This window comes from Nuphar pumila, chromosome 6, assembly GCF_984573655.1.
Source record: "Nuphar pumila chromosome 6, dmNupPumi1.hap1.1, whole genome shotgun sequence".
Taxonomy (NCBI): Eukaryota; Viridiplantae; Streptophyta; class Magnoliopsida; order Nymphaeales; family Nymphaeaceae; genus Nuphar; species Nuphar pumila.
Window position 1 is genome coordinate 41,609,323 of NC_143254.1, and position 72,089 is coordinate 41,681,411.

At 36.3% G+C, this 72,089-nt stretch overlaps 1 protein-coding gene across 1 annotated transcript; it reads right to left on the reverse strand.

The window, feature by feature from the left end:
• Positions 1 to 4,164: 4,164 nt before the first annotated feature.
• LOC149834711 (uncharacterized) lies at positions 4,165 to 49,794 on the reverse strand. Its single transcript, XM_090010265.1, has 2 exons — positions 49,000 to 49,794; positions 4,165 to 4,311 (listed from the first exon to the last, which is right to left on the reverse strand). Exon 1 carries the CDS (start codon positions 49,752 to 49,754, stop codon positions 49,017 to 49,019), a length of 738 nt encoding a protein of 245 aa, XP_089866391.1. The 5' UTR covers positions 49,755 to 49,794; the 3' UTR covers positions 4,165 to 4,311; positions 49,000 to 49,016.
• Between the last annotated feature and the right edge of the window lie 22,295 nt (positions 49,795 to 72,089).

Sequence of the window (72,089 nt, forward strand, 5' to 3'; positions counted from 1 at the left end):
CACTCGTACATTACTGATATTGAAAAACTCTGCAAAAATGCAGTATACCCATGCAGGGCGGAAGTGTCCATACGACATAGCACCCATGTGCATGACCAAAGGGCATGTTCAGAATCACATAAAGTGCACACAAATTATTGAATCCCAGTAATAGAAATATTGGAGTGAGTTGTACTTGACTAAGAATTTGAGTTCATTGACTGGGTTCAAGTCACTGTAAAATTTAGCCCTTTCTGTCACATTTATTTTTCATCCACATTCTCTAGTGTTCATGCGCAGGCACATGCATTCATATATTAATTCAGAATCTCACTACAGTTGTCTGTTGACCATACTGAGCCACCCACAGCGAAAAAAATGCACTTCCATACCGACCCTGGTGTTTAATTAGCTGTCACATGCTAGAAATTGACTGAACAAGAATCAAAAGATCCTGATCCTTTGTGATGCCCCATATGATCAATAATGGGAATGTATTTCATACAAGGACCAACATGTTGTATTTATAGTGAAAACAGAAAATGAAAGCAGGGCCTGCATTGTTCCAGCCTCATGCAAATAAGAACAAACTCTGGACTGCAATTATTTGAGACATCTTACTAGAAAGACAAGGGAGACGCAGAAATCTTTATCTAAACAGTAGAATAGACAAAAACAGCGTAAATTAAGAAAGGAAAACAAAAGAAGGAAAGTATGGCAAGTTGCCCCAGGACATGTTTCTTCATTTGACTCAGCAACTACAGACCAGAAAAATAAACTTCAAGCATAAAAATATTTAATTACAATATCCTGAAACTGTAATACATTGGAGCCAAATAAAAGCATGTTGGACATTGTTTTGGAGATTTGGTGACCATGTATGACAAGCGTGCTATGAAAAAATGTACGAACAGGAGAAAGCCCAGACTGGATGAGATCAAGACACCAGCTGGACCATGTTGACTCCTTTCTTTGGTATTCCATCAACACAAGAGCAGTTCCACCAAAACTTTGGAAGAAGAGGTGATATCATGACTATTTGCGTACTGGAAATTTTGAACATGTGAAGGCAAAACCCAAGGCCGTTCCCACCTACTCAACCTCGACCAAATACATTCCCATGAATCACATCAATAGAAGCACTGCCATGTTTTCAATGTTGTTAACAACGAACCAAATCGAATCGAGTTGCCCACAAATCCATTCAATAAGAGGACCGACTCAGCCCTGCCCTGAAGATCAATTCGGCCCTTGAACCCTGAATTGGCTGTATTGGGCAGATTCAGCTCGATTCTGCCTGAATTAGGACCCAATCATTTTTTTGTTTCTTTTTCTTAACTTTTTGAAGTTTTGAAATTTAAAAATTCATGTTTAAAATAGGTTAAAAACGATTCCATTCAATTCAATTAGGGCTGATCTGAGAGTTTTTTTTCATAAACCGATTATGATAACATTGCACATTTTACCAAAATGGCTACAAAAATCACCTTATTAAATACATTAACTTCGCTGTGATATCACATGAGCTCAGCAGGTACTATGGATTGAGATGCAATCCATTTCTTCTGATGTGAATTCTTTAGTAAACACAGTCCATAATATTCATATAGTTAAAAAAGATAGAGTTCAAAAGAATTGACAGAAATGAAAAGATGAAAACATATAAAGGTGAAAGATAGAACCAAGCAGTGATGAACTCAAATGGGGCAGCTTCCAACTCTTTAAATGGATCCAGTCAAATGTCATATGAGTGCTCAAACTCAGATCAGTTCAGATTTCGTGTCTTCAAACAGTGGAAACCCCAATAGGATTCAGACTGCAATGGACAACCTTGATGAAGGTAACAGCAATATAAGATGAATATTGAGAATCTGCAACAGAAAGCAATGTTGCAACAGCTAGGCTGCTGATAACAAAACCACAACTGGTCATAACTTCAACAAGCTTCAAATGCTGAAACAACATTGGTCCACATTAAAGTGCAAAAGCCTTCTTGCACCAAACCTCTGCATTTAGTATTACACCATAAAATTTTGCAAAATCAACAGATAATTGGATCTCAAGAATAAAAACATGTGATGCGACCATCTAGGGCAGAGTGAAAGTGTCACTAGGCTGGAAAATGAGATGAGCTGCTCGTGCTTTGGCTCATATTCGGCTCATAAACAGCACATTTCAACTCATAAAATGGGCTCAACAAGCCGAACACAAATGACAGGTGTTTGGCTTGGCTCCGTTTGTATAGGCTCGTTAAGTAGTAATAAATATGCTCTCTCTCTCTCTCTCTCTCTCTCTCTCTATATATATATATATATATATATATATATATATATAGTCACTAGTATATGAGAACTGAAAATCAATGGTTGAAAATATTCACAAATATTCAAGCATCTAAATAAGTATTTTTTCGTAAAAAATACACAATCCAATAGTTGATTACTAACAAATTCACTATGCTGAATACATATGCACAGCCAAATTTGCAAAAAAAATTAAAATGCCTAATTTATGTAGTACACTTTAGAATATGTTAATTGAAAATATGTGAACAGGAGTAAGAACCAAGATTTTCATGGGTTTTTTAATTTTTTCTTAAATTTCACCATAGGAATGTGATCTAGATGCTTGGTTTTATAGAAACAGACTCTTAGATTATCTGATTCTGATGCTAAGAATCCTTTAAGGCTTAAAAATCAATGGCTAAGAATTTTTGCAAATATTCAAGCATCCAAAATTTACATTTTTTCATCGAAAATACATGATCCAACAGTCTGTTTCTATTTAATGGACCTCGCTGAATGCATCTGTAGCATTGGGTTTGTAGAAAAACATGTCGGAAATGCCTAGTTCACACTGAGTTTCACATATTTTCAGTTAACATTATATATATATATATATATATATATATATATATATATATATATATATATATATATATATATATATATATATATGTCACATAATTTAGTGTAAAATAGATAAACTGGCTTGCAAGTAATATGTTTAGAGAACATATCCTATTACTCCTAGGTTTGAAATAGTGTATTTTTTTGGGGGGGAAACGAGTGAGCGTAAGTCAGTTCAATAGGTGGCTTAAACTTCAAAACTTACTACTTTTCCGCTTTGAAAGAGTGCAACTTTTTATGAGTGAGCCAGCTCGAACTTGGCTTGTTTAGTTCAAGCATATCATCAGCTTGATCTTGGCTCGACTCATCACAAAAACATGCCGAGCTTGAACATGTACTTAATGTTCAGCTCATTTGCCAGCCCTAGGCATAACTTAGCAATGTTGGGAACACATGCATGTCATGTATCCTGTCTAACGAGAACATAAAATTTCCAACTTTAAAGCAATCAGCCTGTGCCAAGCCAAACAGATTAGGCTGTATGCAGAAGTTTTAAAAGGAAAGAACAGTTGGAAAACACGCATTAACCCTAGATGAGATATTCTTAAATGTAATTCTATGGAGTGGCTTTAATCAACCTCTGCATATCTAAAATTTATAACCTCATTAACTTGCAGGTTCAACAACAAATGCATATCCGGGAAAATGCAGAAAACGAAACGGAAAGCATAAGTTGAGCATGTTTTCCAGCTAGAAGCTGTGACTTTTGAGGTATCTCCAACAATTAACAAATCATATATTCATCACAACAGTCTACATTGGCTGCAGAAAGCTTAGACTCATGAAGTTGTAACTATATCCACCAAGTCATTTGGGAAGTAGGAGGACGAAAAGGTATAGGCTTCAAAGGGATTATAGGCCTCCAGTGCTGATAATCTTAACTGCAACCAGAACCTTTCATGAATTTCATTTTTCATGTTCAAGGACTACATTTAACCACACAATTTCAACCAATGTTGTGAAAAGTGGCGCAGCGTAGCGCTTCACCAAAAACTGAAGCGAGGTGTAAGTCTCAGAATTTTTTTTTCTTTAACTTTAAAAAACTTTAAAAATATCTACAAATATACATAAATAATAGAAATGCTTTATTGATAAAGAATCAATAAGAAACAGAAAATTACAAATAAATAGCAAAATTAACATTTTTTTTTCTTCTACAAAAAAATGCAAATATAAATAACTCTCTCTCTCTCTCTCTCTCTCTCTCTCTCTCTCTCTCTCTCTCTCTCTTTTCTTTCTTTCTTCCTTTCTTTCTCTCCTTTCTTTTCTTTTCTTTCCTTTCTTTTTTTCTTTGTTGCGCTATTTACCTGCACCTCAAGGCGCACAGGGCCTCACGTCAAGGTGAGGCATGCTATTTGTGCCTTGAGGCACATTTTTTATAACTATGATTTCAACACATAAATTGACTCTGAGTGTGTGCTCCCTGCAAATTTAAGTTGACAGATTTTAGAAATTAGAATGTAACAGTATGACTAGATGAAAGTAGGGCTGAGAAACGAGACAAACAGCTTGTGGTTTGGCTAGTGCACAGCTCATAGGGTTCATTCGAACTCGTAAAATAGGCTTGGCAAGCCTAACACAAACAACAGGTGTTCGCCTCGTCTCAGCTCTGCAAGCTTGTTAACTAGCAATAAGTATATTCTAGATATATTTTATATGATTTGATGTAGCATAAAATAAATAGTCAAAGTGTTTGACCTGAAAATAATTGGTTGAGAGTTCAAATGCACGGAAACAATGCACTTTTTTCTGTAAAAGAGTCAGTTCGAGCTTGACTCAAGTCTGGAGTCCAAATCCTACAATTTCCAGCTTGAAAAATCTTTCTCTTTTTTGTAAACGAGCCAACTCAAACTTGGCTCATTTAGCTCGAGTTTGTAATGAGCTAGAGCTCGACTCAACTCACCATAGAAAAGAGCCAGCTTGAACACATCATGCTCGTTTGTTCAGTTTGTTTACCAGCCCTAGATGGAAGTATGTAACTGCATTTACATAATTCAACAGTTGAATGATCATGCAGCATACCACTCCCAGGTGCAAAAGCATGCAAACAGAAAGCTATAGCATTTGGATGAGTACTCTTCATATTGAATCCAAAAACACAAACATTGGCCTTGGGTTGCCTTTGGGTGCGTGGTTCTTGGTACTCACAGTTGTCAGAACTAGAAATAAAAATAGAACAGTAAGACTAGGTAAGAGCGTGTACGTGCATTCACATACTTGATGGCTGAATGCTCCATAACCCGTGCAATTCATATATATGCACAATTGTGCCAACATAAAGCTATACAGCTTGGACCTACACTGCATAATCACTTTTTTTTGGATAACCGGGTAAAACTGTCTTTTCACTGACTTCATTGGCAAAAAACCCCAGGTCTCCCTTGTCCACCAGGAAATATACCCAGCTTCAGCCTTGCAGCAAAGAACACACACCCATGGGTTTGAACTTGTGACGTACTGTCAACATGGTGACCTTCACGAGTCACCCCTACAGCCCCCATGCATTTACAGCTGGATATTAAGCAAACATGCTCGACACAATTTTAAACACAGGTAAAGACTTCTATTCATGAACTTGCTATAAAAGCAGGCATGTTCATATAATCGCTCAACACAATAGAGTGGTTTTCTCTTGAATTACTAAATATACTAATGGATAATTATCAACAGTACCACATATTATAGATGCTGTCATGATCACTAAGGTGCAAGAAGCAAGAACGAATATGCTAATTCCATCTGTCATGACCAGAAAATTTTATCATTGCGCTGTAATATTCAATCTGATGTGTTTCGTCCGCTTTGACAATGACAAATCTGTTTTGGCCATCACAATGACTGACTACTGCATAGTTATGCCTTAAGTTCAATGGCACAATTGTTGTTTATCTTTATTTTCCTAAGATTGAAGTATCTCTTATAAAATCTGATTTGGTGTGATGAATTTATAGAAATTCCTTCAATATGATATTCAATACAAAATACTAGCAATGGAATTTGGAATTTTTTTAGTAAGAAAAGTTGGCAAACCTGCTACGGTCCACCATAAGGGCCATGGACATCAATAGTACTCTACATGTAGTAGTTTTATAACCATCGACAAATTTGCATAAGTTGTTCAGCTGTGTCATCATGGTTCTTCTCATTGGCCACAATGATTAGAGGTCCTCTAATTTATGCTCATCAACTATATTTTCCTTTTTTTTATAAAAGTGGACGTTTAAAAGCTTTCAGCATTTTGGAATTTTGGGATGGAGAAAGAACCATAAATTTGACTGCAAATGGAACCAACTAAATCTGCTAAACAAAATCAGATAAAGAGGACCCAGTGTTAAGATGGATGTATTTTTGTATGTATATATAATGTGTAAATAAATATGTATGTATATATATTGTTTAATATAATATATATATTTATATATATATAATATAATATATATACTATAGTCAACTGAGGTTGACCGTTTCTAGCTGTTGGAAAGGGTTCTAGCCGTTGGACCCTTTCCAACAACTAGAAAAGGTACTCTTTTCTCTCCTCTACCTTCTTCTCTAAATAAGTGGGTGTGTGCATGAGTGAGTTTTGAGAGTGATAGGTAGTTCTAGATATTTTTTAGTGTTCTTGAGTACATTTTGTAGTGAGGTTTTCATGTATTTAGTTTTTATGTATTTTATTGTTCATTATGAATGAAATCATTTATTCACAAAACTTGTATTAATTTGTATCTTGTTAGTATTCAAATGTATTTCAATTTGGCATTTGGATTACGATTTGAAATGTCTTGGGTTCTGCACCATTTCATGATACCCAGTTCATTTACAAAAATCTGATTGATCATATCATAACATCATGAGAAAATCTAGGTCAGCAAGGTTCTCATGGACCCCACAGGGCTTTTTACAAAATGAACAAGCCCACAAGAGTGTCTGGGAAGTTGCTCCTTGGGATCATTCATATAATAGCTAATTGAAGTAGTAAATGTATGTGATGAGTGTGTGTACAATATGCATGCATATGTGCTTGTCTGTGTCTATGTGTGTTTTTCAGATACTTTCGACAGCCTGGGATGCCACCATTATCTTAATTTAAGCAAATGATGACAACCTCAATGCAAAGACTAGCAAGGGTAATAATTTTGCAACTTTCGACAGCCTGGGATGCCACCATTATCTTAATTTAAGCAAATGATGACAACCTCAATGCAAAGACTAGCAAGGGTAATAATTTTGCAACCTCGAACATTGTTTGCCCCTTCATTTCTATAAACTTTGTGGTGTCAATGAAGGATGCAGAAAACGTTAAGTAGACCATCAAATCATCTACTACCTCCTCCTATTGATAATCTCATCTCCTAGAATCTTTGATCCAATGTCATCTAAGTGGAGTCTTTTCTTTTTATTGTCTTTCTTCTAACTTTGTGTCTTTGAGATCACAAAATCAACATAGAAAAAGGAAAGTAACATGACAGGAACTAAGATCTAATCTGCCTGGCTTCAAGCTTCTAACCACGATCTTTTTAACCTCAACTTAAAACCCTAATGTAACCCTTTAGCTTTCTATATTTCTCTAACAATGACAATGATGATGACGATAATGATGACTAAGACATTGTAATACAGAACCAATGTTTTAAATACTAATCTTTTTATCAATATCAAACCAGAAGTTAACCAAATTGTCATCTGACACAGAGAAGACATTAGATATCAAAACTTCCAGGAGACAAATCTTGTTCTCAAATTCAGGAAGAAAGAAGAATTTTCTCCCCACTTTTTTGAGGAGATATACCCCTCAAAAAGCAAAAAACGAGAAGGGTGTGTCTTGGGGCTTACCCAAAAACCAAAGTTTTTCCCCTGCAGAGAAGCTTACCCCCAATCAAACGTGCACAAAAAAAAAACGATAAAAAATAAATAAAATAATATTTCCTCATCACATGCACATGGCTTTGGACAAACATGACCTTGGAGTTTTATGCTGCCAGATGGTGACTGTAGGTACATGGCCAGGTCTTCGATCCCAGGTGCAGTTTCTCTGTGTAATAGATAAAAAAACAAAAAAAAAGTGTGCTGATTATACTTGTTATTTGTTGCAGATCCCTCTTCTTTACAATGTTCATCTGTTCTTACTTGTCACCCGAACAGAATATGTTTACATGCCACTCAATTTGTTTATTTTCTTTGGTTGTATTTTTAACCATTCATATGCTAGAAAGTGGTGACCACCAAAGAGATTGGATTAACATGCCCAACTCCCACTAAAACCAAACATAAGTTAGCATCTGCCCTAGCAAAAGCCTTCTCAAGTCCAAATCAGTAGCAGTAGATCCTATTATCAAAACACATTATTTTCGATGAAAGTCAACCTTGAGTACAGATAAGATACCAATACACTGTTGCAATGGATGTGTCTGACTTTTGTCTTGTGAGGACAGAGAGCAAACATTAGAGCCAACTTTACCAGTTACCACTCCACTAAGAATCTACTATGCAGATGCACATAGAACATGCCACTCTTGCTTCTGAATGTTTGGCAGGTTGAAATTCCACAATTGACAACTTTGTAATAAAAGAGCTTCAAGACCTTTCGAGGTTATTTATTCTGATGTTTGGGGACCTGCTCCTGAATCTTCTATTTCTAGTAGTCGATATTATGTTTCTTTTATTGATAACTTTTCTCGATACACTTGGATATTTTTCATGAAACATAAGTTTGAAGTCTTTGATATTTTTTGTTGTTTCCATGCTTTCGTTAAGAATCAATTTTCTTCTAATATCGTGCATTTCTAATGTGATGGAGGGGGTACTCTAGAAAATTTGTTGTTTTTCTCCAAGATAATGGGATTTGATCGTAGAGTGTCTTGTCCACGTACTCCTCAGCAAAACAGCATTGCTGAGCGAAAACATCGACATAGAAAGTGTGATGAGTATGATGCATGATAGTGGGGTTCCCATTAGCCTTTGGACTAAAGTCTTTCATTCAGCCGTTTATATCATAAATCGGTTGCCCATGCCTATTTTGGACAATGCATCTCCCTATTTTACTCTGTTTGGTATGCATCCCAATTATGATGGACTACAAACTTTTGGATGTATATGTTATGTGGATATTGACAAGACCTTGCGAAATAAATTTAAGGACAAAGCATCTAAGTGCAGGTTTGTAGGCTATGCAGATGATTATAAAGGATACAGGTGCTACGATCTTGCTAAAAGGTGCATCAGAATATCCAAAAATGTTGTTTTTTATGAAGACAATTTTGAAAATAGTGTTGATACTAGTACTCCTGTACAACCAAGCCCTAATGTGTCTGTTTATCATCCTTGGTTAAGTGCAGAGCTTTTCTCTAACGTGGATGGAGATTATTCTTCTGACTGTATACATGAGTCTTCATCTTCAACAAACAACCCAACAGACCAGAATGATGCTCATAGTGTCGTCCCATTCTCAGGTGTGGGTAGATACAAAGGGAACATCTATACAAGAAGAGGAAGGGAACCAACTATTTCTGAAAAGGAACAATCAAGTGTCGCACCTAATCTATGTCCATCTTTCACATAACAGGTGCCCTTCAGAAGATCGGAAAGGATTTGGCATCCTATTGAAAGGTGGGTCAGTTATGAAAACTTCACCATGTATTTTCAGCTCTTTTTATCCAAAATTGAGAAACAAGATGAACCAATCAATTTCTATCAAGCTGCTCAGTCAAATAACTGGATTTAGGCGATAAATGAAGAAATAGAGGCCCTCCACGAGTGTCAAACTTGAGAAATTGTCCCACAACCTCTAGACAACAATGTTGTCGAATCGAGATGAGTATATAAAATTAAGCATAAGCCAGATGGAAGCATTGAACGGTATAAAGCTCGCCTAGTAGCGAAGGGGTTCACACAGGAATATGGACAAGATTATGATGAAACTTTCAGTCCAGTTGTCAAGATGGGAACAATTCGAATTGTTTTTTCTCTAGCCGTTGGCCATGGATGGAGTCTCAGTTAGCTAGATGTTAAAAATGCTTTGCTCCATGGAGATTTGAAGGAAGAAGTATATATGGAGCAACCCTCGGAGTATGTTGAAGGTGATTTTAAGGAGTGTGTGTAAATTAAAGAGAGCACTTTATGGCTTAAAGTAGGTTTCTAGATCTTGGTTCGAGAGTTTTTCGTTAGAGATTCAGAAGCATGGTTTTCATCATTCCCAACTCGATCATTCCTTATTTATTTGCCAAGGTACACACTGTTATATTGTTGTTGATATATGTTAATGATATCATCATCACTGGCAATCTATGTCACATGGGTGCGGGTACGAGTGCGGGTGCAGCGCAATTTTAAAAATTTTGAACACGAGGACTCGGCTATATATATATATATATATATATATATATATATATATATATATATATATATATATATATATCCAGTGTGTGCATATATCTATATAAATTTTGGACACGGGGACTCAGCTCATGAGTTTTCCGAGTTGATCCTGAACTAACCGAGTTAAAATAGTAGTATAACTGGGTTAGAACCAAACTCGGTTGAGTTTATCATTGACTCGACCGAGTCTTAGCTACCATGGGAATAAAACATCATCAAGGTATTAATTAAAAGCATTAACTAAAAGCATGTTCTGGTAAATGCATTAAACATCTTTTGCAGTTTTGCTAAAATTCATAACATTAATTAAAAGCTTTTAATTTTTCAAAGCTAGATTTGAAAAAGAGAGAGAGAGAGAAAGATCTCGGTGGATGAGAAAGTGTTGCTACTCCTGGATGAGAATTTATTAGCTTTTATAAGACAGAGAACTGGGTGGATGAAAAGTGTTGGTACTCGTGGATGAGAATTTATTAGCTTTTAAGATTGAGAGAGAGAATTAAATGATAATATTTAAGAATAAATTTTTTTTATGGGGCTTATGTTTGAGACTCATGCTATATATATTTAAATATATAAAAAGATTAATTTTTTTGTTTTTTGCCCTAAAAATAGACATTTTTGGACTCAATCAACCTTGACCAAGTCCAAAACAAGGACGGACTCAGACTCGACTCGTTGACCGAGTCTGGGCCGTGTCCGAGGCCGCACCCGTGTCGGGGCGTGTCGACTCGGGTGCGGCACCTCCCTAGCCAAGTCCGTGTGACATAGCTGGCAATGCATCAAACCACATTCAAGAAGTTAAGGATTTACTGAGTAAGAGGTTTAAGATAAAAGACCTCGGTACTTTATGATATTTTCTTGGTGTGGAGGTGGATAGAAGAGAAGGAAAGTTGACCTTAACTCAGCATAAATACACGTTAGATTTGTCAGATAAAGCAGGGATGACTGATTGCAGACCGCTAGCCACCCCTAGTGTGATCAATCAAAAGCTTAGTCTTCAAAATGGAGATCTGTATCATGACCCCACCAGATACCGGAGTCTAGTAGGTATGCTTCAGTATCTTACCTTTACTAGGCCAGACATTGTTTATGTTGTTAATCAAGTCTCTCAGTTTATGCATGAGCCACGAACGAGTCATATGGACATCGTTAAAAGGATCCTCAGATTTTTGAAAGGCACTGTTGGAGATGGACTTTCGTATATCCAGTCTCTGTGTGGGAAGAATGGACATGACATTTATGCTTATATAGATGTCGACTGGGCAGGGGATTCTGATGAAAGAAGGTCAGTATCAGGTTATTGCGTTTTTATTGGCTCTAATCTTGTATGTTGGAGCAGTAGGAAACAACGAGCAGTAGCTAGATCTAGTACCGAGGCCGAATACAGATCTATGGTTGCTACCACTGCAGAAGTTACGTGGATTAGGCATTTGTTGACTGAGTTGGGAGAATCTATCTCAAGTTCTCTTTTACTTTGTGATAATCAGAGTGTCATACAGATTGCCTTCAATCCCATCCATCATAGTCGCACTAAACATATTGAGATCGATCAACATTTTATCAGGCAAAAAATTGAAGATAAGGAGATTGTCCCTCAACATGTTCGCTCGAAGAATCAAGTGGTTGATTTATTCACTAAAGGTTTAACGAAGCACAAGTTTTGGTTCTTAAAGAACAAGTTGTCCATGGTCCAAAACCATGCACAACTTGAGGGAGGCTATTAAGATATCGTATATGGATTGGGTCCACGTTTGGATCCAAATCCAAATGCTATATTCAGCGTGTGCCATTATTCATGTACATCATTGTATTTTGTTTTATTTATTGAGGGCATTACTGTCCATTGTACTAATGTTATTCTTTATAATAAGAAGAATTAGGTCACAACCCTGATGATAGAGGGTTTTTGGTGACTGCAGCAATCACATCTCTCCTCCACTCTATTTTTCTTTGCATGAAGAGGTTCTGTTGCTATCTCCTCAAATCTTGATACCCTTTATAACATTTTTGGGATTGAGGATTTAAAACCTACCACGACCATCCTACAGTTGGCATCCTATAGTTGGCTGACAGGTCTACCAAGATTCCTCGAGGAATATTGAAAGATGTGTTAGTCAAAGTTGAGGACTTTTATTTATCTGCTGATTTTCCCGTTCTAGATATGGAAGGTACTGATGTCGCTCACCGGACCCTCATCATTCTTGGCAGACCATTCTTGGCCACTGCCAATGCGTGTATTGATTGTCGTACTAGGGAGATGGATGTTTCTTTTGGCAATAAGTGATTGCGGATAAACATATTTGATACTGCCATGAGAGCGACAAGAAATGATGAATGTTTCCATGTGGAGAGCTTTCATCCTCAATGGAAGCATTCTGATCCATCACAGTTGAAAAAATGCATGGATGATACGTTGGTTCATGGCTCATTATATGAAAAGTGTCTCTACAAGTTTCCAAAAGATTTTCAAATATGTGGGGGGGCTAATCTCGTTCTCAACCGAGAAAAGAGTCATTTTAGGGTCCAGAGGGGTCAACTTTTAGGAAACATAGTGGACAGGACAAAAGATGAGACCATATACCTAAGACCTACAGATTGAGCATGACCATCAGTCCATTAATCTCATGGACGATGGAGGGTAACCAGAAATCCATCTGGCTGAAGACGTAAAATTTAGCACTTTATGGGAGGCATCCCATACTGTTGTAATTTTAGTCATCCAGTAGTTTTTGCTTCTTTCTATTTTATGAGCATGTATGATAGATCATGAATAAATTTCATTTTTTTTTAATATGATTTATGAGTTGCAGGTGACAGAACAACTTCCATAGCACGGATCAAATGACTTTAACTCCTTGCATATTTTTTGTTTCATAGTGTGCATTCATTTAGTTTCATGTAAGCATGGGGGAGTACCATTGAGGACAGTGTCATGCTTGGGGGAGAGTATAGTTTATACACTCAAATATTTTTCATTCTGTCCATGTATTTGCACTGATGAAAACTCATAAAAATTAGGCTTTTAAGGAATGAGTTTTAACCTACATGAATGTTTTACACAATCTAAAGTTTTAGAGAATTTTCAAGCCCCACGAAAAAAAATTCTGACACTAATCTAGAAAACCGTAGTCGCTTATGTGGATTTCAAAGAAATGATAGATGCATGTTAGAGTTTTATTTTAAATCACAAGTATGAATATGCACGGTTTATTTTTACAAAACAAAGCAAATGAACAATATTGAAAACTATGTCACATGGGTGCGGGTGAGGGGTACGGCAAAAATATAAAAAATTATATATATATAGTCCAAAAGTTAGATATAAATGACCCTGGGTGCATTGACTGCACCCAGGGTCAGGTTGACCGCATCGGGTGAGGGTGCAGCACCTAGTTGGAGAGTCCCTATGACATAGATTGAAAATAAGAGCTCAAAAGTGAAAAAGAGCATATGTTTAGTTGTTTGATCTCTTTGTATTCCTCAGTAGCTGGGCTCAAACACAAGTTGAAGTATTTGATTCATGGTTGCCAACCGAGGAAGCGTGAGCGGAAAGCGATACGGGAAGCAGGAGCGAGAAGCGAGGCATTTTCAAAATTTTAAGAAGCAGGAAGTGTGGGACGACTTAGAAGTGAATCACGAACCATCTCGAAAGTGACCTAGGAAGCGAACCGGAAGCGACCTAGGAAGCGAACTGAAAGCAACCTAGGAAGCGAGGGGGAAGCAAAAAAAGAAGAAAAAAAATAAAAATAAATAAAAAAAGGGAAGCGTGGGGGAAGTGCGCTTCCCAAGGAAAGTGCGCTTCCCAATTATGGGAAGCATGCTTCCCAAAAAAAGGGGTGCTTCCCCGCGCATTTTAAAAGCGCGACATTTCGCATTTCCGAAACGCGCTTCTCCTATGGTATAGGCGCTTTCGGTAACTTTGGTTTGATTCCCATGTCAAAAAGGATAACGAAGGAACTCACTTATTTGTCCAAGTTAATATCTGTGACCTATTTGGTTCGAGCGAGTAGAGCCTGAGGGGTGTTTACACCTGGTGCCCTAAAGTCATCTGGTTTGAGAGCCACCGGCCCGAAAGCCCGTTACATGGCCTTTATAGAGAGCCTAATAGATGTTGACATTGCACATAACAAGGAGCAAGCTATACATAAAACTATGAAAATTGAAGGTCTAATGACTCGAGCAATTAAGTTTGAGAGATAATTTGTATCTGGTGCCCTAAGGTCATTTGGACTGGGAGTCACTGACCCAAAGCTCGTTAAACGAGTCACGAAAATTGGAAATTTGATATAGTGCTCAACAAAAAGAAAGAAAAAGTGTGAAAAAATTGAAAATCTGGAAAAAGTAGAAAGAAGGAAAATCAAGAGCATAAAGATAAAGTTCACTACTTAGGAATAATTTTTTAGAAACCTATGCAGAAAACATATAAGTGAGGATAAATAAACAGTGACATGTGTATATTTGATTCTCTGAGAATAAAGCATAAATGATTACGATATTTAAAAAAGTAAAAGAAAAAGTTTTACTCTGTGGTGGCATGTAAAAGACTTTAAATATGTTGTGAGAGTGTAATGGCATGAAATATTTGTGAAAACAAACTTCTTAACTGCCTAATACTTCGTGAAATTGGAATCTTTATATATACATGACTGAGATGTTTGTGGGTAGCATTACTGCAAACCCTCACGAGACCTTACTCGTCCACTGGGGTAACCCAAGGGTTTAAATGGCTTGTTGCACACGTTAAATGCAACCGTGATTCCTACGAAAGTGAGTTAGTTTTTGCTTTGTTAATTTGCTTTTGTTTTGTTATTAAGGGTTAATTTGCTCGAGGACTGGCAAAGGATAAGCAAGGAAAAATTTGATCATGCATATATTTTGCATTTTATTCATTCTATTATATGCATGATCCATCGAAAAATGGCATTAAAAACTCATTCTTATTAGTGCTTTTGAGAAACTGCTTTGAAATTCAAAATAAAGGTAAAATCGCATATTTCAAGCTTTTCCTTGTGTTTTTCAGTGTTTTGATTAGTTTAGGACTTTTTAATTGGCAATTTAATTAGTTTAGGAATTGTTATTTAATATTGTAGTTGGTTTAGAAGTTGTTTTTATGAAACACGTTTTTAGAAAAGAGAAGTTTTTAGAATTTTTGAAATCTAGTTGGACTTTTTAAAAATTTTAATTTTGACCTAATGTTTTCAATATAAATAGTATTTTTTCAGTCATAGGGGGCGTTTTTCTCTTGGATTTCACGCAACTCTGTCTCCCTCCCTCTCTTCTCTTCTTCCCCCGTTTCACTCTTGGCCGGTTCCTCCCTCGGTTCTTCTTTCCCTCCTTGTTTCATCTTGCTTCTAATCCTTGCTTTCGTCGGCTTCTTCTTGTCCCCATCGTCGGAGCTACGTGCAACCCGGAGGAAGACCACGTTCTTCTTCTCAACCCCTCCATCGAAGGTAAATCGTGAGGTTTGCTTCTTCTCTTCCATCTCTCTGTAGTTTCGTACTTATATTAGTTTTATTTCCTTCGTAGAATACATACATCATATCATTGCATATAGTTTTGTTTATTTATTGAATATAGTTTAGTTGAGTTTCATTTTTATCATCTGAAAATATAAAAAGAAAAAAATAAAATAGCTTAATTTAGTTTAGCTAATTTTCTTGATTTTTGTGTAGAATAATATTATTTTATTCAAATCGGTCGATATAACATAGAGTAATTCTGAAATTTTAATGATTTTTAATCCAGTTCATGTTAGATTTAGGTTAAGTTAGTTCATATCATATTCTTGTGATTTTGGTAATTTTGTTTTTTATTATTCATAGTTTTTCTTATTAGTCAGCTAGATTTCTATAATTGTTTTAAGTCTTTTTAATTTTCAGTTGCTAGATCTTGTTATTCCCTGTTTATGTTCTGTTTTTGGTTAGTTTGTTCTTATTTAAATCATGTTCTTTGTGTTATTTCATCAGAATAGTTAACGTTTTAATTAGTTTTAGTTAATTAATTAGTTTTCTTCTTGAATTTGGTAGATTAATTGTTTAGATTTTTAATTAGCTGAATAGATTAGAATTAAAGTCTTGTTTAGTTAGAATTCAATTAGTTTTAATTCCAGAACTCTGATTTCAATTTTTAGTTTAGAAAATATTTTATTCATTTCATTACCATTTTTCTTAATTAGAAATAAATTTAGCCGATTTTTGTTCTTTCTCAATTATCGTTCTTTTTTTTAGTATAGTGTAGAATATTTTGTTAATCATGTTTTGTTGTAGCTTATAGTAGTTCTTAATTAATTTAGTCAGTTTAGATCAAATTCAATTCACGTTATTTACTTTGGATTTTTTTTATCATGCATATTTAGTTAAATGAATAGATAGCTGATTTTTGCTTTTATTATTTCAATTGATTATCGAAAAGGTTAGGTTAATTTTTATTTTTCAGTTTTATTGATTAATATTGAAAATTCGTACAGCATATAGTTCTTATTAGATTCATTTAGTTTGATATTAGTGTTTGTTTTTTAGTTAATTTGTTATTAGTTTGTACATTAGTTAGTTTCTTTATTGTTATTTAGTTAGTTAGTTAGTTTGTTATATTTTGTCTTTTAGTGAATTAGTTTGTTACATGTTACTCACATGTTAGTAAATTGTTATAAGTTAGTTAGATTCTTGTTTTTGTGATTTTTGAGTAAACTAATATTGAATTTTTGTCTAGTTTTTCGTTGTTTTGTTCTTGTTTAGTGTTTTTTTAGTGTTTTTTTTTTGCAGAGAAGCAGTTGGACGTGCGGTATGCCCTCAAAAGTACCCCTAATAGCCCTCTGAGGTTCCCAAAACCCTCAAAAGGCCCTTCGAGCCCTCAAAAGAACCCTCAGTAGAACCAAAACCTTTTAAGAGTGAAAAACTAAAAGCCTTTAATAATAACTCTTAGGTTCAAGGAAAGCAAAGGCATCAAAGTGACTAGAGCTCAAGTACTGAAGACCATGTTTTTCTTTTATTTTAGATTAGGGTTGTTTATTTTATTAATTTGAATTTATAAAAAGCCTGTAACTAATTATTATTTGTTTAAGCCCTCTACAAAGGGTTGCACTCTCAGATGATTAGCTAATTAAGTATTTTTATTTTCAAGTAGATTTTTGTGGAATACAAAGTTTTCTCCCGTTCCTTGAGTTTTGTATAAATCCAACTCTTGTTTTGAGTCGGCAAATGTATCAATAGGTTATATTGGTGTTCATCTGTCCTCAATTTATCATTCTTTCTTCAGCATCTTGTCTTCAGTTTCTCCTTGTCCTCTCTATCATAACCCTGTTCTGTGATGAAAGTCGTTTTGTATCCACTTTGATATATAACTGGAAAGAACAATCTGGATGAGGATTTCCCCATGAATTTTGCAAGTTTTATGATATTGGCAACAGATGCAGTTAAATATCAGAGTACGTAGACCACCCTACCTTGTGCTTTGTACACTTTTGCAATGCGTTACATTGATAACTTGTGCCTTCATGAGGCTAATTGTAAGATATGCTAAATAGTAGTTGGAAAGTGAAGACATCTCACATTTTTTATTTTAGTAATGACATCCCACATTAGTGATATTTTTTATCGTCTTAATCCACCATACAAAAGGACCTCATACTTTCATGATTAAATCATGCAAAAGAAGCAACCTTTGGTAAAATTAAAACATAAACGGTGGGGTCCTGTCTCAAGCTGAAGACACAGGATTGATTCCCACTGGCACATGGCAGCTGCTGTTGCTTTAACCCAGTTGGGGCAAGTAGGATCCAGGATCAGGTGCCATCACATAGCACACTTTGAGTGTGCCTCTGCACAGGTGTGCTATGTGATGGCACCTGATCCTGGCTCGTCCTGTAGGTGCTAGTGTCCTCAACCCAGAGTTTTATGTCGCAGGGAGGCAGGCCCATTAAGGGGCCCAGTTCTCGGTGGCTACCGGTGGCAGAGCCAGAAGTTTAAGCCAGGGTGGAAACAACTTCACAGTGATTCGGGATTCTGTTAGAACATTACTGTATATGCATAGTGTTTGATTCTTTGCGAACAACTTTTACAAATATGCAATACAGGTCAGATAACGTGCATTCACTTAATAAATTGTAAAAAAAAGATATTAAAATACAAAATCTCTAAAATCAAAAGTGTACCAAAAAAAAAATAGATTTAACATCATTCACTCAATAATTAAAATAAGGATTAAAATACAAAATCCTTAAAATCTAAAGCATACAGAAAAAATATCAGATTTATCATCATTCACTCAATAAATTGCAAAAATAGGGATTAAAATAGAAAATCCTTAAAATCTAAAGCACACCAAAAAAATTTGGATTAAGCATCATTCACACAATAAATTGCAAAAATAAGAATTAAAAAAAGCATAACCGAAAAAATTCATATTTAGCATCATGCACTCAATAAATTACAAAATTAGGGATTAAAATACAAAACCCCTAAAATCGAAAGCATATTCGAAAAAATCAGATTTGGCATCATTCACACAATAAATTGCAAAAATAGGAATAAAATACAAAACCCTAAAATCTAAAGCATACACGAAAAAAATTGGATTTAGCATCATTCACTCAATAAATTGCAAAAATAGAGATTAAAATACAAAACACTTAAAATCTAAGGCATACTAAAAAAAATCAGATTTAACATCATTCACTCAATAAATTGCAAAAATAAGAATTAAAATACAAAATCCTTAAAATCTAAAGCATATAAAAAAATGAATTTAGCATCATTCACTCAATAAATTACAAAAATAGATATTAAAATACAAAATGCCTAAAATTTATAGCATACAAAAAAACATTCAGATTTAATACACATTCACTCAATAAATTACAAAAATAAGGATTAAAATGCAAAACCCTTAAAATCTAGGCATACCTGGAAAAAAAATAGATTTAGTAAGCATTCACTCAATAAATTGCAAAATAGGCATAAAAAATCAAAACCCTAAAATCTAAGCATACCCAAAAAAAATCCATAACCCTAAAATCAAGCATGCATTCACACAAGAAATCCATTAAAATACAAAAAATCTAAAATCTAAGCAATAAATAAAAAAACTAAAAACCCTAACCTTAAATTCTAACAGAGAGAGAGAGAGAGCAACTTGATGTGGGATGTGGGCATGCCGAAGAGGGGGACACTGGATGTGGCCATGCTGGAGAGAGGGGATGCTAGCGTCGGAAAGGGCACACTAGAGTGGGGAGAGAGAGGGCAGAGTGGTGGAGCCTCAGAGAGAGAGAGAGAGAGAGAGAGAGAGATTTTGGCCGCAGCTAGGACAAAATTGGGGAAGAGCTTGAGAGGAATGAGGGATTGGGGAACGAGGGGACACCTCAGGTTGGGCAGGCATTGCCTGCCCCTTGTGATAGGAGGGAACAGGAGGCACTACCCACCCTGACCCATTGTGATGCCCCAAAATCTAGGGGATTTTTTTTTAAATAAAGATATTAACCTTTGAAAACACAACGTAAGTCTTTTTGAATATTTCGAAAACAATCCCCAATTTTGGGCACATCACAGATATAGAATCAAACAATTCAAGACATTTATAATACACATTCAATAATCTATTTTATTTATTTCATAATTGAAATTCAGAGTTACAAACACAATCAAAATTATACAGAATTCTAATCCAGTCCATCCAAAAAATCGAAGTCATCGTACTGCGATAATCCTCTATCTACGTACTTGGATCTGAAAAAGTAAAGAAACCGAGCGTGATACAAATCATGACTCTGTATAATTTCGTAAAACCCTACTAGGTCTTTAGAATGTCAAACACATAATTATAAAACCATAATAGGTTATGTACTTCCTTACGTAACCATGAACACAATATGCATCTTCTTATGCTATGTCTCAACACACAAGTCACGTATATCTATATACATGATCCACACAAATTCTATGCATATATTATGTGATGATGCATAAATATCAGGTTTTATTAATACAATTTCACTGCATAAATGCATCATCTATAAGTTTAAAGCATACACTTAGGTGCATAATGATGTTAGGGAGCTCTGGTTCGAATTTCATCGAAATCGGACTTAAAACGAACGAATTATGACATTTACAGTGTAACGGCTCAAATATCGGATCCGATTTGAGAGATTTGGATCCAGACGCCCATTTGGACTTTGGATCTGGACCAAATTACATGGATTTAACCCAGCTCCAGCCCACTTAAGTTTTGTAAAAACATTTTCTAAAAACCCCCTGCAGAAAGAGGCGGCCCAGCAAATATTTTATTTTTAATCCTGTTTTTGTAAAATGACCAAAAGTAGCCAAAACGTCAAAAGGAGGGGGGCACCCATTCCAGCCCTGTCTTTGCCTTGGTTTTCGTGCCCTAGGGGCACGATTCTAACTCCAGTCCCCTTCTCAACCCTCACCTCCTTCCATCTCGATTGAAGACATGGAGAAAAGCTTGAGAACCAAGCATTCTACCTTGTCACCCTTTCAATTCTTTTCATTTCTTTATCTTCCATGTTGTTTAATCTTCATTGTTGTTGTGTTTTGCAGGTGCAGCAGAGGTGGGAAACACTTTTCTCGGGTGGAAGTGTGAAACACTCCAACGAGAAGGGCCGGCTCTACCTCCATCCGGTCTTCTACGCCCCCCGATCGAGAATCGGTTCACATTTCATCTTCGGTGGATTTCCAACGTGTTGCAGCTGTAGGACATGGTACCATGGTGGATTTCCAGCATCAACGAGGTTCCGAACGGTGCGAAGCCAAGCAAAGTCCGCTCTTCTTCATCCCCCCAGTCTTCGGATCGCCCTTTGAGGTAGGTCTTCTTCTCCCTTCTCTTCTAGCTAAAACCTATCATGTGTGTGAGTTAGGTGTGCTGTGTTTTCTGTATTTTCGTCAGCCTTAGTGCAGCTTTTGTTCGTGCAAAATCCAACACGTAGTGTGTTTAGGTTTTGTGTTAGTGAAAATGATTTTTTAATCCAACGTTGGAAGAGTTTTTAGGCATGTTTTGAGTGTGCGTGTGTTTGAAATGAGATTTCTGTATGTCTGCATTTTTCAATTATTCTAAGTCTAATATATGTTGTTTTAATCAAGTTAGTATCTTTGAAAAAGTGTCTAGAACATTTGTTGTTTATGCGTTTTTAGATTTTGTGAAAGTGGCTAGTCGAGTATTGTCTTTTCGGTTTTTAGGTAGAACGTCCAGCAGCCTGTGATATTTTCTATAGTTCCTTATTGTATTATCTTAATTTCAATGTATGAATTATTGTTAGGTTTTGATAGATGTTATTCTTGTAGGATGTTATTTTCGAAATTTCTGTTTTGTGTTTTGGTGCTAGACGATTTGTATGGTTTTGTTAGAATTTGTTTTCTGTTATGATTTAATTTCCAGCATGTTAGTTGTTTAGTTTGTGTGTTTTTAGTTTAATTTAGATTGTCATAATCGTGTGTTGGTTTAGTTTCATTTAGATTTGTAATTATCGTGTTTTAGTGATAGAATTGATTTAGTTTTATTAGTTTTTGTTTCGTAAATTCATGTAATGCTTTGTTTATTTCTTAGTTTATGTAATTTATGTATATCCTAGCTTGTAAGGTTTGATTCATATAGGTTAAGTGTATTTAGAGGTTATGTAGTATATTTAGATTTAGATAATTCCATTTTATTCATGTGATATTTGCTTTAGCTAGGTCGAGTTTTAGTGTAGTCGTCTTCTCCAATTGTAGGGTGTCGGCCATTAGAGGTCGAGCAAGGTTGCATAATTCGTGATTTTCGTGGTAATTAATTTAGCATTAATTTAGTATGTTCATTTTGGTGTAGGATAGATCTTTTCAATTCATATTTCCCATTCATGTCCTTTGAATTATATTTGTATAGTTACTTTAGTTAGGTTAACATTAGTTTAGAGTAAGTAATTGTTTAATAATGTAGATTTTAGTCAAAGGGCATTAGAGTCTTTATGGTTGAGCATACGAATTTGGTAGAAGACCAATCCCTCTAAAATCGTGAATTGCATTTAAGGAAATCTCTATTTCCTAGCCCAGTTATAAATGATGTATTTTTCCAACAAGGCAACCCTTTGGAATTCCAAAGGGCCTTTTAATGAGGGTTACACGACTTTTGGAAACCCTTTGGAATTCCAAAGTTCCTTCCAAAAGCATTTACACGAGTTTTGTGGAAGTTTTGAAATTAGAAATGCTCATTTAAAGCCAAACCCAAAAATCGTATAGGGTGTTTTTTGGGAAAGGTTTTCAAAAAGGAATTAATGGTTTTAATGAAAAAGAGGCTGGACGGTTTTTGAAGATGAGCTTTCCCAATATGCAATTAAGGCAAGAAGATGAGGAGTTGTCCCCTACCAAAATCGTGTTTCTCAGATTTATTAGCCCTATTTATTCTTTCCTAATTTAACGTAGCATAGGATTAATGTTAATTAATTGAGTAAGTTAGTAATAGTATTGATTTTAGAAATTCGTGTGTATTTAATTAGGGTAAGCTATTAAATTAAATTAGGTTTATAAATTCGTGTAGGTCTAATTAGGTAGATTCTAATTGTAGTGTATATTTAATGTAGTAATTAATTTAGATTGAATTTAGTGTTTTTAGGAACTAACCATTAATTATTATAACATTTAACCTTAATTAGTTAGGTATTTAACCCTAACCGTACCCCCTACTAAACCCTAGTCGACCCTACCTTAGTTAGATGAGTTAGTGACTCTAGATTTGTGTGTAGTCAATGCCATATCCTAAACCGCCCCTAGCTAACCATAGTTATTAAACTAACCCTAGTTAGTATTTAGTTCTAATTAGAATAATCTTAGTTAATTAGTTCCTACTCTTAGGTAGTTAATGACTCTACTAACACTAATCGACCCCTTAACTACCTTATTAGACCCTAGTTAACCCTTACCTAAACCTAGTTAGTCACCCCAACCGTACCCTAGTTAGAATATTAGATTAACCCTACCTTATCCCATCCGACCCTTGTCCACCATAGTAAGCCCTAGCTTAGTCAAACCTTAGTTAAACCTATCTACCTTAGCTAACCCTAGTGAATCCTAACTAACCTTAGTTAATAGTTAGTCTAAGTAGATTAACCTTAGATAGTAGTCACTAACCCTAACCGACCCTAACTAACCGTAGTTAATACTTAACCCTAGGTGTCTAAGCCATCTAACCGTACCCCTAGTTCAACCCTAGTAGTTAAACCCTATCAATAGTTAGCCCTAGTTTAACTCAAGTAACCAACCTTACCTAACTCTAGTTAATTAGTCGACTAACCCTAGTTATTAGGTTAACAATAGTTAGTGTCTAATTGTAGTTAATTAGTTAACCCTAGATAACTAACCTAGTTAGTTATTAGCTTAGTGAGTCTAATCGTAAGTTAGTATTTGTTTTAGTTGGTTAGAATTAATATTAGAATAGATAGTTAAGTTAGTTAGTGATATTAGATATTATGTATTAGGTTTAATTAGAGTTTATATTTATTTAGGTATCTTATTTAGAGTATTAGTGAGTTTAGGTTAGGTTATTTCTTAGATTTTATAACTTAGTTTAATTGTTATTGTTTGTTGTAGTTTAACAGTAGGTTAGGTTCAGTTATGACTGTTTTTGTACGTGGTTCAATGTCCAAATGTCAATTGTGGATTCAAATGGATGAATAGTGCACTGAACCAAAACCCTAATTTTTATCATTTCGTGCATGCGTTATTTTATGTGGATTTTTATTGAGCTTTCCGGAAATTATTTTTTTATTCTCCACATCGATGTGTTAACTGTCTGCAGACCAAATTTCAACTCGATACGAGTTGATTTGGTCTGGTTTTTAAGCGTATTGTGAAAACAGCTTTTTCTGATTTTGAAATTTCGGGTCCTGCGATTTCTCAGATTATCCTGATTTTGAAACGCTTCGTTCTGGAGATCCAGAACGTATTTTTCACTTATGTAAAATGTGTCAGCTTCATGGATCTGTCTTTTACAGAATAGAAGAGATTTGACTAATTTTGGAATTCGTTTGACCCCTCAAACAGTCGTTTTGCGAAAAGCTGTCAGAATCCATTTTTGCCTTTCTTAGGGACAAAACAGTCTTTTACTTATTTGTCTGATTTCGTATAGTTTTACTGTTTTCTAACATTGTAGTTAGTACCTTAACAGTATTTAGAGTAATTAGAGTTACTTAGCTTAGTTAGTTCACTTAGTTAGTATAATTTTAGTTTTAGATGTTTAATTTAACTATAGTTTAATTTAGAAATATTTTAGAATTAGTATTAGATGTAATTTAGATGATTTCTTGATTTAGTTACTGACTTTTTGTTTTTATTATGTAGGTTGTTAAGTTAGAACAGCTTAACAGATGCAATTCAATTGTGATGTGCGACTGCACTTGATGTGAAAAGACAGAAATGCCTCTGGAGACCTACTGAAGACTTAGTCGCCTATTGTAGTTTATTTTCATAGTTAGAATGTTATTTAATGTAACTTGTAAACATTGACATAGATTGTAAACTTTGTTTGATTAATAAAGTGTTATTTTAGAAGTATTTCAGAATTATCCCGTTCCCTGTGGATTCGACCTGTACTCGCCACTTCGGTGGAAAGTGTTAGATTTTGAATCTCCAGGTCCTTCCACGCGTGAGATCTGAAAAACAGAGAGAGAGAGAGAAAGGGAGAGAGAAGTTGGGAGAAACCGATACCCCTTCAGCAATAGGGTCGACTGCTGTGTATTCCTTCATATTAACAAGAGATTACAAAATTTTAGGGTACTAAAATACCCCTCATTACAATAATCAATATTACATAATGCCATTAATGAAGAAGTGGATGTCACGGGTCCTGGATCTTCAGATCCATGACCCGTAACCGAGAAAACACTTCTTTTCACCCTCCCTCAAGTTGTGCATGATCTTGAATCATGAACAACTTGCCTTTTAGCATCCAAAATCTGTCTTTTGTCAATCCTTTTGTAAATATATCCGCCACTTGATCTGTAGTTCGAACAAATTCAGGCTCAATTTCTTTCTCTTCTACCTTTTGTCTCACAAAATGCTGGTCTATTTCAATATGTTTGGCACGACTGTGATGGATTGAATTAAAAGACATACTAATGGCGCTCTGGTTGTCACACAGAAGAAGTGATCGAGATATCGATTCTCCGACTTCTGTCAGTAGATGTCTAACCCAAGTAGCCTCAGCAGTGGCGGCTGCCATTGACCTGTATTCAGCCTCTGTACTGGATCTGGCAACAGCCTTTTGTTTCTTACTACTCCAAGAAACCAAATTCATCCCAACAAATACACAATAGCCTGATACTGATCTGCGTTCATCTGGATCTCCCGCCCAGTCCGCGTCAGAATAAATAGTGATCTCATGTGCACTTTGCCCATTTGTCTTTCGCTTATATGTGAGACCATCCCCAACCGTTCCCTTCAGATATCGTAGTATCCGTTTAACTGCTTCCATATGCCCTTCACATGGGGCATGCATAAACTGAGAAACTTGATTCACGGAGTAGACTATGTCAGGGCGAGTAAAAGTGAGGTATTGTAACATACCCACTATGCTACGGTACTGTGTGGGATTATCAAATGGATCTCCGTCTTGAGAGCTAAGCCTTTGATGAAGAACGCTAGGAGTGCTCAAGGGCTTGCAGTCTTTCATACCCGATTTATTGAGAACATCAATGGTATACTTATGTTGAGTGAGAGTCATTTTTTCAGAGGAACTGTCGACTTCAATTCCAAGAAAGTACCGTAGTTTGCCAAGGTCCTTCATTTTGATCCTCTGATTCAAGAGATGTTTGACTTCTTCAATGTGCTCATTGGAACTGCCAGTAATGATAATATCATCCACATATATCAACAACAGAGTAATTGTGTCTTGGTTCTTAAATATAAATAAGGAGTGGTCAAGAAGAGATTTCTTAAAACCATACTTTTGTATTTCAAGCGAAAAGTTGTCAAACCAAGATCGAGATGCCTGCTTCAATCCATATATCGCCCTTTTTAGTCTGCAGACATATTTTGTAGGATTACCTTCTGCGTAACCTGTGGGTTGTTCCATGTAAACTTCTTCTCTCAAATCTCCATGAAGAAAAGCATTCTTCACATCAAGTTGGCTAATGGTCCATTGGTGTTCAATGGCTAAAGAAAGTATGACTCGGATTGTCCTCATTCTCACAACTGGACTAAAGGTTTCATCATAATCCTGTCCTTGCTCCTGTGTAAAACCTTTGGCTACAAGTCTCGCCTTGTATCGCTCTATAGTTCCATCCGGTTTATACTTTATTTTGTACACCCATTTCGAACCAACAACGTTTCTGTCAGGTGGTCTTGATACGACATCCCACGTACCACATTCATGTAGAGCTTCCATCTCCTCATTCATTGCTTCAATCCATCTTCTGGAATTTGATGCTTGATAGAACGTTGTGGGTTCATCTTCTTTATTCAAGGCTGTTAGAAAGAGTTGAAAATCTAATGAGAAATTTTCATAACTGACCCACCTTTCAATTGGATGGCGAGAACGTGTGGATCTTCTAGTATCAACAATGTTGGATGTTGAGGATGCGTCCATGTCTGAATCAACTATGGTGGGTGACTCTCTTCCTCGTCGAGTGTAGACAAGACCTTTATACCTTCCTGGATTCAAAGTTGAGTCGGTATTTTCATGATCAATCATTCCATCAGTAGACACAAGTGTCTTATCCTTTTGAATGCAATTTGAGCAAGCATCACTAGCTCCTGAGAGAAGTTCATAATTCAACCAAGGATAATAAGCCTCAACTCTATGTTTTGATTCTGAAGAACTAGTACATCGACAATCAAAATTCAATTCATCGAAGATGACATTTCTTGATATTTTGATGCGCTTGCTCACTGGATCATAGCACATGTACCCTTTATAGTCGTCAGCATAACCCACAAACCTGCACTTTAAAGCCTTGTCCTGAAACTTATGTCTCCTTGAACTATCAACATGAACATAACATAAACATCCAAAGACATGCAAATCATGGTAGTTGGGGTGTATACCAAAAAGAGACAAGTAAGGAGACTTGTTTTCCAAAATAGTCATGGGCAATCGATTTATCACATGAACTGCAGAATGAAAGGCCTCTGTCCATAAAGTGATCGGAAGATTACTGTCATGCATCATGCTCATCGCACTCTCAACAATATGGCGATGCTTCCTTTCAGCAATCCCATTCTGCTGAGGTGTGTGTGGGCAAGACACCTTTTTTCTTATCCCATTACTTTGAAGAAAGTTAGTAAAGTCAATGGAAGAGAATTCACCTCCTCCGTCACATTGGAAACTTAGGATGTTTTCAGAAAATTGGTTTTTGACAAAGGAATGGAAGTTACGGAACAACTTGAAAGTCTCAGATTTATGTTTCATGAAAAATATCCAGGAATAACGAGAATAACTGTCAACAAATAAAAGATAATATCTAGTTCCAGACATGAAAGCAACTGGAGCAGGCCCCCAAACATCAGAACAGATAGTCTCAAAAGGTCTTGAAGCTCTTTTATTGATAGAATGAAATGGTAAAACATGACTCTTACATAAGAGACAACTAGAACATTTATTGTCATTGACATTTATTCCTAGACTTGACTTGGGAATAAGATTATTCGAAACAAGCTTTTCAATGAAACTATTACTGCAGTGACCTAGACGACCATGCCAAAGATTTGGCTTATTGATTTCAGAGACACTAAAAACGCATGTAGGATTTTCAGAAGACAACGATGATTGGAGCTTCAAGTTTGGATCTGCAGAGCTAACATGTGCTGAAGGATCTTCTTGAAAAACATACATATTGCCTTGTCGTTTTCCTCTAGCGAACGTCTCCTTCGTGTAGAGATCCTTAACAAGAACAGAAGAAGAAGTAAATTCAACTGAGGCTTTGACATTATCAACAAGTTTAGAAACTGAAACAATGTTTTTCTTGATATTAGGAGCATAAAGAACATTTGAAAGATTGATGGAAGATTCGGGCAAGGGTATGATGGAGTTTCCAATATGCGAGACAGAGTGGTGTGATCCATCTCCAGTAACTATACTACTTCTACCAATGTAAGGAACAAGTTTTAGGAGCTTACCTGCATCACCAGTAACATGAGTCGCTGCGCCAGAGTCCACATACCAAGTACCTTGCTGATTCTGTTTCAGATTCAATTCTGCTAAGGCTGACAACAACAACTCTTTTACTTCTCCATTGGTCCTTGTACTGTCTGTGCCTCTTTTTGCTTCAGTTTGTGTTGATTTTCCTTTATTTAAGGGATTGAACCAGCAGTTGGCTTTGATATGCCCCCTTTTATTACACAGAAAGCAAGTAGGGATTGGCCTTTGTCTTTGTGAGTTGGTATATGAGTTGGGTGTAGGCAATAATCCACGACCGCCATGGCTACTTCTCCCTTGTGCTCCTTTTCCCTTGATATCATAGCTTCATCGTCCTCCTGCATAAGTAACCCCTGTAGCAAGAACTTCTTGTGCCCCAGTTTGCATAGATGATTCTTCAGAAAATCCCTTTAGATTCATCTCATATTGTAACAATTTTGCGCGCAGATCTTCAAAGTTGGGCAACTCAGGTAAACATAATAGAGAAGTGACTATCATATGATAGTCGTGTCCCAATCCACTGAGGGTTTGCTGTACCAAAACTTTATCAGAAACTGTACTTCCAACAACTGCTAACTGATCTGTGATAACCTTCATTTTGTTCAAATATTCCATGATGGACATGGAATCCTTTCTTAGCATTTGAAATTCTCTTTTAAGAAACATAATCCTGGCCTGAGAAACCTGTGAGTATGTCTGAACTAGTCTGTTCCAAAGTTGCATGGCAGTGCAGTCATCTGGAATGGCTACAAGAACCTCTTGTGACAGTGTTGATGTAATATAAGCAACAAGCGCTTGGTCTCTTTTCATCCAAGCCACAAATTCAGGATTTCTAACATATACAGTAGTAGCTTCCCCTTTGTTGTCCCTTTCTTCTTGTGATAGGAACTCAGGAGGAACTGGAATAGATCCATCCAGGTGTCCAGAAAGATCCTGACTCCTAATGAAAGGTATGATTTGCCTCTTCCAAGTCAAGAAATTACCATTATTTAATTTTTCAGACACGAGTTGACTGAGAAAACTGGAAGAAAGAACTGATTGACTAGGAAATGAATTCATGTTTCACAGAATAAAGAAAGTATTCAGCACAATCTGCTTACACCTGCAGTTTTTTTTTTTTTTTTTTGCAGGAACTAACTCAGATCGATGCTATCAGACTGCAGAAACCAATTCAGATTGCTGATATGAAACAGAAATTGAATGTCAATCAGATTTCTGATTTGATATGAATGAAACAGAAATTGAATGTCAATCAGATTTCTGATTTGATATGAATGAAACAGAAAATGAATGTATCGGCTTAATTAAGGATGCAGCTGAATCAAAATAGGACCCTGCGTGATTAGATCACGCTGCTAGCAACAGCAATAAACTAGGTATGCGAGTGACAGAATGAGAAAAAGGACCCTGCGTGATTAGATCACGCTGTTATCAACTGCGATAAACTAGGTATTTGGGTCGAAAATCTGGATTGAGTTATTTAAGGGATAGAAAGAAGACTGTGGAGTCGAAAATCCAAATCTGGATTGAGTTACTCAGGGGATAGAAAGAAGGTTGTGGGGAAATCGAGATTCAGCCACCACCGAGGTAAAAGAAAAATAGAAAGAGGCGAAAAGAAGACTGTGAGAAGAAGAAGCCAGATCTGAATCAGATTTGATTATCTTCAGATCTGATAGAGAAGAAAGGGATGTGGGGGGTCGTTTGTAAAAAAAAAAATGAAAGTAGGGAACGAAGGGATATGTTCTTGACTTAGAAGAAGAAATCGAGAAGAATAGATCTATCGGACGTACCTTTTGAGATCGATTCCAGTTTCAACTGAAGCGTGGCTCTGATACCATGTTAGATTTTGAATCTCCAGGTCCTTCCACGCGTGAGATCTGAAAAACAGAGAGAGAGAGAGAGAGAAAGGGAGAGAGAAGTTGGGAGAAACTGATACCCCTTCAGCAATAGGGTCGGCTGCTGTGTATTCCTTCATATTAACAAGAGATTACAAAATTTTAGGGTACTAAAATACCCCTCATTACAATAATCAATATTACATAATGCCATTAATGAAGAAGTGGATGTCACGGGTCCTGGATCTTCAGATCCATGACCCGTAACCGAGAAAACACTTCTTTTCAGAAAGTCGGTTTTATATCTTTGGTTGATGATTTTCCTTTGTTCTTATTGAAAAATATTGTTTAAAATATCATCTCCAAAAGTGCAATCAAATTTTGGCGCCGTTGCCGGGGAACGGCGATATATTATGAATATTTCTGAGATATCATTTTATTAATATATGTGTTTAGTTTAGCTTAGTTTATTTAATTGTTTTAGTTTGTAGAATTAACATTGTTAGAAAAATATAGGGTTCATTTGCTGTTTTTCTTAAAGATTCACTGAATTCCATGCTTCAATGATTTATTAAACATGTGAGTCTTAGATAAAATAGTTGTGAATTCCTGTATTTACTGATATTGTGTTTTAGAATAGCTTATCTCTTATTTCATAGAGTAATTAACTTAGTTAACATTGTTAACATAGATTGCATAGATTAATTAAATAGTTTTAACATAGTTTAACATAGTTTAGTTGTTTAATTCTCTGATTTAGAGTAGATGCTTTTATTTCATAGATTAATTAGATTAGTTTAACATAGTTTAAAATAGAATAGTTATTAACTTGCTGATTTAGATTAGCTTAATCTTCATAGTTTAATTCTAACATAGGTTAGCTGCTATGTTGTTCATTGTTTTACTGATTTAGACCTAGATTTAGGTTATTAATTGCATTGATAGAATAAGTCTAACATAGTCTAGTTGTTTATGTATTAGTGTTCTTAGATTATTAACTGTAGTATTGGATGTATCATATGTAAAGTAAAATAAAGTAGTAGTTTATGTATGTTATTTTGAATTTTGTTTTAATTTCATTTCGGATTTCATTGTTTACATGTATGAACAATCGATCCTTCAATGTATGAGTCCAAGTAAACGGATATGAAGAAGTCTTCAAGAGTAGAGCATTGACCAGATGAGCAGAAAAGTATGCATTTGTACATGCGTAGTGATAGTGCAGAGTCCAGTCAATCGACAACTTCAGAAGGTCGAGTATGCCAGGTTGTATCAATCCTTTCTCCTTATTCATTTTATTGTTCTATAGTGTGCATCTGTATTACATGTTTACATTATTCTGTATGCCACTAGGGACAGTGTCATTCAAGCATGGGGGGATGGTTTAGATGCACAAATTTTTAAAATTTTTCTTTATGTCTGATAGCTTGAAAACTCATAAAAGTAGGTCTTTTAAGAATAATTTGTAGCATTTATGATTGTATTTCTCCATGATCTGACAATTTAGAAATGTATAAGCCCCATTTGAATTTTTTTTTCTTATCTGATTTAAATAGAGTAGTTGTTTATGAAATAGTTAAAGAAAAGATAGTATTTGATATGTTAGAAAGTTTTGATTCACTTAAGTATAAGTATGCACAGTGTGTTTTATGAGAAAAGTGAGCAATTGAATTATGTTTTTGAAAAATGAGCTTAATAGAATAGAGCTACGTTTAGTTGTTGATTTCTTCGTGAATCCAAGTAGTAGAACTCAGACACGAGTTGAAATGTTTGAGTCTCTTACGAAATGGATAACGAAGGAGATCATTCTCTTATCTAGTCGACATCTGTGGCCTTCGTAGTTCGAGTAAGTAGAGTCTGAAGGGTGTTTTACACCTGGTGCCCTAAAGCCAGCTGGTTTGGGTGTCATCGATTCGAAAACTTGTTACATGGACTGCATAAAAAGCCTAAGAGATAGAGACATTGCACGTGATGAGAGGAAAACTATACGTATACTATTAGAATAAAAGGTTTAGTGACTCGAGCAATTAAGTCTGAGGGATACTTTGTATCTAGTGCCCTAAGGTCGGCCAGCCTGGGAGTCACTGACCCAAAGCTCGCTACACGGGTTACGAGACTGGATATTCGAAATAGTGCTCAATTTAGAAGATTGAAAAAGAGTGAAAATAGAATATCAAAAGAAAAAGAATGAGCTGAATGAGTAGAAATTCATTGCTTATGAATAATTATTGAATACTGTGCAGAAAATATACAGGTGAGGATAAATAAGTAAAACATGATAATACTTGATTTTCTGAAAAAGATTCATAAATAATTACAAGTTTAGAGAAGTGAAAGAAAAATGATTTTTACTGTGGTGGCATAGAAATTTCTGAATTTGTTTTGAAAATGTAGATTACATGAAATATTTGTTTACAATAAGTTCTTAATTGCCTATTATTTCTAAAAAATTATTCATGCATGATTTTGATGTTTGTGGGTAGCATCTCTGCAAACCCTCACGAGATCTTACTCGTCCACTGTGGTAACCCAGGGGTTTAAAGGGCTTGTTGCATGTGCTAAATGCAACCGTGATTCCTACGAAAGTGAGTTAGTTTTTTATTTATTTAGTATTTTTTATTTTATTCAATAAGAGCTTTCATGTTAAATGGGTAGTTCATATTTTCATTACATGGTAGAGTGTATTGCTAGGGACTAACAATTATTCTAGCATGGGGGTATTTGATGATGCATAAATATCAGGTTTTATTAATACAATTTCACTGCATAAATGCATCATCTATAGGTTTAAAGCATACACTTAGGTGCATAATGATGTTAGGGAGCTCTGGTTCGAATTTCATCAAAATCGGACTTAAAACGAACGAATTATGACATTTACAGTGTAACGGGTCAAATATCGGATCCGATTTGAGAGATTTGGATCCAGACGCCCATTTGGACTTTGGATCTGGACCAAATTACATGGATTTAACCCAGCTCCAGCCCACTTAAGTTTTGTAAAAACATTTTCTAAAAACCCCCTGCAGAAAGAGGCGCCCAGCAAATATTTTATTTTTAATCCTGTTTTTGTAAAATGACCAAAAGTAGCCAAAACGTCAAAAGGAGGGGGCACCCATTCCAGCCCTGTCTTTGCCTTGGTTTTCGTGCCCTAGGGGCACGATTCTAACTCCAGTCCCCTTCTCAACCCTCACCTCCTTCCATCTCCATTGAAGACATGGAGAAAAGCTTGAGAACCAAGCATTCTACATTGTCTCCCTTTCAATTCTTTTCATTTTTTTATCTTCCATGTTGTTTAATCTCCATTGTTGTTGTGTTTTGCAGGTGCAGCAGAGGTGGGAAACACTTTTCTCGGGTGAAAGTACGAAACACTCCAACGAGAAGGGCCGGCTCTACCTCCATCCGGTCTTCTACGCCCCCCGATCGAGAATCGGTTCACATTTCATCTTCGGTGGATTTCCAACGTGTTGCAGCTGTAGGACATGGTACCATGGTGGATTTCCAGCATCAACGAGGTTCCGAACGGTGTGAAGCCAAGCAAAGTCCGCTCTTCTTCATCCCCCCAGTCTTCGGATCGCCCTTTGAGGTAGGTCTTCTTCTCCCTTCTCTTCTAGCTAAAACCTATCATGTGTGTGAGTTAGGTGTGTTGTGTTTTCTGTATTTTCATCAGCCTTAGTGTAGCTTTTGTTCGTGCAAAAGCCAACACGTAGTGTGTTTAGGTTTTGTGTTAGTGAAAATGATGTTTTTAATCCAACGTTGGAAGAGTTTTTAGGCATGTTTTGAGTGTGCGTGTGTTTGAAATGAGATTTCTGTATGTCTGCGTTTTTCAATTATTCTAAGTCTAATATATGTTGTTTTAATCAAGTTAGTATCTTTGAAAAAGTGTCTAGAACATTTGTTGTTTATGTTAAATTATGTATATATAAATATATATATACATATACTTATATATATATATATATACATTAGTATATATATATAAGTATATATACGTATATATGTATATATACATAATTATATTTTTTTTCTGTTTTGTATAAACCAAAAACCCGATAGGGGTATTTTGGTAATTCCCAAATGTACCTTTTTCTTTTTCACCTTTTTCTCTTTTTCCCTTTTTTCCTTTTCCGTTTTTATTTTGTCTTTTTGCTTTTTGGAATCATAAAGGGGCCTCACCCATCTAGTCGTTGGGGCCCCAACAGTCATATTTATGACCGTTGGGGCTCCCAACAACTAGAAGGGAGCCCCCTTTATGGGTCCTCTTTAGTGCTTCCCTCCTCTATATAAAGAGGAGGTTCCCCCTTGTAAATGTATGGGTTTTTACACCCTTCTCTTCCTTTCTTCAATAAATCCAACTTATGACTTTAAGTCATTTCCTATATTTGTGAGTTTTGTGTGTGCACATTTGGTGTTTGTGTTCTTGGCTCTTGTAGTCACTCTTAAGGAGTGACTTTTTGCTCTATTGGTGCTTCCGCCTCTTTTCATTACATGGTATCAAAGCTCGGTTGGTGATTGGGCTTCTCTTTTGTCATCTTGGAAAGCGTGCCTCTCAAAGATTTGAAGAAAGGAAGTATATTTGGTGCCGATGGAACGTGGCTCTAAAGTGGAGCTCTCTTTCAAGCTAAATGGGTCCCAACTATCTCATGTGGGCCTCCGCTATGGAAAATCATCTAAGAGGTAAGAAACTTTGGGGTTTTGTTATGGGGACTACTCCCGAACCCTCTCTCGTTCTTACCAAAATTGAAAATGAAGTTGAAAAGGCTTTAGATGGCGATGAGCGCATCAAAGTCATTAATGAACATCAATCCAAAATCGAGGATTGGGAAAGTAACCATGCCAAAATCTTGGCATGGTTTATGAACAATGTAGATCTTAAAAATTGTGCCAATATTGTCAAGTTTAGAAGAGCCAATAAGGCTTGGTTTTTCCTTAAGGGTATGTATACCCAAAAGGATCTTGCTCGGCAATTCTTTTGTCAAGAAAAAATTCGTTCCACCAAACAAATGGATATGAGTCTCCTGGACTATTTTAGCTCTCTAACCCCTCTTTGGAATGAGCTTGCCCTTCTTGAACCCAAATGGGTTGCTCCACAAGACATTGAACTAAGAAGGGAACAAATTGAAAATGAGCACTTTTTTCAATTCCTTCATGGACTTCGCCCGGAATTTGAACAAGTGAGGGCATCTCTTCTCTATAGAAGCAAAGCCCTACCTATTGAAGATGCTCTTGCCGAGGTATGTCAAGAAGAAACTCGACTTGGCTTGAGCATTCGGAATGATGAGGTTTTGGCTGTTAATAGGCCCGGATCAAATGTTAAAGCATATAGACCTCCCCACTTTAACAAAAATATCAATGGGCCTAGAAAGGGAATCATATGCCACTATTGTAATGAACCGAGACACATTAGACCGGTTTGTCCTAAGCTTAAAGGAAAGGTTGCCGCGGTTGGAGAAAATTCTCCAAAGAAGGAAAAAAGTACCAAAGAAGGAGATATCAAAGAAACTCTTAATCATATCTCTGAAGTTCTCCAACACCTTCTCAAGTCTTCTCCTTCAACATCCGGAGCCGCCATCGCCTACTCTTCATCACCTCTTGGTATGTGGATACTAGACTATGGTGCTTCTTTCCATATGACATCTCATAAAACCTCATTTTCCAATGTTTTTTCCGAACCTATGTCCTCCTATGTCTCAACGGCCGATGGAACGTCTTTAAAAATTGAAAGTATTGGAACACTTGACTTCAAAAATTCTCAAAACTTTTTTGTTCCTAAAGTAAGAGTTGTTCCAAAAATTAATTTAAATCTTTTTTCCGTTTCCCAAATCACCGACCATGGATGCCAAGTCTCTTTCTCACCTAAAGATTGCATCGTGCAGGATCTCCAGTCAGGGAAGCTGATTGGGCAAAGCCATAGAAGGGGTGATCTCTATTTTATGGACTTTTTGACGCTTCCATCTAAGTCATCTTGCAATCTTGTCAAAGACAAAAGTATTGGAATTTGGCATGAGAGACTTGGTCATCCAAATTTTGTAAAAATGTCTCTTTTTCCTTTTTTGAGCAATACTTGTAAAGACAATCACATGACTTGTAAAGATTGCATTTTTGGGAAATCTAAAGCTACTCCGTTTCCTCAAAGAAGTTATTTTGCCACTCGGCCATTTGAACTTGTTCATTCCGATGTGTGGGGACCTTCCCCAATTTTGTCTAAAGGAGGTTTTTCGTATTACGTGGTCTTTATAGATGACTTCACTCGATTTACGTGGATTTACTTCCTAAGTCGCAAATCCGAAGTTTTCTCCTTCTTTAAAGAATTTCATGCAATGGTCAAAAATCAATTTTTGGGAAATCTATCTATTCTTAGGTCCGATTCGGGAGGTGAATATATGTCTAATGATTTTCAAAATTACTTAAAAGAAAATGGAATTTGTCATCAACGTTCTTGTCCCAACACTCCGCAACAAAATGGTCTTGCAGAAAGAAAGCATAGGCACATAATAGAAACTACAAGAACATTACTGATTTCAAAAAATATCCCAAAATCCTTTTGGGCCGAAGCGGTTCTAAGTTCAACATATCTCATCAATAGAATCCCTTCATCCTCTTTGAAAAATCTTTCTCCATTTGAAAAACTTTACAATATGTCTCCCGATTATAAAAGATTAAGAATTTTTTGATGTAAATGCTTTGTTTTAACTCGCAAAAATGATAAACTTTCTCCTAGGGCTATTGAATGTATCTTTTTGGGATATGGCGAAAAACATAAAGGATATCGATGTTTTGACATCCTTAATAATAAACTTTATATCTCAAAAGATGTCACATTCCTCGAAGAAGAAAATGGTTTTTCGCATCAACCAAATGAAAATATTGACTATTCTTTTTTATTTGACTTGTTACCTCAAGAAAACATCATAGATGATCATATTGATCTTAATGAACCTCTTGAAGATCTTGTTGAACATCCAAATAATGATCAAAACTTAGAAGAAAATGCTTCAAGACAAGTACAAGTCTACTCTAGAAGGAATGAAAGAAATCCTCCATGTGCCCTTGAAAGATTTTCTCAAAATGAGTCGATGGAAGAAACCTCTCAAAGAAGATCAAATCGCATTCCTAAGATTCCAAATAGATTTGTTTCTTATGACTCTTTTTCCCCTAATTATCAAGCATGTCTTCTTGCTCTTCACTCCTTTCATGAACCATCACATTACAATGATGCTAAACAATATGATCATTGGAATGAAGCTATGGAGCTTGAACTTAATGCCCTTAAAAAGGCACAAACTTGGGAAATCATTGATCCCCCCAATGGCAAGAAACCCATTGGATGTAGATGGGTGTTTAAAGTAAAAACTAAGAGTGATGGTTCATTAGAAAGATATAAGGCAAGGTTGGTAGCCAAAGGTTATGCCCAAGAGTATGGGGTACACTATGATGAAACTTTTGCCCCAGTTGCTCGAATGACTAGTGTTCGAGCCCTTATTGCTATAGCTTCTGTTAAAAAATGGCCCATCTTTCAACTTGATGTTAAAAATGCTTTCTTGAATGGTAATTTAAATGAAGAAGTTTATATGGAACCACCTCCAGGTATGAATTTAAATGGAAAAGTTTTAAAATTAAAAAAGGCTTTATATGGACTTAAGCAAGCTCCTAAAGCTTGGTATGACAGGTTTAGTAATGTATTAATCAATTTAGGTTTTTCTTCTTGTTATACTGACACTGCTCTTTTTGTCAAAAGAACAAGTGACTCCATTATTATGCTTCTGCTGTATGTTGATGATATGATCATCACTGGGAATGACAAAAAGGGAGTAAATGATGTTAAGTCTATATTAAAAGATACTTTTGATATGTCTGACCTTGGTTATTTGAGATATTTTTTAGGAATTGAAGTGGCTTATTCAGTGCATGGGTACATCTTATCTCAAATGAAGTTAGCTGCGGAAATTTGTACCAAATCAGGAATATCTGATGAAAAGAAAGTGGAGACTCCTGAAATTATCAATGCGAAACTAAGACTTGAAGATGGTGTTCTTCTTGATGATCCAACCCCCTACCGCCAATTAATTGGATCCCTCACCTATCTATCCATCACACGTCCAGACATAGCTCATGCGGTTCATGCAGCGAGCCAATTTCAGCATGCTCCTACTACGGTTCATATGGCGGTCGTAATGAGAATTGTGCGATATATCAAAAATACCATCTCCAAGGGACTCTTCTTATCCTCTTCCTCATCTCTTGAATTGACTGCTTTTACTGATGCTGACTGGGGAGGAAATCCCAATGATCGGATCTCAATTACGGGTCTTTGCATTTTTTTAGGTGAATCTCTCATCTCGTGGAGATGCAAGAAGCAGCAGAACGTCTCCTTATCAACTACTGAAGCTGAATATCGGGCTATGGCGATGACAACTATGGAGATTGTGTGGCTCAGAAGTCTTCTTGGTGACATGGGCGTTCACATTTCCACTCCCACCAAGCTCTGTTGTGATAACAAGAGTGCGATATACATTGCCAGCAATCACACCTTTCATGAGCGGACCAAGCATATCGAAATGGATTGTCATTATGTTCAAGACGAATATCTCAAAGGGACCATCACATTGCCATATGTCACTTCAGAGTATCAACTAGCTGACTTCTTCACCAAGGCGCTCCCAACTCCACGATTCATGTTTCTTCTTGGCAAACTTTCGGTCTTCTCCCCGTAAAGTTTGAGGGGGCATGTTAAATTATGTATATATAAATATATATATACATATACTTATATATATATATATATATATACATTAGTATATATATAAGTATATATACGTATATATGTATATATACATAATTATATTTTTTTTCTGTTTTGTATAAACCAAAAACCCGATAGGGGTATTTTGGTAATTCCCAAATGTACCTTTTTCTTTTTCACCTTTTTCTCTTTTTCCCTTTTTTCCTTTTCCTTTTTTATTTTGTCTTTTTGCTTTTTGGAATCATAAAGGGGCCCCACCCATCTAGTCGTTGGGGTCCCAACAGTCATATTTATGACCATTGGGGCTCCCAACAACTAGAAGGGAGCCCCCTTTATGGGTCCTCTTTAGTGCTTCCCTCCTCTATATATAGAGGAGGTTCCCCCTTGTAAATGTATGGGTTTTTACACCCTTCTCTTCCTTTCTTCAATAAATCCAACTTATGACTTTAAGTCATTTCCTATATTTATGAGTTTTGTGTGTGCACATTTGGTGTTTGTGTTCTTGGCTCTTGTAGTCACTCTTAAGGAGTGACTTTTTGCTCTATTGGTGCTTCCGCCTCTTTTCATTACAGTTTATGCGTTTTTAGATTTTGTGAAAGTGGCTAGTCGAGTATTGTCTTTTCGGTTTTTAGGTAGAACGTCCAGCAGCCTGTGATATTTTCTATAGTTCCTTATTGTATTATCTTAATTTCAATGTATGAATTATTGTTAGGTTTTGATAGATGTTATTCTTGTAGGATGTTATTTTCGAAATTTCTGTTTTGTGTTTTGGTGCTAGACGATTTGTAGGGTTTTGTTAGAATTTGTTTTTTGTTATGATTTAATTTCCAGCATGTTAGTTGTTTAGTTTGTGTGTTTTTAGTTTAATTTAGATTGTCATAATCGTGTGTTGGTTTAGTTTCATTTAGATTTGTAATTATCGTGTTTTAGTGATAGAATTGATTTAGTTTTATTAGTTTTTGTTTCGTAAATTCATGTAATGCTTTGTTTATTTCTTAGTTTATGTAATTTATGTATATCCTAGCTTGTAAGGTTTGATTCATATAGGTTAAGTGTATTTAGAGGTTATGTAGTATATTTAGATTTAGATAATTCCATTTTATTCATGTGATATTTGCTTTAGCTAGGTCGAGTTTTAGTGTAGTCGTCTTCTCCAATTGTAGGGTGTCGGCCATTAGAGGTCCAGCAAGGTTGCATAATTCGTGATTTTCGTGGTAATTAATTTAGCATTAATTTAGTATGTTCATTTTGGTGTAGGATAGATCTTTTCAATTCATATTTCCCATTCATATCCTTTGAATTATATTTGTATAGTTACTTTAGTTAGGTTAACATTAGTTTAGAGTAAGTAATTGTTTAATAATGTAGATTTTAGTCAAAGGGCATTAGAGTCTTTATGGTTGAGCATACGAATTTGGTAGAAGACCAATCCCTCTAAAATCGTGAATTGCATTTAAGGAAATCTCTATTTCCTAGCCCAGTTATAAATGATGTATTTTTCCAACAAGGTAACCCTTTGGAATTCCAAAGGGCCTTTTAATGAGGGTTACACGACTTTTGGAAACCCTTTGGAATTCCAAAGTTCCTTCCAAAAGCATTTACACGAGTTTTGTGGAAGTTTTGAAATTAGAAATGCTCATTTAAAGTCAAACCCAAAAATCGTATAGGGTGTGTTTTGGGAAAGGTTTTCAAAAAGGAATTAATGGTTTTAATGAAAAAGAGGTTGGACGGTTTTTGAAGATGAGCTTTCCCAATATGCAATTAAGGCAAGAAGATGAGGAGTTGTCCCCTACCAAAATCGTGTTTCTCAGATTTATTAGCCCTATTTATTCTTTCCTAGTTTAACGTAGCATAGGATTAATGTTAATTAATTGAGTAAGTTAGTAATAGTATTGATTTTAGAAATTTGTGTGTATTTAATTAGGGTAAGCTATTAAATTAAATTAGGTTTGTAAATTCGTGTAGGTCTAATTAGGTAGATTCTAATTGTAGTGTATATTTAATGTAGTAATTAATTTAGATTGAATTTAGTGTTTTTAGGAACTAACCATTAATTATTATAACATTTAACCTTAGTTAGTTAGGTATTTAACCCTAACCGTACCCCCTACTAAACCCTAGTCGACCCTACCTTAGTTAGATGAGTTAGTGACTCTAGGTTGGTGTGTAGTCAATGCCATATCCTAAACCGCCCCTAGCTAACCATAGTTATTAAACTAACCCTAGTTAGTATTTAGTTCTAATTAGAATAATCTTAGTTAATTAGTTCCTACTCTTAGGTAGTTAATGACTCTACTAACACCAACCGACCCCTTAACTACCTTATTAGACCCTAGTTAACCCTTACCTAAACCTAGTTAGTCACCCCAACCGTACCCTAGTTAGAATATTAGATTAACCCTACCTTATCCCATCTGACCCTTGTCCACCATAGTAAGCCCTACCTTAGTCAAACCTTAGTTAAACCTATCTACCTTAGCTAACCCTAGTGAATCCTAACTAACCTTAGTTAATAGTTAGTCCTAAGTAGATTAACCTTAGATACTAGTTACTAACCCTAACCGACCCTAACTAACCGTAGTTAATACTTAACCCTAGGTGTCTAAGCCATCTAACCGTACCCCTAGTTCAACCCTAGTAGTTAAACCCTATCAATAGTTAGCCCTAGTTTAACTCAAGTAACCAACCTTACCTAACTCTAGTTAATTAGTCGACTAACCCTAGTTATTAGGTTAACAATAGTTAGTGTCTAATTGTAGTTAATTAGTTAACCCTAGATAACTAACCTAGTTAGTTATTAGCTTAGTGAGCCTAATCGTAAGTTAGTATTTGTTTTAGTTGGTTAGAATTAATATTAGAATAGATAGTTAAGTTAGTTAGTGATATTAGATATTATGCATTAGGTTTAATTAGAGTTTATATTTATTTAGGTATCTTATTTAGAGTATTAGTGAGTTTAGGTTAGGTTATTTCTTAGATTTTATAACTTAGTTTAATTGTTATTGTTTGCTGTAGTTTAACAGTAGGTTAGGTTCAGTTAGGACTGTTTTTGTACGTGGTTCAATGTCCAAATGTCAATTGTGGATTCAAATTGATGAATAGTGCACTGAACCAAAACCCTAATTTTTATCATTTCGTGCACGCGTTATTTTATGTGGATTTTTATTGAGCTTTCTGAAAATTAGTTAACTGTCTGCGGACCAAATTTCAGCTCGATCCGAGTTGATTTGGTCTGGTTTTTAAGCGTATTGTGAAAACAGCTTTTTCTGATTTTGAAATTTCGGGTCCTGCGATTTCTCAGATTATCCTGATTTTGAAACGCTTCGTTCTGGAGATCCAGAACGTATTTTTCACTTCTGTAAAATGTGTCAGCTTCATGGATCTGTCTTTTACAGAATAGAAGAGATTTGACTAATTTTGGAATTCATTTGAGCCCTCAACCAGTCGTTTTGCGAAAAGCTGTCAGAATCCATTTTTGCCTTTCTTAGGGACAAAACAGTCTTTTACTTATTTGTCTGATTTCGTATAGTTTTACTGTTTTCTAACATTGTAGTTAGTACCTTAACAGTATTTAGAGTAATTATAGTTACTTAGCTTAGTTAGTTCACTTAGTTAGTATAATTTTAGTTTTAGATGTTTAATTTAACTATAGTTTAATTTAGAAATAGTTTAGAATTAGTATTAGATGTAATTTAGATGATTTCTTGATTTAGTTATTGACTTTTTGTTTTATTATGTAGGTTGTTAAGTTAGAACAGGTTAACAGATGCAATTCAATTGTGATGTGCGACTGCACTTGATGTGAAAAGACAGAAATGCCCCTGGAGACCTACTGAAGACTTAGTCGCCTATTGTAGTTTATTTTCATAGTTAGAATGTTATTTAATGTAACTTGTAAACATTGACATAGATTGTAAACTTTGTTTGATTAATAAAGTGTTATTTTAGAAGTATTTCAGAATTATCCCGTTCCCTGTGGATTCGACCCGTACTCGCCACTTCGGTGGAAAGTCGGTTTTATATCTTTGGTTGACGATTTTCCTTTGTTCTTATTGAAAAATATTGTTTAAAAATATCATCTCCAAAAGTGCAACCATTATGCATAGATCAAACACAACATACGCATACATCAATACGTGCATATCAAATAACTAATGTATAAGAGTATCATGTGCTTATTCTTAGGCACAATCAATCAAGCATACAATTATACAATATATCTCATTCAGGCATGTATTCATACAATTATTGAATTGAAGCATGCAATCATGATAAAACTCAATTTAGCATACAATTACGATCTTATAGAATTTAAGCACACAATCATGCTCACATTAAATTCAATATGCATTTATGCATAGAATAGAATTTAAACATGCAATAATGAAGTATCTTAGGCATGATTACATTTTCTTTATTTTTTAATTACATTGCTTTTGCTTTACATGCTATGCTTGCAACCATTTCATATTAATTTCATCTCGTTAACCCAGGACACCACTCCTGACCGACTATGGGCACTCAAGCCTCATAAGGGGGTATCATTAAATCAATTTATATTTTTCATATTTTAATCCCAAGGAGTATAAGAGGTTGGCACCAGAGTATGGGACATGTTGTCACATCATCCCTCAAATTGACAAATTATATTGTACTACTAAAGCATACATCTGTAGCTCAAACTCCGCCATGTGTATCGAAGTGAAAGATCCCCTTACACCACTGTGGTAGGAGAAGGGTTCACATTTGACCCTCATTTGTTAGAACGACTAGCGGCTACGTTTGCAATTTGCCGAGAACGACTTACGGCTTTATTCACAATTTCTCACGAGGTCAGTGCAGCGTAGGTTCACATTTAACCCACTTGTTCGACCTCAATAGTACGAGCTAATGTCACACCATCTTTCAGACGTGATTATTAAGTGTAACTTTTTTTATCTTTCGATAACATTTTCTCAATGCATGACATTTAACAAGTAAATGACTCGGACTCCACCCTAGGGTGAGCCGGTTTTTATTATTTGGTGTTTGGCTTTCACAAAAACGTCTTTATCAAAAATATCTTTTAAAAATCTATTTCATAAAACTTACACCACAATGCTTAGCATAATTAAAGATTAAACAACATGGTGAAAATAGTTATAATATGAATAATAGCCTGATCATCTAATGCACATGATGGTTAAAATCTTCATTACTTAAATGTCAAGAATGTATTCCTTATAGTATTTTGAAGAAATGTGCAGAGAACAAGCTCATGGATGTTTGGCCCTTTACGTGAAAAAACATGTAGGATCAAGCAGCCAGAAAGTTGTAGATCAAAACTTTCTGCCACATGGTAAAAGACACGACTATGTGTATAGTCCCATTGATCACTCCTTATTGTGTGGATGGAAAACATGGTCTGTGTACCATTCTACTTGAAGGCAGATGACAGAAAACATGGTCATTGTGAAAGTCTAGGAAGGCAGATGACATTATTATCACAGGTAGTAACACCATTCATATTGATAAGCTCAAATAATTACTCCAGAAAAACTGGTATGATAAGGATCTTAATTAAGGCTTCTGCTAGATGTTAAATTGAAGTCAACATGCATGAAATTGATAGAATGTAAAACTGTTAACATTCTCTTGGCAATCAATAAAAAGTTTAGTCGATAAGAATGAATAGTGATTGGAAGACAAGAGGATACAAAAATTGTCAAAGAGATGCAAATTTGAGCCTTACAAGAGATGATATATTATGGGTTGTCAATAAACTGTTGTGATTTATGAACTCTACGAAGACATGTCGCTTTGATGCTGTAAAAATGATCCTCCAGAAAAGAATTTGCATGTTATTGATCAGTGGTTCTCACTAATAGTAGGCAAAGTAGATGCAAATGAATGCAAATTGAGCAGTTCAGCTATCTCATTTACTTGACCACAAATCAAATAATCGTAGCATGCTCTAGCAGGATTTGTGATATTAGCTGCTTGAGAAGATATGGCATCAAAGAAACTTAAAATTTCATACATTGAGTATATTATAATGATATATTGACATCCTTAAATTCTATAGGACATGGGAATATGAGACAGATGAACATGAATTAGCATTGTGTATGAGAAACAGTTAAAAATGAAGGAAACAAGCCTGGATTTGTAAATTTGGAGCATTAACTGACCAGCATCATCAAATTCCAGGGGGGGCTTGGTAAAGATTTTACACATGCATGAGTGTGTCTGCCTTGCAGTCAACAACAGAACAGATCAGTTCCAAAAGTGTGTACAATATTTGAGGTCCTGAAGACAAGAAGTTTGTTATGAGGTGCTTGTGGAGTAGTATTGACTTTGTGAATCTAACATGTTACACATGTTTCACCTCAATATTTTCTATACATCTTTTGTTGTTGGGATGTGAGACTTTGAACCTCTCCTAAATTTAAAAATATAGTTCTGTGAACATGTCTGCAACTACAAGGAGACAACATTTCTCTTTTTGCTGGTACTTATGGTTATAAAGGAACCTCTTCATCATTCAAAATAAATCCCTAATGTGTGTTTTCCTCTCATGTGTATTCATACACACCAAAGTGTTGATTCATCATATGCACTAAACAGTGTTATTAAAAACGTGCCTCAAGGCGCAAAAAGCGCACCTCACCTCAAGGCGAGGGCCTTTGTGCCTTGAGGCGCAGCATAAAAGCGCAAATGCCCTGAGGCGTACGCCTCATACGCTTTGAGGCATACACCTCAAGGCGAGGCGCGCCTCAAGGTGAGGCGTACACGTCTCAAATTTTTAGTCAAATGGGAGTCAAAGCCCCCATTTGACCAAAAAATATGGTTAAATATTAGAGGCCCCGACCGTAATTAGGGTCGGGGGCCCTCATTTTGTCATCCTCGTCTCTCACTCACTCTCTCCCACTTCTCGCTCGTCTTGGTCTCTCACTCACTCTCTCCAACTTCTCGCTCGTCTCCGATATCTCTACTTATCTCTCACTCACTCAGTTGCTCGTCTCTCACTCACTCACTCGTCTCTAACTCAGTCGCTCGTTCGTCTCTCACGCACTTGCTTGTCTAGGTCTCTCCTACCTCTCGCCTTTGTCAGCCTAAAAAGAAGAAAAAGAAAGGTAAATTTTTTACTCAACTTGGTTTGGCTTGTCATGAGCTATGTAATATGGCTACTTCATGAAAATATCGACCCTTGTCAACTCAGGTATACCTGGTACTGTTACGAAAACCGCGAGCAAGAAACAACCGAAGGAAACAAAACACAGCAAGAGCACGCAGATTTACGTGGAAAAAACCTTCCCCCAAATCCGAGAGGAAGTAAAAAACCACGGCCGCCCAGAGGAAAAACTTTATTGTTCTTTCTCGATAGATACAAGAGAGAAAGAAAAGAAAGAATTTATACAAGGCAAGGGCGACAGCCCTAAACCTAAACAAATCGGGTCTTATCCATAAGACACCGGGTCTCAAACATAAGCCCAAGAAAAAAAATCTTCTGCGGGGTGTTGCCCTCCTAAGACCCCCGCCAGGGGCGGCCCCCCCTAGACCCCCGCCCGCTGAGCGTGCAGCGGGACCCGTGTCGGGGGGAGCCCCCGGACCCCCCTTACTGCAAGGGAAAAAACTCGGAATCAGGCTCCACAACTCATCAGGTACTGGTACTTCAATGGGCATGGGTCAGACCAGTTTTGGATTTGACCAATCAAACCCAATCTATTACCTATTTTGATCCATTTTAAGGTGCATAAAGGGTTGTTTTTATTCATTATTGTATGGTGCTTGATACACACATGCATGTATACATATTTTTTCTCAAACAAAAAAATGCACACATGCGCACATACACACACATAGTTGTGTCGTACCCCTATACCCCATACTTTTGTAAATTCTGATGTCGTACCCTATGTGCCCAGTTTATAGATTCAACGAGATTTCATTAGAAAAAAGTGAACAAGAAGCTCTTTGCAGCTTGAATCAACCTTTATCTATTATTTCATATTAATAGATAAATTTTGGCCCTTATGTTGACAAGCTACTTTAGTGAATGCTAGTGGCAAAAAGTTAACACACTACATTTAAATAATAAAGTTACACAAATTTTTAATTGTTTGATATTAAGTTTTTTATTGAATATTCTTATACGTTAGCGTATATCTATGCTTTACTCTCATTTTGAAAAGTTTTGGACAAATATATTAATGTTTGGTTGTTAATGCTAACATGCATTTTCTAATTATGACATGATGTTGTTAATGCTAATATGCATTTTGTTGTTAATTTTTTATTGAATGAATGCTCATATTTTATTTCTTAGATACTTAAGTAGATCACCTTGTTGCATCAATGTTACTTTTACATGTTAATCTCATATTCTGTCAATATTTATTTGAGATTTTTTATTTCTTGTTGGTTGTTGCTTCATCAATAAAGCATTATTTATTTATTTATAATTTTAGATATTTTTTATAGTTTTTTTTATAGTTTTTTTTAAGTTTTCAAAAACAAAAATTGAGGCTTACGCTTTACGCCTCGAGGCTTATGCCTCGCCTCAGATTTTGGTGGAGCGCCTCGCTACGCTTCAACGCTTTTCACAACACTGGCACTGAATGATTGATACCTAAGTTGATACCTTTTTTTATTTCGCTTTGGATGATTGTCCAGTCAATGCTAGCTGCTTCATTTCCTTTCTGGAATTCCCGTTATCCTTTGATAAATTTATTTTGCTCTCATGACAAAGTAACAAGGAAAATAAGGTAGTCTTTCTCATGAGCTCACTTCCTGCACGTGAACCCATTAAACAGAGGCGTGAGCTTATGGTGATTTCTTGTGGGGCCTTAGTCCCATGCAGATCTTCTTGGTGAGATCAACATGTTTTCTCAAATCCACTCCAACAATATCCTGTTCATTATCATGAAACAAATGCGGATGCTTGTTAACAGCAGTGCATGATCACATTGAATATCGTTCTGTTAGCATCTTTAGAACAGGGTTTCCTTCCTATAACTGAATTAATCTGGAAGTCAAGAGTGAGACCACTAATGTCATATTTCATCAATCATGATCAATATTTAATGCAACCACATGAAGTCATCCTTTGGAGTCTTTATCCCTATTCGTTCCTATCTATAGCTAAAACCTTTGTACAACACAATCTTTCAAATCCATAGATGTAGTCTCCCTCCAAGTCTTGAGTGGCCTCCCTTTTTCTATAATTTGTTTAACTTGCATCATGTCAACCTTTCATACTGGTTCTGACTATCCATATGATACACCCAAACTACCTTTGACGACACTCAAATTCCTATTTCTTGGTGTCATGAGTCCAAAGTAATCATGTGAAATAAGATTTGAACACTTGTTAATTTGTTATCACCATCGCTAATTCACTATGAACAACATTATCCATTCCTTCAATCAATAGAAATAACGCAAACGATCCAAAGAAGGCTAAAGGGGAGTACAAGGTCATGGTTCAACACTAATCATCAATGAAAATAAAATGATCTGTAGATCTACATAGAAACAGCCCCCTTATCCAGACATCAAACATCAAAAGCCTATGGCTAATGAAATTTTCAGGAAACACATTCTTTGATTTTCTTTGCATAAACCATCACAGAGAAAGTATCACATATTGCAAATGCAATCGATCAAAGTTGTAATGTAGCAAAATTAACCCCAGTTCCAGCTAATCAGACAAATATCATCTTCCAATTCGAACAAAGAATCCCTAGAAAATCAGAAATTCACAAAATTGTGCTGATTTCAGGATTAAAAAAGCAGCTAGTGGACCCCATAAAAGAAGAAAACGAAAAACTCAAAAACAAAAATCTGCCATTTCAAAGAGGGGTATCCATTCCCACTATGAAACTCAGCACGTTATGATCCAGATTCGTCAGTGTAGCAAAAAGTTTAAGCACAATTCAGTTAATCAGATTGATTTCACCTGCCAATTCGAACAGATTCACAAAAGAAACTATCGCAATTTCACGAATTTGCATTAATTTCAGAATCTGGAAATCAAGAAAGAATAAAATACACGAGGAATGAAAATTACAAACAATTTGTATAGATTCAAGGAGAAGGAGTCGCCTTCTTCCTGAACACGATCTGAACGAGGTCCACCCCGATCAAGGTAGCGTTATCCTTGCTGACCACCTCTGATCTCCGGAAAAGACGTTCGACCGCCCGCAGCGCCTCCCGGGAGAACGGCCTCTCGAGCGTGACGACAAGCACCCCTCCTGGCCTGACCGTCCGCTCCATCTCCGCCACGAATCTGGCAGGAAAGAGCGCCTCGGCGAGGCGGGCGCTGAAGGCGAAGTCGAAGACGGAATCGAAGAAGGGTAGGTTGTGGGGGTCGGCGCGGCTGACGAGCGGCGGGGAGTCCACGACCTCGACGCCGGTGACGTCAGCGAGGCCGGCGCCCTCGGTGAGGGCCGCGACCTCGTGGCCGGCGCCGGCGGAGACGCAGAGGGCCCTGGAGGCGTTGTGGATGAGGCCGCGGGAGGCGAGGGAGAGGAAGAGAGCGGAGAGGGAGTCGACTCTACGGCGCCAGTCGCGGGTAGAGCGGAGGCGCTCGGCCCTGCGGTCCAGGGGAAGGAGGTCTCGCCGGCGGGACTCGCAGGAGGAGCGTGGGAAGCGGGCGGAGGGGGACGTCCGCTGCTGCTGCTGCTGGTGGTGGTGGTGGTGGTGGGGGAGGTGGCAGAGGGTGGGGAGGGTGTGGGTGGAGAGGAGGAGGAGGGCAAGGGAGGTGACGATGATGGCCGCGCAGGACAGCTTGTTCAGCAATGCATGTGAGACGCGGAGCTCCATATTCCCATCTGACACAGAGAGAGAGAGAGAGAGTTATGTGTTTGCCTGCCAGATCTCACGAACCACCATATCGGATGAGGTAAAGCGTTTTATGTAAAAGATCAACAACACACATGGCCTATGTGGTGGGACCACTAAGTTAGTTTCATCAAATAGCGACACGCAGGTGCGTCCTAGGGGTTAGAATGAGCGTCACATATATAAGCATGTATAAGCACGTAGGGCTCTTATTCCCGTGTGTGTCGGCATCAATATGTATAAGCACGTAGGGCTCTTATTCTCGTGTGTGTCGGCATCACTTAACTTTGGAGTCTGGTGCAGTTGCAAAGACTTAAGTACCCTTTTCTGCTATTCTTACGGTTTGACGATTTGAAAAGAGGACAAATGTCTTTCATCCAGAAAAAGAAGGATGTCATGAAACGATGGTTCGAGAAAAAGACAAAAATGTCTTCTATTTAGAAAATGGAGAATGATCTTAACTTTTTAAAGTCCAAACGTTCGTTTTCGTCCTAAATAGTAAATGATGCACCATCTATTATAACAGAAGCTTCGTTTGACGACACACTCTTTATCATCATCTTCTGTCGTTGAAGCACCATTTATCATCGTTTGCTATCATCGAAGCAACCTTTGCCTTCGTCTGCGCAGTAGTAGCATCATTGCCACCACCGGCTGCATCTACCTTCTGGGTGTTTCTCCTCCACTGTCGGATTACCAAAACTCTTATTGTTTCGATGAGTTTCATGTAAGGTTTCATTATGTAAACAAATCGATTTGTAAATCTGAATGCTAAATCTTACAACTGGTTGTACTATTTATGCTAAATAACACCTATTTTCATACGGAAATAAATCGATTTGTACATATCCACCTTCTAAGTGTCGAAAAACAGTTAGCATGATTTGTTCTTATAAAGGCCAAACATTGCAACGATATGTACTTATGAAGGCTAAATTTCTGCAATGATTTGTACGTTGGAATGCAACAATGATTTATACGTTCGATGCAGCAACGATTTATACATCTGAAGCAGTAGCGATATGTATTTATGATTTATGAAGTTACCACGATGTGTACTTAAGTTTGCTAAATCGTACAGTGATGTTCACTTATGAAACCCAAATGTTACAACGATATGTACTTATGAAGGGTGTAATTTCTACAATGATTTATAAGTTTGAAGCATGAATGATTTATACATTTAAATCAGTAGCGATTTGTATGTTTGAAGCAACAATAATTTATATGTTTGATGCAGTAGCGATGTGTATTTATGAAGTTACCTCGATTTATACTTAAGTTTGTGAAATCTTACAACAATGTTTACTTATGAAGTCAAATATTGTGATGATTTGTAATGTTGGTGATTGTGTAACGAATGTAATAATTTGTAATAATATATACTTGGGGAGGCGGTTGTAACATATGATGATGCAGTGAAATTTATATGTTGTGCAGGTTAGCAATGACTAAAATTTGTAAGACAAGAAAGCCTCCGTCGTTCGATGGGATGACTCTTGGAGAAATTATCCTCCAACCTGATATATATGAGCGTTATGAAACGTACCAAAATATAATAAAGATTGAGAATGATAAAGACAGGGACAAAACATTGAAATTGTATAATGCAGAGCCTGCTCGATCAGATATTGAAGATGAGGAGCAAAGGAAGAAGGATGAGAAAGAACTAAAGATGGAAAAGGATGACAAAGAGAAGGAAAAGCAAAGGAAGAAGGAGGAGGATAATGAAAAGCAAAGAAAGAAAATGCAAATGAAGGAGGAGGAGGAGGAGAGGGAAAGGCAAAGGAAGAAGGAGGAGAAGAATGAAAAGCAAAGGAAGAAAAGGCAAATGAAAAAAAAGGAGGAGGAGAGGGAAAGGCAAAGGAAGAATAAAGAGAAGGCGGAAGAGAAGGACAGGTAATTGAAGAAGGAGGAGGAGGAGGAGAGGAAAAGGTAAAGGAAGAATGAAGAGAAGGAAGAAGAGAAGGAAAGGCAAATGATGAAGATGGACGATAAAAGGCAAAGGAAGAAGTATCATAATAAAGAAGTGAAGGAAAGGCAAAGGAAAGAGAAGGAGAAGGAGGATGAGGAAAAGAAGGAAAGGAAAAGGAAGAAGAAGGAGGACGAGTAAGAGAATAAAAGGCAAAAGAAGGAAAAAGAGGACGAGGAAGAGAAAGAAAGGCAAAGGAAGAAGAAGGAGAACGAGGAAGATAAGGAAAGGAAAATGAATAATCAGGATGAGAAAGAAAGAGAAAGGTAAAGGAAAAAACAGAATGAGGAAAAGAAGGAAAGAGAAATGAAGGAAGAAGTAGAAAAGCAGAGGTGGGAGGCGAATGAACGAAAGAAGGAAGAAGTAGAAAAGCAGAGGAGGGAGGCAACAAAGCGAATGAGCAACAAGAATGACAAAGGAGGATGAGAGAATGAATGGGGAACAAGAAAGGCAGAGGAGGGAATGATGGAGCAATAAGAAAGGTAGAGGATGGATAAAGAGGAGAAAAGTGTGACAAAGGTACGTAAATCACTCATGTCTGTCACGATTTATTATGATATGTATTATTATGTATAGTGGTTACTGTGATAGCGATTACTATATGTAGTCATTAATGTGATAGTGATTACTATATATAGTGATTATAGTGATAGCAATTACTGTGACTTATGTATGGTGATTACCGTAATAGCGATTAGTATGTATAGCGATTACATAATGATTTACTTTGATAAGTATTATTATGTATATCGATTATTGTGATAGTGATTACTATGTATAGTGATTACTATGTATAATGATTATTGTGATAGCGATTACTATGTATAGCAATTATTGTGACTTATATACAACGATTACCGTAATAGTGATTAGTACGTATAGCGATTACTTTGATATTGATTATTGCGTACACGATTACAGTGATAACAAGTGTACAATGAATATTATATATAACAATTACTGTGTACAACGACGTGTAGAAGTACAAATAGGACTAATTATGATTTGATATGAATAATATGTTATTTTATGTTACAAGGAGGTCAGAAGAGAAGTAGAGCACCAAGTGAAAAGCTCAGAGGGTGGTGTCAGTGGCCTGTAGTTCTGTCATGTTATGGACAACTGAGTGAATATCAGAAGGACCATTTACGAAATATGCACGTTAGCGGCCTTTTGGACCAGCATTATTTTGAAACGTACTAGAACACCATGACCCATCTGGTCAATAAGTGGAATCATAAGACGAACACATTCCAGTTTGATGGTTTTGAGATCACCATGACCCTAGAAGATGTAGCGTGGATTACGGGTCTTAAGTGCCATAGAAGTGTTGTCCTAGCATGGGATGCAAACTATAATGCAAGGGACAAGTGCGCGACCCTTTTAGAAATGTCGATGGAGGATTGGGATCAATGTATTTCTGGTGGAAGCAATTCCACATCAATTGAAGTTTCTTCTTTCCATAATAAATGGGAAGGTCAGTCCACTACATGTGTATCTGAAAGAGCTGACCAAGAGTTGAGTGGTTTTCTTCTTTATTTTTTTGGACTTCATTTTCGGATTTGTCTGGTTCGAGTTTATGTTACATGTGGCTACAGTTCTTGGAAGACTTAGATGAAGTCGACAACTATGCATGGGGTGTTGTTATGCTCGCACACTTGTACAGACAACTTTACCATGCGAGTAAGGTACAAAAATCGTTGAAGGGTTTTGGACATTTATTTAGGTAATTGTTTATTACATATTTGGTAGTTGTAGACTAAGATCGTTGAAGGTTATAGTCTTACTAATATATTATTTTTATAGGTCTGGGCATGAGAGCATATTGTCGTCTTGTGTCCTCAGTGTGGCCTTGCGATTTGTGGTTTTTCCAAGATCAGTCGGTAGGCTACAATAGATGTCAAAGAGGATAATGCTAAGTTCCTTTTAGATGGTCTGCAATTAAATGAGGTAAATGGTTTAAAATCATTTACAATCGTTTTGGCATCTATCATTCATTAATATAAATTATTGAAATGTTTAGCATTCTTAAATAATCATCGCTGCAGGATTTTTTCTTCGTTAGTACAAATCATTATCGCACTAATATTTAACATTCATTAGTATAAATCGTTGTAATGTTTAACATTCTTAAGTAATGATCATTGCAGGATTTTATATTTCTTAGTACAAATCATTGTCGTTTTAGCATTTAACTTTCATTAATGTAAATCGTTGAAATGTTTAGCATTCTTAGGTAATCATTGCTGCAGGATTTTGTCTTTGTTAGTACAATCATTATCGCATTAGCATTTAACATTCATTAGTATAAATCGTTCAAATGTTTATCATTCTTAAGTAATAATCATTGCAGGATTTTGTATTCCTTAGTATAAATCATTATCGCTTTAGCATTTAACTTTTATTAGTATAAATTATTAAAATATTTAGCATTCTTAAGTAATCATCGCTGCAGGATTTTATCTTCGTTAATATAAATTGTTATCGCATTAGCATTTAACGTTCATTAGTATAAATCATTCTAATGGTTAACATTCTTAAATAATGATCGTTACATGATTTTGTATTCCTTAGTACAAATTATTATTGCTTTGGCATTTAACTTTCATTAGTATAAACCGTTATAGTCTTTAGCATTCTTAAGTAACGATCATTGCCAGTTTTTGTCTTCCTTAGTACAAAGCGTTATCATTTTAGCATTTAGCATTTAGCATTCATTAGCATGAATAATTATGTCTATACCTAAACCATAATCTCCAATGTATAGGTTGTGTGGAGACCCTATAGAGATGGAGAGGACAAGGACCAAGAGGTTGTTGCTGAGGCTGCGAGACTGTCTAGCTGCGATATTTGGCTATTTAGCAAATCTGAAACCGAGTTGTAGCATGGTAGTCGAGTTCTCCTACAAGCTGGCTTGAGACAATCTACCCCAAAGCAGCCTGTGGAAGTGAGAAGGAAGATGAATAGTGGTGGGGCCAGAAACGTGAATTGGCACGAACACTTCAAGAAACAATTGGATAGCTGGAACAAATGAGGTGTTCGTGCCATATTATATGATTATAAAGAATGAAAATATGACCCCAACTATTTCAAAAAATATTGGGAACTGTGTTGAAATCTGGAGATTGAGAAGAAGCAACGTGGAAGTAAAGTCTCTTTTGTCCCCCAACATGTCTTTTCCCAGCATAGAAAAAATGTCTATCGTGTCCCTTCGACTACAACTATGATTCTCTCAGTTGCAGTACCTGATGAGGAGCCAACACAACTCATAAAAAAGAAGGTAGTCTCTGCCACATGGTTAGAGATGTTGGAGAGGGAGAATAAGGAGTTACGAAAGCAAGTGCAAAATTTGGGAAGACAAATGCGGTCACAATATGATACACTGGTAGAGATGGTTACCAGTGGTTTTAATAAGATCGAGGGAACCAAGAGGCCACCGAGGAAAGAGAGTTCACCAAGAAAAAGTAAGAGATGAATTGTATGTCATAGTCCATCCGAGTTGATAAGTGCCACTGAATAAACATTATATGATTTTTGTATCTCGATAATTATTTATTGTAATTTTATAATTCTTTGTTGTAATTCTATAATTCTTTTTTATAACGTGACATTATATAAATATATAATTATTTTTTTAATAAGTGTAATACACAAGTGGCACTGAACAAATCATTGTAATGTTTGGCCTTCATAAAAAAAAATCGAAGAAGCTTTAGCGTTGTGTACTATGAAAATTATGAATTGCTTTTACGAGTTGCCTTCCTATCTTGATTTACATAATGATTGATAAAAAGCTGAAATGATTTGTACATATGAAGGCTACGTGCTATCGTGATTTGCTTGATACCGATTGATTTGCAACCAGTTATAATTCTTTGTTGTAATGTAATATTTTATAATTATATAATTCTTTCTATAACAGATCACGAATTATTTTTTATAGAGGAAGTGTCCTATCATGATTTATACAACCACAAACATAAAGCAGAAATGATTTGTCCTATCGTAATTTATGTTTACAAGCTTTGTCTATGTGAACGATATGTTCTATCGTGATTTACACAATGACTGATTCATAAAAGGCAGAAAGAAAAAGCAATAAACAAATCAATACGATGTTTAGACTTAGTAAAATACAAATTGAGGTAACTTCAATGATACAAATCGAGGTAACTTCATAAATATAATTTGATTTCGTTCACAAAGACATATCATTGCCACAATAACTTTATAACTACAAATTGACGTGATTTACAACCACATTCATTTACAAAAAATATGAGTATTTAGTTATAATACATCATGACCAATGGTTTGGCTTAGATACAATACATAACCATCATCAGCAACATCACCCCCACGTCCAAATAGTGATGTGCTTTGAATGCAATCCAGGTGCGCATGAAATCCACCTTGCTAGTGCAGAAAGCTTCAAGGCAGAGCTGATGAAGCTGCATAATATATGGGATCCCAACAGGCAGAGAAGATGAAGCCCACATGATTGTAGCATATTTGTCATGAAGTATATCGAAGATTATGCCGGTATTTTTTCAACTACAAAGGATGGTTTACAAACGATGGAGGGTCTGGCAGTAGGAATACATCAAATAGATGGTCATCAACATCACCCACTGTCTATCATGCAGAATATTTGTGCTTGTTCCGGTATGACGACAATGATTGAAGATGATTATGGTCGTTATATTTTGCGTAAACTTTGATATACTTCATGACAAATATGCCACAGTCATATGTGTCATGAATATATCGATGTATACATAGAAGATAACCACCATAATCATCATCGAAGATTATCCAGATCTTTCCTCACGATGTGAAACAACTAGGTTATCAGCATCAAACCCCATCTATCAAGCACAGGTAGAAGGAACACAAAAGAACAAAGAAGAAAGAAAAATACAAGGAAGAAGAAGAAGATGAAGGCGGAGGAGAAAAAAGAAGAAAAAGAAGAAGTTGTGTTGTTGCAGAAAAGTGGAAGAGAGGTTAAATAGATTAGGGTTTTAGACCTGAACAATGGGTCAGATAGGGTTCTACATAGAATAAGGTTTTACACAGATCTATATTAGGGTTTTACTTAGATTAGGGTTTTACGCACGTGTATATATTCTTCTTCTTTTGTTCTTTCTTCTTCTTCTTCTTCTTATGTTGTTCTTTCTTCTTCTTCTTCTTATGTCGTTCTTTTTTTCTTTATCTTTTTCTTTTTTCTTATTCTTTGTTTCGGCTACCTGTGCATGATAGACGGGGGTGATGTTGATAACCGAAGATAGATCAGTTGCGTCTACTTCGATGTACTTCATGACAAATACGCCACGATGTTTATTGGTAAAATACAAATCGAGGTAACTTGATAAATACAAATTGAGTTACAACCAAAAGCTACATGGATCTGAAAGCACAAGTTGGCATGTTACTTGATGACTTTAAAGTACAAGTCGAAAATGATTTGTACTATCATGATTTGCTTGATACCGATTGGCTTGCAACCAGTTATAATTCTTTGTTGTAACGTAACATTCTATAAATATATAATTCTTTCTATAACTGATCGCGATTTATTTTTTATAGAAGAAGTGTTCTATCATGATTTGTTCAGCCATGTACATAAAGCAAAAATGATTTATCCTATCATGATTTACGTTTACAAGCTTTGTCTATGTGAACGATATATCCTATTGTGATTTACACAATGACTGATTCATAAAAGGCAGAAAAGAAAAATAATAAACAAATCAACACGATGTTTAGACTTAGTAAAGTATCTGAACAATACAAATTCATATATTTAGATATTTAAAAAGGAAGCCCACAAATTTTTTAGAATTTTGAAATGAATTAAAAAGACAATTTTGTGAATTATTATAGTTAATTCATTAGAAGTTTTTTTTTAAACTTATCGGTTAACTAATTAGAAAATTCATTATCGATAATATTTCAATATTTATTCAAGTTATTTAATGTTTAATTGAAAAAATTATGAGATCTTTGTAGAGTATTTGGGTCGATCTAAATGGATATAGAAAGAGTTTCGACTCTGATTAGGGTTTGGACCAGACCTTTAAGAGATTTTGATCAATTTAAGACCCAAATAGATCTCCTTTAATGTAAAAAGTATTTTAGATCCATTTAGAGACCAAATTAGATCCTACTAAGAAAACAAGATATCAAATCTACTTGAAGACTCAATTAGATCTCATTATGTAAATTAACATTTGGACCCATTTGGAGATCCAATTGGATTTCAATTAGTAAATAAGGCCTTTGGATCTACTTGAGACCTAAATGGATCTCATGAAGATAAAATGAATTTGTTTGGATCTGAATTCAATTCGAGACCCAAATAGATCTTACTTAAGAAAAAAGATTTGGATTCACTGATGATATAAATGAATCTTTTTAATGTACTGTGAATTTCACTAGAATATAATAACTTTTGGATCTATCCAAATTCTAAATAGATCCTATATAAATAAATAGAATTTGAGACCCAAATAAATTTAATTAAAATATATTTATGTAAATGTGTATCTCTCTCTTTATATATAATAGTTTAGATTGGGTTTGGATTTGATGAGAGCTAAATGAGTCTCACAACCAACCCAATCCAATCACTCCCCCACCTAAACCCATCCTCTCATTCAAATACATCCCATCCCACCAAATTCAACAATTACCCCGAAAGCTAAAGGAATGATGATAAATGCAGATATCAAGAGGAATGCTAATATATACTTCTAGAATGGAAAGATGTATGTTTTCCATCCTTTAACATATGACACTATGTAAATTGATGTGGTTGTAAATCGCACCAATGGGCTACCTGATAAAACGCTTTTACTAAACATGTCAACAAGTAAGATTATTATTTGTAGCAAAGGCAAATCGTTGTCTTCGACATAGACGTCATTGTGTAAATCACAATAGGACACTATATAGTATAACGATTCAAATACAATATATGTACAACGATTTGTATATATGAAGGCTAGATGAGACAACAATTGTTACTTTTAATACAGTTTATTCACAGAATAACTTTTTAAGCAACGTGACTGAATAAACATTATGTGATTTTTTGTATCCCAATAATTATTTATTGTAATTCTATAATTCTTTGTTGTAATGTGATATTCTATAATTGTATAATTCTTTTTTTAATAAGTGTATCACACAAGTGCCACTGAACAAATCGTTGTAATGTTCGATCTTCATAAATAAACATCAAAGTAGCGTTTAACATTATGTATTATGAAAATTATGATTTGCTTTTATGAGTTATCTTCCTATCACAATTTACACAATGAATGATAAAAGGCTGAAATGATTTGTACGTATAAAGGCTACGTGCTATCAGGATTTTCTTGATACCTATTGACTTGCAATCAATTATAATTCTTTGTTGTAACGTAACATTCTATAACTATATAATTCTTTCTATAATAGATCGTGATTTGTTTTTTATAGAGAAAGTGTTCTATCACGATGTGTATAGCCACAAACATAAAGCAAAAATGATTTGTCCTATCATGATTTGCGTTTATGAGCTTTGTTTATGTGAACGATATGTCCTATCGCGATTTACACAATGACTGATTCATAAAAGGTAGAAAAGAAAAACAATAAACAAATCAATACGATGTTTAGACTTAGTAAAATACAAATCGAGGTAACTTCATAAATACAAATCGATTTCGTTCACAAAGACAAACAAATACATATCGTTGTCGCAGTAACTTCATAACTATAAACCGATGTGATTTACAACTATATTCATTTACAAAAAATATATGTATTTAGTTACAATACATTATGACCAATGGTTTGGCTTAGATACAATACATGGCCATCATGAATACAGAAAGAGTTTAGACTCAGATCAGGGTCTGAACCAGACCTATAAGAGATTTGGATCTATTTAAGACCCAAATAAATCTCCTTCAATATAAAAAGTATTTTGGATCCATTCATAGACCAAATTGGATCCTACTAAGAAAATAAGATATCGAATCTACTTAAAGACTCAATTAGATCCCATTATGTAAATTAACATTTGGACCCATTTGGAGATCCAATTGGATTCCAATAAGTAAATAAGATTTTTGGATCTACTTGAGACCTAAATGGATCCCATGAAGGTAAAATGAATTTGTTTGGATCTGAATTCAATTCGAGACTCAAATAGATCCTACTTAAGAAAATAAGTTTTGGATTCACTTATGATCTAAATAAATCTTTTTAGTGTACTGTGAATTTCACTAGAATATAATAAGTTTTGGATCTATCTAAATTCCAAATTGATCATATTTAAATAAATAGAATTTGCGACCCAAATAAATTTAATTAAAATATATATATGTAAATGTGTGTCTCTCTCTCTATATATAATAGTTTAGATTGAGTTTGGATTTGATGAGAGCTAAATGGGTCTCACAACCAACCCAATCCAATCACTCCCCCACCTAAACCCATCAATTCAATCGAATACATCCCATCCCACCAAATCCGTTTGAATATCCTATTGTGATTTGCCTTTACAAGCTTTGTCTATATGAATGATATGTCCTATCACAATTTATACAATGACTGATTCATAAAAGGAAAAAAAGAAAAACAATAAACAAATTGATACGATGTTTACACTTAGTAAAGTATAAATTGAGGTAACTTCATAAATACAAATCGATTTATAACTTGATACCGATTTAAGTTTTGTATTAAAACAATATTTTAGTAACTGTTGCAAATCGATATGAGTAAATCGCGATATTATATATTGATATCATTCACAAAGACAAACAAAGACATATCGTTGTTGTGTAACTTCATAAATACAAATCGACGTGATTTACAACCACATTCATTTGCAAACAATATGAGCATTTAGTTACAATACATCATGACCAACGGTTTGGCCATAAAATGATTTATATTATGAAGATCTTATCTCGATATTCTATTTTCTATAGCGATTTGCAAATGAAATGATGTTTTTTAATTTATGCCTAATGTAATTTATTTATTTATTATATAATTTGCATGCAATTTTTGAAAATGAGCGGAATGTGAAATGATGTTTCCTTTATAAATGAGTGACACGTTGCACAAGTTCAGGAGGGTGTTGCTTCATGAGTAAGGAACAGATGGACCAATATTTTCTTTATAAACGATGTGTTTGGAGGCCAAACATATAACCTACTTCGTTGCAAAGGGGGTATCAATGGTGAGGAAGGAGACGACGATAGCTACACGACCGGCAATGGTGAATCAGGCATATATTTTCTAAGCCTCATGATGAGTTTCTTTAAAATTTATCTCTTTTATATAGTATATTCGATTTGTTTTGTGTACCGTAAAAAGGAATTGGAATATAATATGACAGATCATTTATTAAATATTCTGCTAATGTCAGTAGAACATTCACAAAAAAAGGTGCCTGAAAACTCAGCAAAGAGCTCTAAGAGAACATGAACCGGCTGCATGATGAATTTATAGAAGAAAACACTATCAGTAATTTTATATGTATGAAACCACTATCAGTTATACATTTACGTATGCCATGGGTATGCATGTTAACACATGCATATTTGTTGCAAACAGACTATATGTGATTTCGTCATGTATATTCAAAGCAACACAATAACTAATACTAGACGCATTGTCAGCCCTTATTTCATGGTATATCAATTCTCTTATATGTTTATTATCTTTTTTTATTTACTCTTGTTGCTTCGTGTTTTAACCTTACTATTATCACTATTTTGTTCAACAAAGTTTTGTCCGTCGACTGCCATACACCATTAGATTTCAAGATGGACTATAATGTTGGGGTAACGATGATCACAGCAGAGACTTTTGGTCAAGTGAAAAGGTAAGTGAAGAAACCTGTTGTCCAAGGTTTATGAGGCATAACAGTCCTAACACGATTTCTACTATCGATTTGTAAGATATTATTTCGATTTAAGATATTTTTTTATTCTTAATATCGATTTCTAAGCTATTAATAGGAATTTTCATATCGATTTGTCAGATATTTTATCATCGATTTGCCAATATTGATTCCTACATTGTGGCGATTGTTTGAGCATTGGGTCTTATACGTGATGGATTTACAAAAATAACAACTATGGTGGTACAACTCATTGGACTTTTGCACTGGTATACGACGTGGCATTATGCATTTGGTAAGTTTATATTTATAAGTGTATTGTATCTTGTACTGTGGCCCAGAATTTACTTGCTTCTGCATTAACCATAGGTGAGATTCCTCAAAGACGTCTTGGGTGTCGACATTGGCAAGTGGAGGTTTCACCGCACACTCGATGCTCCTTTACAAAATAATGGCATCGATTATGGCGTATTTGTAACGAAGTATATTGAAGCAATATACAATGGACAAGAATCTAATTTCGACATTGTATGCTCTACACTTAAACATGTTTTATTATCCTATATTATTGGAGACTCAATTTCTATATCAGTCTCACATTACCTTTGTGTTGCAGGATGATATACTTGGATTCTGCACAGAACTATGCAAAAAATTGATGGAGTTTCTAAATACGAAAGAGAAAAAAACTCAGACAACAAGAATACCTAAAAGGAAATGAACGACGCGACCCCCTCAGGAGTAATATGATGTACAGAGATTTGTAATAGATTTTGTAGACTGCGTATACAAATTTTGTAAGACCGTGTATACAAATTATGTAAATCTCTTTAGGTTGAAATAAAAATTCAACAATTACCCTAATTTTAAGAGGAATGCTGATAAATACTGATAAATGTTGATATCAAGAGGAATGTTGATATATACTTCTAGAATGGAAAGATCTCTCTTTTCTATCCTTTAACATAGGACGCTATGTAAATTGATGAGGTTGTAAATCACGTCGATGGTCTACATGATAAAATGCTTTTACTAAACACGTCAATAAGTTAGACTGTTATTTGTAGCAAAGGCAAATTGTTGTCTCTGACATAGATGTCATTGTTTAAATCGCTATAGAACACTATATGATATAACAATTTAAATACATTATATGTACAACGATTTATATATGTGAAGGCTAGATAAGACAATGATTTATACTTATGAAGCCCAAACGTTACAACAATATGTACTTATGAAGCGTTTAGCATTGTGCACTGTGGAAATTATGATTTGTCTTCCTATCATGATTTACATAATGATTGACAAAAGACTGGAACAATTTGTATGTATGAAGGCTACGTGCTATCGTGATTTGCTTGATACTGATTGGCTTGCAACCAGTTATAATTGTTCGTTGTAACGTAATATTCTATAACTATATAAATTTTTTTATAAGAGATCATGATTTATTTTTTAGAGAGGAAGTGTTCAATCATGATTTATACAGCCACAGACATAAAGCAAAAATAATTTGTCCTATCGCGATTTGTGTCTATGAGCTTTGTCTATGTGAATGATATGTCCTATCGTGATTTATATAATGACTGATTCACAAAATGCAAAAAAGAAAATTAATAAACAAATCAACATGATGTTTAGACTTAATAAAGTACAAATTGAGGTAACTTCATAAATACAAATCAATTTCATTCATAAAGACATATCGTTGTCGCGGTAACTTCATAACTACAAATCGATGTGATTTACAACCACATTCATTTATAAAAAATATGGGTATCTAGTTACAATACATCAAGACCAATGGTTTGACTTAGATACAATACATGACCATCATCATCGAAGAAAAAATACATTATCATCAGCATCACCCCCACGTCCAAATAGTGATATGCTTCGAATACAATCTAGACAGAGAAGATGAAGCTGCAGAATGTATGGGATCCCATCATCATCGATATGTTTCTAAAGGCAAACAAGATGAAACCACACGATTGTAGCATATTTGTCATGAAGTATATCAAAGATTAGGTAGATATTTAGACTTAGTGAAGGCAGAAAAGAAAAATAATAAAAAATCAATTTGGCCATAAAATGATTTATAGCAAAGGCAAATCAATGTCTTCGACATAGACGTCATTGTATAAATCGCTATAGAACACTATATGGTATAATGATTCAAATACAATATATGTACGACGATTTATATATGTGAAGGCTAGATGAGACAACAATTTTTACTTTTAATACAGTTTATTCACAGAGCAACTTTTTGCGCAACAATTCAACTATAGTATATATACAACAATTTGTACATGTGAAAACAAGATGTGTAAAGTCCACTTAAAAAAAACTGAGTCAGACACGTGCTAGGCACGTGTCGGACATGTGCCTCGGTCGATTTGCGGTGTCAGATCTGAGTTGGACACAAATCCGAGCCTAGCCCAGTCCTGGCTTCTCGATTATTCGAGAAGTCTGTGCCTTTTAAAAAGGCATAGGTGCCTAGAGCAAGGGGCAAATGCCCTCGTCCGTTCTCTCTTTTCCCGTCTCCGTCTTGTGCGACAAGACGCCAGCAATGGAGGCCACTGGCTGCCTCCGAGTTTTGGCAACCTCAGTTGCCAATGATAGTATCCCCGACCCCTCCTTCGCCACCACCAATGCTCTCCTCCCTCCTTGCGGTGCATCCCGATCATCGTCGACCGCGCTCAACGTTTGTCGGCAACCACCCTTAGTCTGGAGGCCTCAACAGACAACCTGTCGACCTCTCATCCGATTGTCGGTTGTGCCAGAGCCCCCGACGCCGGAGTCTCCGGCCTTTTCCCCTACTACCCCAACCTTTCGATCGGCAATATCCTGTTTCCCCTAGCCATCGACCCACTTTTGTCGCCTCCGACCACCTGTCATCAGCAACCACCCCAGTCTGACAGCCCCATGCGAGCGACCCCTCGACTCCTCTTTGCTTCAGGCCACCTACCGTCGGCAACCCTGGTATCTCCTCCCGTCTGACCTCCAGTCGATGGCTCGTCGGAGTGTTGTCCAACCACATTCGGCCACCTCACCCTGACGTTCCCCCTTCGTCATCCTCTTCGTTTGTAGGCAGACGACCATTGCCATCCTTGTTGAGGCAGCTCGACCGACGTCTGTTGTTGCTCTCCTCTATGCACGTGTTCCGACATCACTCACCGACGACATCCCCCGTTGTCATGGTTCTCCCGAGGTAAACCCTCCCCTCTCCTTCTTCTTCTTTGTGAGGGATTGACCGACAGGGGGGCTGAGCCCCCTGTCGTTGCCTCTTGTCGGCAGGGGGTTAACCCCCTGCCTTCCTTTTGGAGTCGATCGACAAACAGGCTGAGCCCTTTGTCATTGCCTCTTGCCGGCAGAGGGTTAACCCCCCTACATTTCTTTTGGAGTCGGTCGACAAAGGGGCTGAGCCCTTTGTCATCACCTCTTGCCGACAGGGGGTTAACCCCCCTGCCTTCCTTTTGGAGTCGGTCGATAGGGGGGTTGAGCCCCCTGTTGTTGCCTCTTGTCGACAGAGGGCTCTGTTCCCCCTGTCCTTGCTGGGTCAGCAGGGGGCTCCGCTTCCCCTTGCCCTTCTTGTTGTGTCAGTAGGGGGCTTCCTCCCCCTGCCATTTGTCTTGTCGACAGGGGGTTCCTCTCCCTCTATCCCTCTTGTGTTTTCTGGCAGAGGGCGAGGCTCCTTCTGCTTTTGTGTTTCTCGGCAGAAGGCAAAGTTCCCCCTGCTCTCTTGTGTTCTCCGGCAATGGGCTTTGACCCCTGCCTTGTTCTTGTTGTCGGTAGAGGTAGAGCCCCTGCCTGTCTTGTGTCCCGCAGGGGGTTGCGCCCCCTGTCTTGATTCATGTTCTGACAAGAGGTGTTCCTCCTGTCTTGTTGTGGCAGGAAGCCTCTGCTCCCTCCCCTAGCGTTCTCTGTTCTGGCAGGCAGAGAGCTTCTGCTTCCTGCCTCTGGTGTTTGTTGCCAAGCAGGGCTGAGGCCCTTGCCTCTGGCACCCTTGTCTGCAAGATGCAGAGTTCCTGTCTCTGCCTCCTGCAGGCAAGAGGCCTTGCTGCCTCTGTCCCTCTTCTGCAGGAAGCTGGGCTCCCTGCCTACTCTCGTGTTTGGGGTCTGGTACCACTGTAGGTCTTACCAGACCCACTTTTTCTTTATATTACAATATATACTAACATTCTTAGCTTTCCAGGTTGAACGGTGAATCTAGCTCACCTTAGTGGCTCGAGCTCGTGCTTACCTACGCCGCAGGCGTACGAGGACCTACAACCTCTCAAGGTAGGGGATTCTTGCATAAAAAGACAATGAACAAATAAATGCTAAATAAGAAAAGATAACTAAAAGAGGATAATATATATATATATATATATATATATATATATATACATATAAAATATATATGTATGTCTTTTAATTCAAGGACACGGTTTCGCGATCCTTATCCTCTTTACTTTTCTTGCACTTTCCTTTCTGTTGTTGTCACGCTATATATGCCCAGGCTTTTAATTCATGTCTTTACATTCAAGGACGCGGTTTCGCGATCCTTGTCCTTTTTACTTTTTGTATTTTGCTTTCTTGCTGCCACGTGCTTTATGCGCCTTGGCATTTACTTTCTGTCTCGTCTTTTCTGTTACCCCACGCTTTATGCGCCATGGCATTTACTTGTATACCTTTTTACTCCAGGATGCAATCCTAGTCCTCCTTTACGTTATCGCACTTTACTTTCTGCATTTACTTTTGCTGCCCCGCGCTTTATGCGCCATGGCCTTACTACTTACTACCTTACTTTCTTGTTGTAGTCGTGCTTGCTTTTGCACTTACTTTTTGTATGTGTTGTTTGTCCCTACTTTGCTGCCGCACTTCGTGCATATGCTTTGCTCGTGCATGCATTCTTATCTCTGTTATATGCTCCTTTACTTGATTACGCTTATCGATCTATCGAGGTACAACTCCCTGCCTCACAAGTCATCTTTTGCACTTGCTTAGTCAGGATAGGATCCCATACCCCGTGAGTTGCTTACGTAGTTGTCTGCTTGTGTGTTTTGATGGTCGAGGTATGATTCCATACCTCGTATGTGGCTTGTGTGTTTTACGCTTGAGGTGCAGCTTCGCACATCGAGTCTTGCTCCTTAATTTGCCATGACACTATAATGTGCACGAGTTTGCCCCTTGTCAGCTTGCACTTCCTGGGTGCAGTTTCAAGTGTATAGTGTATACCATTTCACTTGTCTTAAAAGCCACGACACACACTTATGCACTTTGGTTCTCCAAAAATGATGGTCTTAGATGCAAACCTATTTTCAAAGATATATAGCTTTGTAAAGCAGATTTTTGAAAGCCTTTTGTGAGATAACGGCTGGATCTCCCAAATCGATATATTTGGAAGATGTGTGTTACTGTTGAGAAACTATATTTTGATGACACATAATATGATACACTGTCATATTTGATTTTATATGATATGATAATATGTCTTCTTGAAAAATGTTATATTATGACTGGATATGTTTTGCCATAAATCTAACGAGTATTTGATGCAAGGATATCTCACCCAAAAAGGATGGAGACCCCCTGTTCAAGTACAACCGTGGTGCAATCATACTCCTTGAAGAAAAAGCTTGATGAGCCATGCATTCCTAAAGATCATCTAAAGAGATCGGCTTCCTCAAGATGAAGTTTTTTTTCTTCTTTAGAGTCATATGTAACAGAACCTTCAGAAGCATGCATATTGCATACTCATTCATAAAAGCTATATTTCATAAAAGTATACGATAGTTTCAAAAAGCACCTTTTTTGAAAACCAATAATTGTACCTTCTTACAAACCTTTATGAAAAAGATATTTTGACATGATATATTAGCTCATGATTTCAAAAAGCAATAATTGTACCTTCTATCATGTATAAGACAACTTAAAAAGAAATGATTTCAAATGTGTAGGAAAAAGACAAAACATGGAAATCGGCTAGACAAAGAAAAATAAATATAATATGTTTTGAAAAAACTTTAGTTACCTTTTTACAACTCAAAGATGTCGACTTACTTGAAGTCATCATTCTCTTTGTAAAACATTAAATACCTCCTCTAAAGATCTTTTTAAATAACTAGTTTAATCCTACTCAAGAATGTCGACTTGCTTAGAGTCTTCATTCTCTCTGAAGACATTGAAAAACACATCATAAAGAAAACTCTTGATATGACTATGTACAAATAAAGATCTCAAAGCATTTATTGTACTTACACTCAATTAAGTAAAGAAGTGACAATTTCTAAATAAAATACTTTAGTACTACAAATCATTAATTAGTATAAAGACAAAACTACATGATGGCCTACAAATCCAACGTTCAATGTACTATTGTAAGAAATAGACTTTTTACATAAAATATATCATACTTAAAAGGTTACAACGACTAGTGTACCCCAAATATTACTTTTATGGAAAGAAGACTTTTTCGAAAATCCATAAAGATGTTTTTTGAAATGACTTGACATCTCACATCCCAAAAAGACTATCATTTCAAAAAGGCAACGACTATTTTTCTAAAGGCTATATAAACACAAATCAAATAACTTATTCGACATGGACATGTGAGCTTACAACGAAATAAATTCTTATTCGATATTTGAAAGAGAGCCTAGAAAAAGAAAGAGAAAAGAAAGAGAAAAGAAAGAGAAAAAAAGTCAAGAATAGCTCTTTGACAAAGAGTATCTTCTGAGTGAAAAGAACAAAACATTCTGAGAATCCTTCATTCGTGCATTCATATCATTCTGAAGGTTCTATAGGAAGTATTGTAACTTTCTGTTATTCACTGTATTCCTTCTTTGTTGAAAGAAGTAGACCTCTGAGAAAGAGGGTGTTGTCCTTCTCTGTTGAGAGAAGAAGACCTCTGTGAAAGAGGGTGTTCCCCTTCTCTGTTGAGAGAAGAAGACCTCTGTGAAAGAGGGTGTGCCCCTTCTCTGTTGAGAGAAGAAGACCTCTGAGGAAGAGGGTGTTGTACTATTTATCCGGTAACTCAGATGTTATAGTGGAAAGCCTAAGTGGTTTGCTTGGGGACTGGATGTAGGTCAAGGTTTTGACCGAACCAGTATAAATTTTGTGTTTATGTGTTGTGCCTTTATCGCATTATATTTTTAATTTATCGATCTATTTAGTATTTCACTATTCACCCCCCCTCTAGTGAAATTTTAGTTACAACTTCAGTTCGCCTATCTAAACGACTTGGATGACCCTATTTAGGAGCCTGTGCATGAGTAGGGCGAGAATCCTATCGAGGTACTTGCGCCATCGCTAGATTGACGTTACATCACCTCTGATGCGAGACCTAGTTTCTAGGATTTTTGGTCAAACCAAGATAGTTGGCACACTTCCTTCTTTCGCGAGATTATTGTTGGATTTCTTATGAAGAATCCATGCTCCTCCTCTTGTAGTTATACTCTTAGTCACGTACGATATGTTTAAACTATGAAGAGCAGGACGAAAGGTCTATAGTAACCTGAAAACGTGTATTGACACATTAAGCTAAATCCGGTTATGTTGATATTCATCTAATAGGCAAAATGCTTGTGATTGTCTAAAGAACCCGAGCACGATAAGTTGGAACTTGAATGAGTTCACTATGGACTTCTGTAAAGCAGAAGTGTTGGGGGATTTCCTGCGAGAGATCCTTACCCCTCTCATCGTGGTTGTACTTTTGAACAGGTACGTTGCGTACTGCGATGAGTAGGATGAGAGGTGTGTGGTTGCCTCGAACGTGCAATGGCGCGTGTAATTCACATAATGATAATTATGCGCCTTCACAAGCAAGATGCTTGATTGGGTCGAAAGACCAGAACATATAGAATGGGACGGCGATTAAGAAACCCCCTGTCGTGCCCATTCGGGATAGTTCATCAAGAGAGAGGATGGATGGTACAAAACTCTGATGGACATGCCATTAATGGCTATTACGGGCAAAGGTCTGGCTTCCTCAGTCATCAGAGGTTAGGGGAAATGGGGCTACCATAATTATCTTAAGTGGTAGTCGCGTGGCACTTCTGCAGAAGATGGATGAATCTATAGGCTTAGTTTCGCCTTTGGGGACTTACTCTCTTGACTACTGGTCGTCTCCTTAGGAGCGGACTCAGTCAGTCATTCAGGGTATAATAAAATACATAGCATAATGGACCCCTGAATCGATCTCGTCTGTTTCTACATTTTGCCTTGTGTGTACACAATGGTCTGCTCATAATAAGAACAAGATATAACTTATGCACACGATTATGAGATATGCGTGTTGTGATGTGACTTGATTGCTTGCTTGCTCGGTAGTTCAGTATGCTACTCGTTGAGCTATGCACGCCTATTGAGGCATTACTCTAAGTTGGTTAAACTGCTTACGCAATTCTTTGCTTAGTAATAACTAGCTTCTCATACTAGTTAAATGCTTATTCGTTGACGTGCATCTCTTATGATTGAAGTGATTACATACAACTCGTAATCTATGAACTGATGGTAACTAGGATTGATGTAGCCGCTCGTCTTATAAGATGCTTACATATTGTGATATAACTGTTATCGTATGGTTGTGTATCATGTGTAGCTTGTGATGCAATAGCTTGTGCCTTACGATAAATGTAGTTACTTGTCAATGGGCTGAATCATCTAATGATAATTATAAGTATTACGAGCATTGTTACGAATGCTTGTCTTATTTAGTTGGATTGTTGCTTGTTTAGCACTATGGTCCTTACTGCTCTTGTATTTAGCTGTTTGCTTTACTAGAGTTTTGCTTACTCCACAGTACGTTTGGTTAGATATGCTAGTCTTGTTTTTTTCTGCTTGATCTAGTGGATATCTTGCTTATTGCAGCATTTGTACCTTCTTATCTTTTGCACCCCTACTAGTCTGTTGTGAGACTGACCCATTTCATGGGCAGGTGGTGAACAGGTTGAGACAACTTGTGATGGCACGATGACGTGATGCATTCAAGGCGAGCCTCTTTTCTTGACGTTACGCTCCTGAGGACACTTTTGGTGAATGTGGTATAAAGTTTCTTTGAAAGCATCTCTTCTGATTAAAACTCTGGATTACTAAAACTGTATTACCAAAACATTTTTCTTTTTTTTATTTCAATGAAATATATATTTGAGTTGCAAATCGATTTTTAAAAGGGAGTTTGCATTGTAATGCACCCAAGGTCCAGGGACTTGCTATTTCAAACATGATTTTCTGCTGAACTTCTGTTTCAAACTCTGATAAATGATTGATTTCAAAGCTTTCAACCTTTTTCATAAAAGGTTTCAAGTCCATGATTTTGGGGCATTACAACTTTTGGTATCAGAGCGACAGGGAAAACGATAATCCTTGATCATCCGGCATCTGCATCGCACTGTGAGTATTATTTCTCTTAAATTATTTTGTATTTATTTTAATTAAAGAATGTGTATCTCCTTAGATGTCATTCAATGAATTGATCAAATCTATAGACGCATTAACTGATGCAGTTGAACAACTCCAAGCGATGGTCTAGAACCTGGATCATAAGGTTGATGGGTTGGGTTGCGAGATCACCAACCTAGGGTGAGGTATTAGCCCTCATGTTCTTTCGGGTTCAATGTGCCTTTGGAACTCCGACAATTGTGTTTTTTTTTTGGAAAGGTGGGTCATTCTGCTAAAGAATGCCACTTTAATAAGAATCGCTACAGAAAGTCTGCAGAAATTAGTAATCACAATGAGCGTCGACTTGCTAAAAAATAGAAACAAGGTAGAGAAAATGAGCCGCAACGACCGTTAAACCCAAAATGTTTGAGATGCAGTCATGTTCATCGTGGACATCCATGCCCTCGAGACTCTGGTAGCTGTTTATAATATGGCAAAATGAGCCACTTTATTCGTGATTGTCGCAAGAAGAAGGTCAATGACCTCCAGCGAGTGGGTGGTATACCTCAACCTCCTCAGCAACAACAACAAGAACAACTCAGGTAGTAACCTATGTCTACTATTCTATGGCCGAACACATAGAAAACATTGAATAGATACTTTGATAGTCTTAGTTTAAGACTTTTTGTGTATTTTGTTACGTATTTTTGTTAAGTAAAAGCTTATCGATGGAATTACGTATGAATTTGGTGTCTCTAGGATCTTAATGATTATGATGCTTATTAGGTGAATGACATGTCACACCTACAACTGATTAGTTTTTGGGTAGTTGACTTGTTATGCCTACAAATGATTAACTTTTAGGTGGTTGACTTATACGCCTACAAATCATTACTTTAGACTATTTAGAGAAATGACACCTCACAACTACAAACAGTTAGTTTTTGAGTGATATATCACGCCAACATAGTTGTGTTGCAGAGGGTTGCATTATGATTGTTTGTGTGAATATATCATACCTGTATAGCATGATTGATGAATATCATGAATATTAGACTAAAATGTCTTG

What these genes read in the sequence shown, in the direction of transcription:
- LOC149834711 (XM_090010265.1), bottom strand. Translation starts at nt 49,754, where the DNA reads ATGGAGCTCCGCGTCTCACATGCATTGCTGAACAAGCTGTCCTGCGCG.